Here is a 72,089-nt window from a genome sequence, read left to right as displayed (position 1 = left end):
TTATCTCTATCTATCCATCCCTCTACCCATCTATCAATCATCTGTCTATTATCAATCTATCTATCTATCTATGTATCTATCTATCTATCTTTCCATCATCTATCATCTATCTATCTAATCTATTATCTACATCTATCTGTCCATCCATCCACCCATCTATCAATTATCTATCTATCTATCTATCTATCTATCTATCTATCTATCTATCTATCTTAGAGGCGGGATGTTGCTAGGATGCCCAGGCTGGACTCAAATTCCTGGGCTCAAGCAATCCTCCTGCCTTAGCTTCTCTCTTGGTAGTATCCTGTGGTCAATGACCGAGTTTCCTACATGTGAAAAGGACTTGAGGACCAAATGCTATTAGGGAGCTGGTGAAAGTTATGAAGTACATGCACAGAATCATGACTTTCGATGGAAGGAATGTATTTTTGTTGGCATCTGCATGTCATCCGGTGTTGCTATAGGAAGGAAGAAATGACTTCCTGCTCCAGGTGGCTCTGCTCGCCCCCATCTTTTAGTCTGCCCTAGCTGTTGTGCTTGCCTTCACTGTCTTCAGGAAGGTTGCTTTTCTCTGTAGAGCTTTTGCACTAACGATGTTCCCTAGAAGGTGGTCATTTAGGCATTGCCTGGTTGTGTTACCATAGACATGAGACCAGTTAGGACACATGTACAGAAAAAATATGAATTTTCAACCCCAATATTTTTTTTTTGAGATAGAATCTTACTCTGTCACCCAGGCTGGAGGGCAGTGGTGTGATCTTGGCTCACTGCAACCTCTGCCTCCCAGGTTCAAGCGATTCTTATGCCTCAGCCTCCCAAGTAGCTGGGATTACAGGTGCCCACCATCACGCTTGGCTAAATTTTGTATTTTTAGTAGACACAGGGTTTTATCATGTTGGCCAGGCTGGCCTCAAACTCCTGACCTCAGGTGATTTGCCCACCTTGGTCTCCCAAAGTGCTGGGATTACAGGCACGAGCCACAGCACCAGCCCAACCCAAGTCTTTAAAACAAAGCTGAGAGATAGCTAATGGGTTAGTGAGAAGATACTTAGATGATGGTAGAGCTATGCATTTCCAAAGAAAGTCTTCAGGAACTCCATTTCACTCCTAGGTGCATTCTTACTCTGAAATCCAGATACATAAAAAAGAACTAGCTGGGTGCAGTGGCTCACCTGTAATCTCAGCACTATGGCAGGCTAAGGCAAGAGGATGGCTTGAGCCCAGGAGTTCAAGACCAGCCTGGGCAACAGAGTGATACCCTGTCTCTACAAACAAACACAAAAATTAGGCATGATGGCACTTGCCTGTAGTCCCCGCTACTTGGGAAGCTGAGGTGGAAGGATTTCTTGAACCTGGGAGGTCAAGGCTGTAATGAGGCATGTTCGTGCCACTGCACTATAGCCTGGGCAACAGAACAAGACCTTGTCTCAAAAGAAAAAAAAAAAAAAAAAAAAAGGCACCGGACCACAAGAAATGAACATGAAATCTTGCCCTATTTTTGTTTTTTTTTGTAGGTGCTGCCTGACATACATGAAAATGAATGAAGGGGAGTTTGACTCTGAAGTCAGCCTCAGGCTTTGGGCATTGCATGGCTCCATCTACACCAAACACCACAGTGAATGTGGGAAGTTAATGCAGATGAATTACCGAGAAGTGGCTCTAGTGTGCTCCAGTCAGTGGTCTGAGCTATTTTAGTTGTTTTAGTGATTGAATCAAATGACCCCATTTGCTTGCATTGTTTGATTGCTGGTTAGTCTGGAAATTGTCAATTTTATAGGGAATTAACAAGTCTTAACAGGAACTACGGTAATAGGCAAACCAAATGGATGTAATATTTCAGATAAGGAATTTGAGTATTGCAACATGATTTTTCACAAGATCCATCAAGGAATGTTATATAGGAATTTAAAAAATTTTACTTTAAAATGGACATAGGACAAAACACAAATGTTTATTTGCTTAAAGTGCAAACAACTGTCTTCTATATTAAACAAGAGGGAGGCTAAGAGGTTTTCCAAGGAACCAAAGAAGTCACACATGTAAGAGTTTGTATCATTATATAATTGAAAATAGGAGAGTTTATTCTATTTGAGTTGAGATTTTGGTCTAGCAGTCTTGTTAATACTTATTTTGTTTCTATGCTTTCTCACCATAGGGCTGATACTATGCAAATAAAAAGAAGCAACCCAGGAAATCAAAGAAATCTACTCTATCTCCCAGCATCTAATTTCTAAATGTTTTAATATTTCTGTCAAGACTGTTTGCTTAAGCAAATGAGTGGATGGTGATTTCCTTGAATGAGATGATGACAGGAAGATAGGCTAAGATGGGAAAATCAAAAGTTGTCATTTATTTCTTTTCTTTCCTTTTTTTTTTTTGAGAAGGGATCGCACTCTGTCACCCACACTGGAGTGCAGTGGTGGTGAACCTCTGCCTCTTGGATTCAAGCAATTCTCATGCCTCAGCCTCCTGAGTAGCTGGGACCTTATACCCCCATGCCTGGCTAATTTCTGTTTTATTTTGTAGAGACAGGGTTTTGCCATGTTGGCCAGGCTGGTCTCGAACTCCTGACCTCAGGTGATCCACCTGCCTCAGCCTCCCAAAGTGCTGGGATTACAGGTGTGAGTCACTGTGGTTGGCCTTTTTTTTTTTTTTTTAAGAGACAGGGTCTTGCTACGTTGCCCAACCTAGAGTGCAGTAGCTCTTCATAGGTGTGATCATGGCGCATTGGAACCTTCAATTCCTGGGCCCATGAGATCCTCCCACTGCAGCCACGAGAAGTAATTGGGACTATAAGTGCAAGCCACTGTGAGCAGCTCGTGAGTTGTCATTTGAACACATTAATCTTGAGTGTGTTTAAGACATCCAATTGGAATTGGATAGGAAGCGGGGGCTAGAGATCTGATTTTGGGAGTCATCACCATGTAGGTGATATTGAAAACGAAAACTCTGTCTCAGAACACCCAGGAAGAGATGTGGTAAAGGAAAGAGCACCTAGGACTTGTCTGACTTCAGTCTTCTTCTTCAGATAGCATAACATACCCACTGTGACTGCAAGGATGCAAGATGGAGAAACACAGCTCTAGAGGCCTGGGCTTACCCTGCCTGGTCTTGTTCAGTGTCTTTCGAGGCCATTTGTCAGAGTGAGCTCACGATAGAATCTCCAAGTGTGTCAATAGACAGGGGGCTCTTTTGGACGGCAAAATGCTATGGGAATAAGAGCTGGGGGAGCCCAGGGGAGTGCAAGGAGGCAGAAAAGCAGCAGGTTGTGCTACTCTGTGGACAAGAGGAAGTGAATGAATCTGGAAGACAGACCAAAGTGGAGTTACAGAAACCTTGACCCTGAGTTCTCACGTAGCAACCTGAATCGCAGTCCAGGACCACTCTGAGACTCCTGAATGACAAGTAATCAATCCACAAGATACTGATTTATTTACTGAGCACCTGGTGGATGTTCAGGTATTGAGTCTTTCCTGGTTCCACCAGAAGAGTTTTGAGAACAAAATAGACACCCTCATCTGTACTTTGGCAAAAAAGAGGTTCATTTCTTTTTCTTTCTTTCTTTCTTTCTTTTATTTATTTATTTATTTATTTATTTATTTATTTATTATTTTTTAAATAAGAGATGGGGGTTTCGCTATGTTGACCAGGCTGGTCTCGAACTCCTGACCTCAACTGATCCTCCCATCTCAGCCTCCCAAAGTGCTGGGATTACAGGCATGAACCATCGCATCCCACCTCATTTCTTGAATATGTTGTGGGATTCCAGTTGTCCTAGAGTTGGAGAAGGCCAGAGAAGGACAAACACAAATATAGAAGTGTAATTTTGGTGACATTTGCCCCGCTCATCAAGGGGATATGTTTCTGAAGTTCAGAGCATCAACACTAGAGTATTTGCATTGTGTTTTAGATGGTTCTGATGTTATCATGCAGATATATTGCTGTTTTTTCTTTTAACTGCTAAATTGAGAATATTTTGTTGCTTACAAGGAACATAAAACTCTTAAGATCACTATTAAGATTAAATGCTTAAGCACTTACCTGTTCACCAAACTCATTCTGTTAGCTTCCTTCAGACACATAGTAGGTGCACAATGTATGTAGGGTGAACAAAGTAATGACAAGCTGGGTTGGTCAAAATAATTTTGTTTGGACAGAGTCTTTGCCTGAAAATGTTATAAAACATAACAATATTGGGATGAAGCAATGTAAAAGAAAAAAAAAAACAGAAAATAGCACAGAAACATATTAAATGAAGAAACTAACACTGTAAATCCCAGCATTCTGGGAGGCCAGTTGGGGAGGAGTGCTTCAGGACCAGCCTGGGCAACATAGTGAGACCCCTTCCCTGAAAAAAAAATTAGCCAGGAGTGGTGGCACACACCTGCAGTCCAGCCTACTTGGGAGGCTGAAATGAGGGAATTACTTGAGCCCAGGAGACTGAGGTTGTCATGAGCTATAATCATGCTACTGCACTCTAGCCTGGGTGACAGAGGGAGAACTTGTCTCAAAAAAAAAAAAAAAAAAAAGTTTCTTTTCTTTTTCCATTTTTTTTCCTTCTTCACAAACAGCATTCCCATTAAGCCTAAATGCAGGGAAAACTGCACATTATATCACGGTGAATTCCAGAAGAAGGTTCCCCAGAACAGAAAGGGTAGAATGGGAGAATTGGCTAGCCATGTTTCTGTGAGGCTGGGAAGCCTTTCTAGAGAAGTCCAGATTTTAGGAGCTTCTTGAATAAACATCCAGTGCACTTTATTTTGATTTCTGATCTGGTGACTGGTTTCCAAGAATTGGGTCAGGTTGTCCTGCCACGCGCTTCTCTCCTTGGACATACTCATTTCTGTTTCCTCGCTGAGTTCTTCCGTTGATCAGATGTAAGTCCTCTGTTTTCACTCTAATCACACATCTTGAATTTCTGCTCTCCTTGCACCGTATCCTGTTTTCTGTTTCTACCTTATGATGACCAGTTCTTTATTGCCCAGTGGCCATTCAGGTTTCATGTGTGCCAACGTGTGGCAATAACGCCGGCTGAAATTTACCTAGTATCCTATCTCAGAAGAGATCAAAGTACTTTTACAAACAGTATCTTGCTAATCTTCCATACACCACTGTAGAGTAAATAGGAAACAGCTATTATTATCCTTATTTTACACATGAGGAAATGGGAGCTCAAAGTGGTGACATCGTTGGCTCTGTGGTACAAGTACACAGTGGGCTAGGTGTGGTGCCATGCGTGTTCATTGGTAGGTTCTTGTGACTTTCTAGTCAGATAGTCTTTCTTGATAAAGCTGTATAGAGAGACAAGAACATCAGAGCTTGTTTTCCTTTTTTCCCATTAGATTCGTACTACATTTTTTTGGAGTCTTTGGCCTATTGCCTTAGGTGGTGTTTATTTTTCAGGGGAGCTGTTTATAGTATGAGCTTGGACTCGAATATTGCTGAGATGTGAGCAAGTTGCATGTCAGAATCGAATCCACAGCTACGACTTATTTTTGGTTTGGGAGATCTCTGAGAAAAGCGTGATTCTTCGTCAGAAAGTGATTCTCTTGAGAGGCAGGAATGGGAGAAATTGTCTCTCATAGTTCCCGGTACCTTTATGCTTTTTGGACTCGTAATAGCACTTTGGGGTGAATTTCAGTGGGTGAATACCCTTGTGACAGAGATATTTAATGGGAAATTGTGATCCTGAGCTTTCTGTTGGCAATGGGTTGTAGCTTATCAAATCACTGGCTTGCTTGTTATGGCTGCTTAATTATGTTTCTGGAGAAATTCAGGACCTGCTTTGCCTGAGGACTTTTAAAACAGTGCGAAAAGTCGAAGGAGCTTTATCTTGAAATGTTTTATTGGACGTTCTGAAACACCCTTATGCAAGAATGATGAAGGCCAGGTATGTGTAGGGTAAGGCGTGGTCTTCATACAGTTGCCAAGCGAGACTTGCTTTTTTCTTTTTTTAAGTTTTGTTGAGACTTGGGCAATCATGATCTGGTTTTCTTCCAGGTCAGTCTGCAACGTACTCCCTGAATAATCTTGCAGTCTCTTGGGGCTGTGGCACTTCACTTGGGCTATGTAGATCTGATAACACATTCAGACTGAGCTGTCATTCTCGAGAGGGCACAGTCATGTATCCCCAAGAGGTCTGTGGGGATGGTACTCAACATTGGCTACTCCAAGAATGGGGAATACTGAATTTTCCAACTCTTCCATGAGCCATTGGTAGGCTGCTTTTACAAATCTGGGATCATGTCAGCTGGATTTCAGATAACTGGATTGATTATCCAGTAAAATAGATAAAAAGTGAACTGGGGAGAAAGTGAGTGTGTCAATCGGCTCTGTAGTTGGCTATGAAAGGCTAGTAACAGAATGGAAATATCACAGCGGCTTTACCACTCTCCTGGGCGAGCTGCTTAGGTTCCAAAGCCTCAGTTTCTTCTTTCATAAGTGGAAATTCCTGTCCTCCTTATTGGGCAGGAAATGTGAGGATTAGATGATACTACATGTGAAAGTCCCTCGTACACTGATAAAGCTCTGTGGAGATCACTGATGATATCTGTAAAATAGGATTAAAGATATCCAGTTGGTAGAATTGTTGCAAAGACTAAATGAGGTAACTTATATAATGCTCCTAGCATATTGCTTTACACATGGCAATAAACAACATGTAGCCTCCCCAACAACTTCTTTTTTTTTTCCTTTTCAAAACTCTGATGTTTATTATTTGTACCCTCATTTTGACTGTTCTTTGAACTCTAGGAGAAGCTAGAATTTGTAGTTCAATCCTTGACTTGGGTTTCTCCTTCCGTGGGTTCGTTTCCTTTGGTTTCCTGCATTGGATCAGGCCTCGGTTCTCACATACGGATATTCAGGGCTTCAGTTCCTATGCTGCTGGATCTCCTGGCTCCAGAGTTTCCCTATCAGGTACCAGTGCCTCCTGGCAGAGCCGTCACCGCTGAGATCAATCACTCTTTCTTCTACGATCTCATGATGCATACAGAGACTTTTAGAATGTAGCCCTTATTTTATCTTGTCTAATTTTTTTTTTTTTTTTTTTGGAGACATGGTCTCACCATCACCCAGGCTGGAGTTCAGTGGTACAATCTTGGCTCACTGCAGCCTCGGCCTCCTGAGCTCAAGTGATCCTCCTCCATCAGCCTCCCAAGTAACTGGGATTACAGACGCGCACCACCATGCTCGGCTAATTTTTTTGTATTTTTTGTAGAGACAGAGTTCCACCATGTTGTCCAGGTGAATTCCTGTGCTCCAGCGATCCTCCCACTCCAGCCTCCCAAAGTGCTGGGATTATAGGTGTGAGCCACTGTGCCTGGTCTATCCTATCTAACGTGTATCTAATCTCTAACTTTATATTGTAAACTCCATGATGGCAGGGACTATGTTTATTTTTAAACGACACATGGCATCTAGCTTAGTTTCTGGCACACAACAGGCATGCAATACAAACGAATGGGTAAATGCAGGAGTGAATGAAACTAGCAACTATCAACCCTCTCAATGTGGTTGCTTATAGATATCACTTTCTGGGATATTCTGCTAAAGCCAGTGACAGGCTCTATTTATGTTTTTCAGTCATGCAATCTGTTGGTGGCTAAGGGAGGGTCTCATCACAAAGATCTCTTGAAACGGTAATATTCCGATCACCTGTTATTTTGAATAGTGTCCCATAACTTCTGTTCCGGTGACTCATTATGACTTAGTCTCTATCCCGCCAGAAAAGTTAGTTTCATTCGTTGAAAAAAAAATGAGTCCAATTGGTGACTCAGATCCGTCCGACTAGTTACTTGGTTGCATGTAGGTGAAACGAACTGGTCGACTGGGTTTTCCATTTTTGAACTGGTGGTTTTGATCTTGGCATAGGTAGACTCCATGTGACTCGAAGTGGCATTGGGAGGGATAATTCTGGCTGGTGGTCAGAAGACAGGATTAGAAAGAAGCAGGAGGACACTTGAATTATACATCCAACCCAGCCACCACCTGGCCTTAGGCAGGTTACGCAAATTTCCTTGTCAGATATTTCCTGAAATAGAAAAGGGAAGTAGTGGATGGGATAATAGCAATACTGAGAATCTGTGCCCCGCTGTGGGTATAAGGTGTACGTCTTGCTCAGGGACATGGTAAAATACTCTGAAGTGCTGCAGTGCTGTGAAAGGAATGGGGCTCTGTTTCTCACCTCTTTACTCCTTAACTTGCACTCGCCTACTCCCCCTGCTTGCCACTTTCGCTGGGTTCCAGGACCACTAGGCTACTTAAAGTACTTAGAAAGAATCTTTACCTGAGGCTGGTCTGAGTGCAGGGGTGTTTACAACCAGTTGATCACAACCAGTTGCAGATCTCTTTTCTTTTCTTTTCTCTTTTCTTTTCTTTACTTTTCTTCTTTTCTTTCTTTTTTTTTGATTTCAGACAGGATCTTGCTCTGTTGCCCAGGATGGAGTGCAGTGGCACGATCACAGATCACTGAGGCCTCAACCTCCTGACCTCAAGCTGTCCTCCTGCGTCAGCCTCCCTAGTAGCTGAGACTACAGGCATTCGCCACCATGCTTGGCTAGTTTTTTAATTTTTAGTAGAGATGAAGTCTCACTGTGTAACCCAAGCTGGTCTTGAACTCCTGAGGTTAAGGGATCCTCCCACCTTGGCCTCACCGAGTGCTGGGGTTACAGGCGTGAGCCACCGCGCCCTGCCCATTATAGGTTTCTTTGTTCCTTCTTTATGCCTACTGTATCACTTGACTAGCCAAAAAACAAAACAAAACAAAAACAAACAACAAAGAAATGAACTTTATTTGAAAAATAATGTATGTGACAGAGTAATATTGTGTCCTTATTTAGGAAAAAATATCTTTATTTGAAAGTTTTTCTTTTCTTTTTTTTTTTTTTCCATTTTTTTGAGACAGAATCTCATTCTGTTGCCCAGGCTGGAGTACAGTGGCGCGATCTCGGCTCACTGCAACCTCTGCCTCCCAGGTTCAAGTGATTCTAGTGCCTCAGCTTCCCAAGTGGCTGGGACTATAGGCATGTGCCATCGCACCCAGCTAATTTTTGTGTTTTTTGTAGAGACGAGGTTTCACCATGTTGGCCAGGCTGGTCTCGAACTCCTGACCTCAGATGATTCGCCCCCCTTGGTCTCCCAAAGTGCTGGGATTCTAGGAGTGAGCCACTGTGCCCAGCTGGAAGCTCTTATTGTCTGATATGCCACCATTATGACAAGTATGCCAGGGTGCTGTGCTTACAAAAGCATTATTATACATAATGTATTGCTGAAGACCCTGTTTTGAATGCTCACAGATAACTGTCATTGAAACTGCCGTAGTTAGTAGATAGCTTGAGGAAAAAAGGAAGGAAGAGAAACAAAAGTGAAAACAAAGATTCACCCGTGCTTTGGTTTTTTAGAGACTTAAGCTCTGAGCTTTCATCTCTGAGAATAAGCCCTTCTGGAGGTTCCCTCCAGCCTTCTTCTCTTCCCTTCCCCAATCTTTTTCTTTTTCTTCTACTCTATTTCTTCCCTTCATCTTTTTCTCCTCCTGTTATCTTTCTTTTTCCTTCTCTTGGGGTAATTGGAGAGGGAGGATGTGGTCAGAATTGATGAGGTGAGAACGATTCCAGTTCCCTTTTTCCTCCACCTCAAACCCTTAGCAGATGTGAAGCTTAATCACATCATCTCAGCCCAGACCACGAATGGAAACTCCAGAAACCTCAGTCTAGGGACATTATGGCCACAACCACACTCTCAGTGGCAGAATCATTCTAGAAAGCATTCTGACCATAAATGTCGGTCACATCGGTTAGAAATTCATCTACAGAGCAGCAAAGAAGGCACCACAAGAATTTGCCGGTGTTCGTTGATCACAACGGCATGGGAATAAACCATCCTGATCTGGTAGAGGAGCAGAGTCCTCAAAGCCGAGAGTCTTAGCGTGCTGTTATTCACTACTGTTTCCGTCCACTCCTTGCTTTCTAGTTTGAGTGCCGTTGTTTGTGTGGTGACACCAAAAAGGGAAACTGTGTACTTGGGAAGGGACCGGTCTTAGAAATAATGATATTTCTTAGCTCAGTGTAACTTGCGTGGTGACTTGGATCCTATAATCTTGAAGAAGGTGATCACTGTGTAGTTTTCTAATTGACCAAAAGACAGGAAGATGATGAAGACAGAAGGCCGTGAGATGTGCCCGTGTAATACACCAGCTTATCATTGAGATTTGGGTTCATTTTCATCACTTTTATTCATACTAATTTCCAAGCTCAGGGCAGCTTATGCTCATTTCCAAGAGAGAGCATTGCTTCTGATGTGATCATGTCTAGAACCAAGAAACTGGTCTCATCAACATCCTCACAGGAGATCAGTGATCTGGCAGTGTATTTTGGTTTCGGTTGATCTGGGCATTGAACGTATATTGATTTGGATCAGAGAGCTGTAGTGTAATTCATTCTTGGAGAGACCTCAGGTGACAGATGGAGAAACAGTGTCACCAAAGGATACTCTTTACGACGACTTGCTTTTCATTCCCGAAAGCAAGCTTGAGCTTGATGGTAAGGCTCCTAATTTTATAAAACAAGGAATTTGTAATAGGTTAGGTCATGTCCAACCATGGTTGAGGAATTCAATTTAATGCAACTAACATTAGAATACTGCAATAGGAAAGAATATAAAAATGTCAAATTTCCTCAAATGTAAGAACAGTATATAGGCTCTTTCTTGAGATTTTTCCCTCTGTCACATATATACCCATATGTATGTATTAAATCAATATTGACTTTCTTATGGTGGAAAAACGTTGTGGGTTACCATGACAGGTGATTACTTTATTCTATCTAGATCATTAGAGCCATGATGAAGACAATTTCAGTTAGAGGACCAAGTTTGTCCTTGGTTTATTTAGTACAATATGTTCCTTTCTACAGAAGAAGAGAAACAGCACTTAAAAATAACGTTCTTTTCTTTTACTGAAAGAAACATACGCTTATCTTAGAAACCATAGAGAATATAGATAAGCACAAAGAAAAATAAATAAAAAATTTATCTCACAACCTGGAGATAACTATGTATAAGCAGGTTTTGATGTGCATCCTCTCACTTTTTTAGGATGTGTGTGTGTGTGTGTGTGTTAGATGGGATTATAGTACATATAATTTTGTAAACTGTGCTTTTCAAATAACCATGTATTATGAGCATATTAAGTATATGTTTCTAAAATGCCACTTAAAATGGTGGAATTGGTGAGGCCCTGTGGCTCATGCCTGTAATCTCAGCACTTTGGGAGGCCGAGGCAGGTGGATCACCTGAGGTCAGGAGTTCGAGACCAGCCTGGCCAACATGGTGAAAACCTGTCTCTACCAAAAATACAAAAATTAACCGGGTGTGGTGGCAGGTGCCTGTAATCCCAGCTACTCTGGAGGCTGAGGCAGGAGAATAGCTTGAACTTGGGAGGCGGAGGTTGCAGTGAGCCGAGATTGCGCCATTGCACTCCAGCCTGGGGGACAAGAACGAGACTCCGTCTCAAATAAATAAATAAAATAAAATAAAATAAAAATAAAATGGTGGAATTGCACTCAGTTTAGGTACTTTTTAAAGGCAATTGACACGTGGAGATGTGAAGTGTGGATTAAGAGGACATCGCCAGCCATCGTGGCACCCGGTTCTTGTAAATGGAAAATGTCAAGATGGGTCCAAAGACAGACAGAAGCATCAACACGAGTGCTCTTAGGGAGAGGGACGTGTTTTGGGAAAACCAAAATCTGACATACCATAACAGGAGTAAAAGAGATAATACTTCCTATTCTCTCACACTTTGATGTGGAAGAGCCCGTAGATACCAAGAAGTGCCAAAAAATGTATTTTCTACCTTATTTATCACCCAGGCTGGAATGCGATCACAGCTCACTGCAGCCTCACACTCCTGGGCTCAAGCAATCCTCCCACCTCAGCCTCCTGAGTAGCTGGGACTACAGGCATGCACCACCATGCCTGCCTAATATTTTCTATTAGTTTTTTTTTTTTTTGTAGAGATGGGGTCTCACTATGTTGCCCAGGCTGGTCTCAAACTTCTGGGTTCAAGCAATCTTCCTGCCTTGGCCTCCCGAAATGTTGGGATTACAGGCATAAGCCCCTGTGCCCAGTCAAGAAATTTATTTTTCATTCAGGTGGACACAAAGTGAACTCCAAGGACATGAACAACTTACTTCAAATGGGGTAAAAGTTATACTGGATTTTAGAACTTTCTCAGGCTATTTGTCACAAGCACATGACCCATACGGTTTTATAATTTTTCAAAGCTCTCTCTCTCTCTCTTCTTTTTTTTTGAAACAGAGTCTCACTCTGTTACCCAGGCTGGAGTGCAGTGGTGCGATCTCAGTTCACTGCAACCTCTGTCTCCCGGGTTCAAGCGAGTCTCCTGCCTGAGCCTCCTGAGTAGCTGGGATCACAGGTGTGTATCACCGTGCCCAGCTATTGTTTTTGTATTTTTAGTAGAGACAGGGTTTCATTCACCATGTTGGCCAGTCTGGTCTCGAACTCCCTACCTCAAACGATCCACCCTCTTCGGCCTCCCAAAGTTCTGGGATTACAGGTGTGAGCCACTGTGCCTATCCCAAAGCTCTTCTCAAGAAATGATCTCATTTGGACTTCATGAGAGCCCTGTATGGAGAAGTAGGGTAGTGATTGTTATATGTATTTTACAGACAACTATACTGAGACTGGGGGAGATGAGGTATTGTTCTTCCACCATCATCAAGATGCAGATAAAGTCATTGAATATAGAGTCCATGGCTTCTGGTTCCTGGTGTGGCTTTCACTGTGTGGCACCAGCCATCAAACCCATTTTCACCATCATCTGTGAACGCCATTTGGCTCTGCATTGGGATTTTTGGCTCTTCGAGGAAAACAGTAAGACTTAGTTGAATGAGACCTCGACCTCTTATTTCTAGGAGCTTCTAATCTGAGATAAAGAATTGTTGTGATTATCTAGAGAATGACAATGAAGAATTCTTAGCTTTTGAAATGGAGCTGAGGGAAAATAACACACGAGTGAAATTTCTTTATAAAACTGTGGTGTTTGTCTGCTTTGTGGTTGATGTTTCCTTATAACAACAACGTCGAATGCCTCATGCAATCAATGCTCCCCCGATGGGAGGGATTAAGGCTGGACCTATCTAAAGAGTGCCGCTTTCCAAAGAAGAGAGGACATTTCCACTGGGGTAGTTTCATAGTCCCATGAATAGAATCTTCTTATTTAAGGACCTCCCTAACGCATCTGTAGAAATGGACAGAATATTGAAACCCCACCAGAAGGGTAACCTCTGCTTTTTTCATGCTTTCAGTGTGCTGACTTGCTTTTTTTTGGGGTTCTCAAATGATGCAATCTGATAGTGCAGCAGCTTCCTGTTTGAGGGTTAATTATTTCTTTTTATGTCTATATTTAAGATGCTTAAATTTGTGATTCATTCTTTATAATTAGATCTAATGCTTAGAATACATCCACATACATCACATTAACATTTTTCCTTTAAGGGTGATTATTTTCCCCTCTGAGCCGTTGCCAGTGGATGTAGATCATGAAAACAGGTTGATAAATGTGGCCGTCTCAGCGCAATCTGAAATTTGCAGTTGTTGTGGCCATGAGTCAAGACAGCGCCAGCTCTGTCCACGTGGGAAATCGCCATTCCCCCAAGGTTGCTTCACATCTGTGTCCCTGGACGATGCACACCTTTTGAGTTCAACTAGGGCTCTGTTGTAGTCCAATGGGTCTGTTTTGGGTAATAATCCAGCTCCCAAAAGTTCCACCTTTTTGGCTTCTTTGCCTCAAAAGGGAAACCAAGAAATGACTTACAGGGTGGGAAGGAGAGCAGAAAATACAGTCTCTCCCATGGGAGGGAAGGGCGGGGAAGAGTTGGAAGTTCATTTGAGGTGGCGAAAAACCATCTTCCCCCTTTCTCCTTCCTTGGCTCTGTTCAAATAAGCAGAAGCTTTACCAAGTTCTCAGAACTGAGCCCGTTTCTATTTCATCAGTGCCTGTTGTTCCGGAATCAGCGCATCCTTGCGACGGAGAAAGTGGCACTTTCTATTCCCCAGCAGCGAGACCGTGATGAGGGAAGGAAGAGAGCGAGAAGAAAAGGAGAGAAGCAGGAACCAGGAGGAGAAAAAAAGAGGAAGTGACCAGGAGTGGGAAGGAAGGAGGTGAAGAGGCTGAGAGAGGGACGGAGCCGCGTGCCTCGGAGGGAACACCTTGCCTTCTTGGCCTTGCCAGCAGCTTCATGGCTGTCCCTTTCGTGCCTGGGACTTCCTCTTCTCCAGACACTGAGTTGCTGTCTCACTGGTAACAATAAGTTAATTGAACAGCCTGTGGACAGATGAGCACACAGTGGCTCTCAGCTCTGGACTGTTTGTTCTACTTGTACGTGAGAAAGTCTGAAATAGCTCCTCTCTCTTAAGAGCGCATGTGCTTGCACACAGATGTGCATGGACACACACACGTGCATGCACACACTCATGCATGCGGACACACACATGTGCGTGCACACACTCATGCATGCGGACACACACATGTGCGTGCACACACTCATGCATGCGGACACACACGCACACACTCATGCATGCGGACACACACATGTGCGTGCACACACTCATGCATGCAGACACACATAAGTGCACACACACGTGCACACACGCACCACCACCTTTCTTTCTTTCTTTCCTTTTTTTTTTTTTTTTTTAGATAAAGTCTTGCTCTGTCGCCCAGGCTGGAGTACAGTGGTATGATCTTGGCTCACGTCAACCTCTGCCTCCTGGATTCAAGTGATTCTCCTGCCTCAGCCTCCTCAGTAGTTGGGATTACAGGTGTGCACCACCACACCTGGCTAATATTTTGTGTTTTTAGTAGAGATGGGCTTTTCCCATATTGTCCAGGCTGGTCTCAAACTCCTGACCTCAGGTGATCCATCTGCCTCTGCCTCCTGAAGTGCTCGGATTACAGGCGAGAGCCAGTGTACCCAGCCTTTGCACCACCTTACACCAGGCCCCTTCTCTGTCCTCTGTGTGATCCCAGGCTTTCACAATTCAGCCTTTCCAATGCTTTCAGAAGTCATGGTGTATTTCTAAGTGAGGAGTATTTCCATTTGAGCTGTTAGGAAACTTCATGAGGGATAAAGACTCAGAATTTGTGCCACTGAAGATCTGGTTATAAAGGAGGAATGGATGTACTCTACTGCAATGCTGAAATGAATTAATTACGTCCTGAGGCTCAAATCTCTCTCTTTTCGTCTGTTTTTGTGTGTTTCACCCTCTGTATAGAGCTGAAGTGTAAACCCGTCTCTCCTTGGACACATGTTGCACCCTTACCACTTCTTTTCATTGCATCACATAGTACTTCCCAGGCAAGTTCCACTGTTTTGCAGGTGGACAGAGGATGAGGGCTTTCAGCTATGAGTGGCAGAGACCACTACGTTCGGTCTTCATCTCTTTCTTTGTCCTGATGCCCTGTCACAAAGCAACATATCCCAGGCTGGGCCTGTGTGCATTACCTGTTTGACTGATTTGACTGAATGGACGGGTCAACTGCTCTGTGGTTTAGTAAAGATAAGAGAAAGCAGCTGTCCCAGAGAAAGCATGACCAACCAATAGATTAAAATGGAACAAACTCTTCTGTGTCCTATAGCCTCCTTTTCCCTCCCCTTATCCTAACATAGAAGACCGGGGCTGTATGGCCCAGTATGCCCCACCCTCCACACACCTGTGGAGCTTGTTTCACCTGGGCAAGGGTTGGGGACTCCACCATTGCCTCTCCCAGGCAAACAATGAGTGCAAGATGTGCCAGGAATTGCTGGCCCCCTTGCCCCTGTGTGGTCACCTTAGGAAGGCTGAATTGATGATCAGGGAGGCCCGGAGGTTATGTGCGAAGAGTTCAGGGCAAGGGCATCTCACCTTAGCAGTTAGTAGGAGGCCATTCATGTACACGATGTAGTTGCTAAGGGACTTGTAACCACTTCCATATTCCTCCTTCAGTCAAAGGTCACCTCCCTCTTACCCAGAAAAGTCTCAAGGCAGTGAAAATAGAGTTGAATTAATGCCTCGGTAAACTCTGATGCACAGGAGACTCATCTCAGAAGCTTGTTACAGGGTGCAGGTTGGGTGTGGTGGCTGATGCCTGTAATCTCAGCACTTTGGGAAGCCAAAGCAGGAGGATTGCTTGGGTCCAGGGGTTTGAGACCAGCCTGGGCAACATACGAAGACTCCATCTCTACAAAGGGGAAAAGAAAAGAAAAAAAAAAAAGAAAAATGAACCGGGCATGGTGGGGTGCACCTGTAGTCCCAGCTACTTGGGAGGCTGAAGTGGGAGGATTGCTTGAGCCTAGGAGGTTGAGGCTGCAGTGAGCTATGATTGTACCACTGTACTCCAGCCTGGGTAGCAGAGCAAGACCTCATCTCAAAAAAAAAAAAAAAAAAAAAAAAAAAAAAAAAAAAAGTAGAGTGTTAGGATCTGCCTTACCCTGATGTGTTCTGAGCCAGCAGGTCTTGGGTTTGGCTGAAGAATCTGTATTTTGAGTAAGGGCTTTTGGACATTCTGATGCATGTGGACACAAGACCTCATTCTGGGAACCACTGGAAAGAAGTTTTTTGCTCTTGGAGCCAGCATTTCCCAAATGCTTCCCTCAGACAATCAGCAAACCCCAACACAATGAGCCCCAAGGAAGCACTCACTGTACATCGTATTAGGTCCTGATGAGAGAGACAGAGAAATGTCAACTCTGCTCTTTGCCCCCTGAGAAGTAGCCCCTTTGAAGTGTCTGTGCAGCCCTCACAGGACAGCAGAAGACAATGACTGGGTTGAAGGAAGCTCCTAAATCAAGGAGTAGAATGGTGGGAGGGAAGGAGCATGCTTCATTGATCCCACGCCATTGAGATCTGGAGTCAAATCCAGTGCCGACTAAGCCCTGACTTCTTGACACCACTCACGCAGTGGAATAATGAGATGGTGGTTTGACTCACCAGCTGTCTAGAAAGCCTTATCACATCCTAAAGTAGAGACGCTGCTTAGTAAGGTGGGTTTCAAACAAAGAGGATCTTCTGGCCTCAGGACACTCCTGGGGAAATGTGGGGTGAAGGAGCAGGGCATGGGACCCCATGCCCTCAGCGTCAGTACAGGAATTCAGGGAAGGTGAAAGCCTCGTCCTGTGGGAACTGGTGTGGCCTGGATTTTCTTCCAGTTGCTTTGGAAGGAAATGCTGGAGCCTCGGGGGAAAGGTCACCCAGGCAGTACGTCAGTGCTCCCACCTGAGGGAAGACAGGAGCTGGGGTGGGGACAGGGAAAGATTTGTCAGTGGCATTGGAATCTTTGCTTCTTGAGGCCAAGTTCTCCCTTAGGAACCAGGGATGGGTGGAAAAGCAGTCACTGTTGGCAAGGAGGTGTGGGAGGCCTGCATGTGTCCCAGGAGGACAAGACACTGGGAAAGCTTGTCCTTGGAGGGGCGAGACTGAGGCCACTGCTGCTCTTCAGGCTGACGCATGGTGGAGGAAAGCCCCTGGAGGAGAAGAAACAAGGCCAAGGCCAGTGAAAGGCAGGCAAGAGCCAAGACCTGTTCTACCTACTTCAGGAAGCTTCCTGGGGAGGAGACTGGGTGCAAGAAGGGGAGACTGGGTGCAAAAGCTTGAGCTCATTTCTGTTTCTTGCAACTTAAAAACAAGCTGTGTTTCTACCTACAGTGGAGTCTGGTGTTGCCTTCCCAGCTCTGTGCCCATGAGAAGGGACAGAGAGACTGAGGGAGAGTGGCCACCACTGGAAGGGTCCCGGGGTGGGGCTGGGCTGAAAGCTGCTTTTGGGGCACAAGTGATCCCAGGCCAGGTGAGAAAGGAATGCAGGTGGCTTTTGGGACTTGTGAGCCAATGTGGCTGGGGAGGTGCCCAGTCTCTCTTTGGGGCTCTGTAAGTCTTTGTAGCGCAGTGACTGGCATTTGCCTCATCTCACCAAAAGCTGCCACCAGAGTGACAGAAAGAGTCCTAGCGAGTGTCCACGCATAGGTTCCCTCTCCTTGTACCTGGACAAAGTGAGGACCATCTTTGGAGCAAGAAGCACATTCTTAAAGAACCAGCCACAAACTAGGTCAGTTTCAGGGGTGGAGTGTCGCAATGCTTCCAGTGAGAGGCACATGGGTGTTGTCACTAGGGAGGGGTGAACAGGTTCCGGAAAAATGCCCCCCACCCCACCCCCATCCCTACCTCCACTCTGCTTAACTTTCTTGTTTCATATTAGAGCTAAGCAGTGGTTCTTTTGTTTTTAAGGATTTTTTTTTTTTTAAATGAGTGAGACTGTTTTTCCCCTTGTACCCCTTTTGATTTGGTTTTCAGGAGTAGTTTGGAGTTTAGCAACCATGGCTTCTAACTCTTTGGACTCTGATGCCTGTGAGGCTTCTCAGATGGTGATTTAGAGTCAAGGAACATGAAGTGCTGGGGCTGGAAAGGGCCTCGCAGATCACCCTTGACTGACGGCAGAGCTGAGACACTGAGGTTTGCCCACCGTCCGGGAGCGAAGTCGCTGCCTCTATATTAAGCCGCTTCAGAGAAATGACTATAGACATCTTTCTGAAAACCCTTCAGAGAAGCAGCTCCATCATTTTCTGTGACAGGGCGCTTCAGGGTTAACCATTTCTGAAGCTCAGGAAGTGGTTTTTATTTTATTTTATTTTTCAAAGAGTGTAGGGGCCTGGGGAAGAGGGTTGTTCCAACTTGTTCCAATATCATTGTAGGAAGATTTGACATTGCCATCTTTTTGGCCAAGGAGCTGGGACCAGAGAAGTGTGGCAAGGCTATGTTTTTCCAGAACTTTCCTGTTCCTTTTGGATTTGAGTCTGGTGAGTTTCAGAGCTGGTTATAAATCAAACCTATAAATCAAACTTATAAACAAAATGTATAATCATCTCTAGCTTGTAGACATGTGTACCAGGCAAACCATCATCTCTTCCTGCTTTGAATGCCCATTACATTTTCCGTGTATCACTTTTGTAGTATACATATATATACACACACACACACACACACACACACACACATATATATATATATATATATTTTTTTTTTTTTTTTTTTGAGATGGGGTCTCACTCTATCACCCCACCTGGAGTACAGTGGTATGATCACAGCTCACTGCAGTCTTGACCTGCTGGGCTCAAGCCATCCTCTTCCCTCAGCCTCCTGAGTATCTGGGATTGCAGGCTCATGCCACCATGCTGGGCTAGTTTTTGTAGAGGGGGGATTTTGCCATGCTTCCCAGGCTGGTATTGAACTCCTGGGCTCAAGCGATCCTCCCACCTCAGCCTCCCAAATTGTGAGGATTAGAGGCATGAGCCACTGAGCCTCGGTTTTGTGATATTTCTAATACTTGTTACTGTGCTACAGTCATTCATTTAATACATCATCGCTTCTGTACTGAATGTGAAGAGCTCTGAAGGCCTGAACTGTGTCCGGTCAATGCCTTGCACTTGGTAGGTCTTTGAAACATGATGTTGGGTCAATGATGCTCCCCACCATGGCAGAGGCCATCGTTTGTAACCTGGCACCCACCAGTGATAGATGAACCTCATTTTGGAGGTCACAATTCTCTATCATTGTTGTTTAGTTTCTTTTATATCTCTTTGCACAGAAAATGCAATTTAAAATACAAATGAATGGGTCACATTTTTAAAAGATTTTTTAATGGAGGGAATATTGCAAAAAACATGTTAATAGGCTATCAGTGTTGAGGTATCAAGATTCCAGCCTAAGAGGACACAGGGGTTGACTTACAGAACACTTACCCTTACTCCATGCCCCCCGAAGGGGTTCTGAATGTGTGGGGCTGGGGGATGTGGGGACAGGAAGCCTGTCTCAGGTTCAGAGGGTTAATGATGTCATCCTCTTGGAGGCAAATTTCTGTGGGAGGTACTGCCCTGCATCCAAAGAACCTAGCCATGATAGGTTTGAAATCTATTTGGGCTCGGAGGGAAGATCTCCTTTCTATCATCGTTCATCTGATTTCTTTTTTTATTGTAAGCCATGAAAAAAGGATGCTTCAGTGTTTCCTTTCAGGAAGAAGAATCGGAATTTCATGGTAGGAAGTGAGCAGTCCTTTGAGCTTGCTGGCAGCCTCTGACCATGAGCTGCATTCAAAAATGCTTCCCAGGTCTAGGTCTGCATTTTTTAATGACGAAGTGACCTCCGTCTATTTCCTTCCAAGATGGTGCCCAAAGGCCTGGGGGCTTTGAGTCAGGGAGTCAGCATTCTGACAGACAGGTCCTAGCTGAGCTGAGCTGAGCGTGTACACTGTACTGGCCACCTGGAAGGGACTCGAAGAGGACACAACGTTCAGATCAGTTTCCAAAGCTGTGGGTGCTTTTGGCTCCTGGGATCTGGGTTGGTGCTTAAGTCCTCGGAAATGACTGTCACAGGCCACACCTGGCCTTACTGAGCCCATGGCTGGCCCCTCAGTGACATGGACCCCAACAGCGTATCTGTTTGCTCATTTGTTTGGGGAGAGGAGGTTTGGTATGAGGGGCAGTTGGCGGAAAACAAAGAGCAAGAAGACAATTTCCATTCAATTCCTAGTGGAACAATGAATTACTTGGGAGTGAATTGATATGGGGGAAATACCAAATATTTTAAAGCAAAAGGAGTCACCGAAAGATCATTAAATCTACCTTTATTCTGCTACACAGAAAGATTATGAAGAAATGCCTCTTTGTGGCCGTTCGCGTTTAGAAATTCCTTGAAGTTGCCTGGAGGTTATCACTGCAGCAAGTCACAGCTGCTACGAGTTATTTCCGGGAGGTGTGCCTTTCTGCTGAGGCCCCAGCTCTGTAGTTTTGAAAGTTTTCCATTTGTAGACAGATGCTCCATTAGTTCTCTATGCTTCTGTTAAAACTCAGGAAAAACAAAGGGACCTCATTCTTTTTGTAACAAAACACAAGTCGTTCTGATTATGATTGCTTCTATTCCTGCAAAATCACGCTGATTCTTGATAAAATGCGGCAATCACACGGTATGGTTCATTCTGCTTCACGAAGGGCTTGCAAACCTTTACGCATGAAAGCCCACCATGCTCTAGCAGGCTGGGTAGATGGGGAAAAGATCAGAAGCAGAAGTTGTTCTGGTTTGTTGGCTGAAATGGAAAGGTCTGTGTAGTTGGATTCTCATACGCAAGATTGTAGAGTCACTTTTCCTTCTCATCAGGCGCCCTCATGATGCAAGAGAGCATTTTCTGTAGCAGTGTCAACAAAGGGAACATCAGCAGATAGTGCTGTTCTGAGATGTTTTCTCAATGCCTGAGCTGGATTTGCTCTTAAGCACCTCCAGTTCTCTCTCCTGCCACAAGAACTAGTAAATCCAATAAACGTTTGTCCGGTTCCAGACTGTACACAGCCAGCGCTGTATAAAGGCACGGAGAGAGACAAAGTGGGTTACATCTAGTCCAAGCTCCCTGGGTGCCTGTTGGGAAGTAAGATTCTCATACAAGAAGACTAACATGGTCACAGAAAGGACAGAGTCACTATATATACTGAGGACCCAGTGGATGACACAGACAGACTGCTGTCAGAGTTCAGAGAAAACCAAACTGCAACACGGTAGGACTTGATGGTCCAGAAGCCTTGGTTCCGGAGGAAAGAAGCCCACCCTTTAGCTAGAGGTGTGATCTTCTCTTTCACTTCTTTCTCTTCTCTGGGTTCATAAACATATATGAGGATCTGGATTGTAACTTGCCTTTAACTTGCAGTGCATGCTAGAAAATGGAAGTGCTTACCTTGACCACTCTTGAGTAAATGCTGCCTTAGTTAGAAAACGGACGTTTTCTTAGGGATTGCTAGGAATAGGTCCAAAATCACACATGGAAAATCAGTGTTCTCTAGCAGCAAAGTCAGTCAGGAGGGTTGTAAAGAAAAAGTATGGGGTCTGCAGGCCTCTACTTCCGTCTCTGTCCCAGACTGGAAGTTTCATTTTAAGCAAATGGTCATCTTTGAACAACAATGACAATGATGACAATAATGACAAAAGTCTAAATAAAAGAATATCTTGTTGTAACGATTGTTGTACGATGGGAAATACTATGATCCCATTATCCTCAAAGAACTTCTCGGTTCTTTCCTGTTGGATTCTCCAACTTTATCCGTCGGTTTTTTTTTTTTTTTTTTTTCTATCAATCATTTGTGCTTGTAAAAGGCAGAGGGCTTTGGAATGAGACAGTTTGGGTTTGTAATTTGGCTCTGCCACTTAGTAACTGTGGACTTGGGTGAGTCACTTGCCATCTGGGACCCTCAGTTTCCCCATCCAGACATGATGGTAATATGCCTACTTCTTAGGATTGCTGGAAGATTCACTGAGATTGATCCTTGTGAAATGCATAGCAGAGAACTGGCATGTGCTGAGGACTCAATAATAGCATCTCTTGTGCTTTAAGGATCTGTTTCATGGCTGTGACCAGCTTTAGGGGATCCATGCTGGTGGTCTGCTGTCCTGAAGAGAAATGGGAATGTACTTCCCCACCTCTGCAAGGCTGGGGCAACCCTGGCCTGCAAGAGTGGCTCGAGGGGTGTCAGTCCCGTTTGCTTTAGATGCCCTCGTTTTTGGTGATTGGATATTGGTCACACTGATTTCATGCTGCACCTGGGGTGCTTGGTTTATCCCATCTACCAACTGATGTTTGGTAGCAGAAAGGACACAGCCAAAGCCAGGCACAGCAAAGAATCAGGGGTGATAAATCTGTACTATTGAAGGTGCTGGAATTGGGCAGTTGGGCCTCATCCTATGACGTCCTACCTCCCTCTTCTTTGAGAGGTCTGGCTTAGTACTCCCAAGGGAGAAATGGGGAGTGAAGCCTTGCAACTAGGGGTGGAGGTGAAATGCCTAAGTGTATACAGGCAATGTGGCTGGAACCTCTGCGCCCCTCCTGGCTCTATCACTTCCCAGTTAGGCCATCCTGAGCCCGTTATCTCACCTCTTGGTGCCCTGGTTTGCTCATGTCTAAAATGAGAAGAATCATACCTACTTCATGAGGTTGCTATTGGATTAAAGGACTTAATAGACACAAAGCAATAAACAGTTTCCAGCACATGATAAATAAATGTTAACGCACCGATGCTCAATAAATGTTAACTATTTTAATTCATTATCCAACTCACTGACATTCGAGTGGAATTACAGTCAGTTCCCCGAGGAAGGCAGCTGGTTTTCTGTCCCTGTGGCCATTGGCTATTACAAATTTTAATAAAGATACCATTCCCTCCCCTTGTGCTAGATTTTCCTCCGTCATTACAGCTTCCCGCCACTGACACATCATTGCTGTGATTAGTAGGTGTAGGAAAAACGTGGTCTGGTCTATGTCGTGAAAATATTTGCGGGAGGCCCCTTTGATTAGCTTTGTTATTGCTTTTAATGCACTACACATGGGCAGTAACACGTGTTTGGAAAGAGGCCATATTGCTTTTCAAGACAGATGATCAAAAACTAGCTTTCATTCATTTGTGGAGTCAAGGAATTCCAGCAAACGTTCCTAAGAACGGCCACCAGACATTCGCTGGTGTTCTCCCTGTGACCGCCAACGTTCCTTATAATCTTTCCCCGCTCTATACATTCTGCCCTGGGTCTCTCAATGATGCAGATATAAAATAACATCTGAATTTTAATAGTTTTGATTTTATTTTTATCAAAGTTGCACATGTACATAGTTTAGAGAGTCAGATTACGAAGCTTATTATGAAAAATGGTGATCCCTTGCCCAAAACCCTCCTACACTTTCCTAATCTCCAGAAAATATCACCTTTTTTTTTTTTTTTTTTCTGATGAAGTCTCACTATGTTGTCCAGGCTGGTCTTGAACTCCAGGGCTCAAGGGACGCTCCTGCCTCAACCTCCTGAGTAGCTGGGACTGCAGGCATGCTATTCAACAATTTTAATTGTTCCTTTGGTATTAACCTCAGTTATCTCTAAGTAACATGTTTTGAGTGCTATATCTTGAATTTCACCATTAGGCATTTTCTATTTTCTTTCCACTGCTGGAGATGAAACTTACTTTCTCTTTCACCAAATCTGCGCCTCCGCTACCTCTGATTACTTCTCAACATTCACTCCCTGCTCCCCATTCTCCCACTACAGTTATGTAGTAAATGTGGTCATGCTATTTCATGTTAGTGTTAATCACAACCAAGACTTTAAAAATACTATGATTACCCTGTTTTCTTACAAAGTTTTCACATTCTTGGAGCTAATAATTGTCTTATATTTATTTAGTTTTTAAAAATAATGATCAGGGCCAGGCGCGGTGGCTCAAGCTTGTAATCCCAGCACTTTGGGAGGCTGAGGTGGGTGGATCACCTGAGGTCAGGAGTTTGAGACCAGCCTGGCCAACATGGTGAAACCCTATCTCTACTAAAAATACAAAAATTAGCCAGGTGTGGTGGCACACACCTGTAATCCCAGCTACTCAGGAGGCTGAGGCAAGACAATAGCTTGAACCCGGGAGACGGAGGTTGAAGTGAGCTGAGCTAGCACCATTGCCCTCCAGCCTGGGTGACAGAGGGAAACTCTGTCTCAAATATAAATAAAATAAAATCAAGATAAATAAGCCCTAAACGTCTGCTTGTTTTAGTCTCTGCTCCATGTGTTCAGATTCATCTGGTGTGCAATACATTTATGTTTTGGAAAGTTCCTTGCGTGTGATTGATAACCTGGTGATTGCTCTCTGGCCTTGAAATCTCCCTTCCCCTCATCCTAAAGATACTCCTTGGCCCTTTAAGGGGTTGGAGCCCTGTTTCCTGGTTCCTGTGTCTTCATGTCTTCCCCCTCCTTTCCTCACTTCACTTGCTGGAGAACCTCCCCTGGTTTTCTGTTTTCTCCCCTCAATATTTTGGTATCTTGTCTTTGTCTCCAGTGATTAAAGCGTCACAAAGCTCTATCTTGGTGTATGTCTCTTTTCATTCATTCTCTGGGGCCACTCAAGCTTTTACAATCTGGAAACCCACGTGCTTAAATTCTGAGAAAATTTCTTGAATAATGTATTTGATAATCTCCCTCTACCTTTCTTTTTTTCTTTGTTTTGGAATTCTAAAACAGATCTCTAATTTTTTTTTTTTCCCTCTGCCCAGGCTGGAGTACGGTGGTGCAATCATAGCTTACTGCAGCCTCGACCTCCTGGACTCAAGGGATACTTGCATGACCCTTGAGTGCTAAGTGTAGTTACTATCTAAGCAATCTCTGCAAGTTGACTGGTCTTCACGAGATGAACGTTCCATGCAGTAGAAGGATGGAAATGGACCCTCTTTTCTTAACCTTTTCACCTAATCTGTCAATTCAAGCTTCTGCTAATACAACAAGCAGTTGGAGATGGCGGGAGACCCTAGACAGTGTTTCTCTTTATAATACCCATACTGCTTAAGTCTCTTAAACTTTCCAAAGATAGTACTTACTCAAAGCCAGTTTTCACCTTAGATCTGGAAGTGTTTATAAAAATGGTTTCCTTCACATTTATAGATGAATATACAAAGGCCAAAATTGTGAACTGGCTTGCCCAAGGTCACACAGGCAATATGAGGAACAAGACCTTAATTCCAGCCACAAATGGAAAAGAAGCAGTTTTATTTATTTTTAAGAACAGTTTGGCCAATTATAGACTGTTTGGAATCTTTATAAGTGCATAGGTCCTTCTGTTTCTGTCTATGGCTAGGGAAACGGAGAGCTGTTTATTTTTAGTTTGGAAAAGTGACGATGTAGGCTGGGCACAGTGTCTCATGCCTGTAATTCCAGCACTTTGGGAGGCCAAGGTGCCAAGGTGGGAGGATTACTGGAGCCCAGGAGTTGGAGACCAGCCTGGGCAACATAGCGAGACTCTGTCTCTACTAAAAATAATAAAAAAAAAATGAGCGTGATGTGGTGACACATGCCTGTGGTCCCAGCTACTTGGGAGGTTGAAGCAAGAAGATCACTTGAGCCCAGGAGTTCGAGGTTGCAGTGAGCTATGATCTTGCCTCTGCACTTCAACCTGGGTGACAGAGCAAGACCTTGTCTCAAAAAAGTAAAAATAAAAATAAGAAAAGTGAAGATGTGAATAGGATATAAAATCATACATAAAAGGCCAGGTGCAGTGGCTCACGCCTGTAATCTCAGCACTTGGGAGGCTGAGATGGGATGATTGCGTGAGCCTGGGAGTTTGAGACCAGCCTCGGCAACAGAGCAAGGCCTCATTTCAATTTTTTTTTTAAAATGAAAAAATAAAAAAAATTGAAATTAGGTAACAAAGAAAAAATATATAGAAAATAATTAGAAGTAAATGAGAGAGAGAGGGAGAGAGAGAGAGAGAGAGAAAGGATTTTCTAGCTCACTTTCAGCTTACATCCTTATAAGCAAGGCATATTTCCCTGGGAGCCAGGTTCAGAGGACAGCAGTTGTACTTAGTATCACGAGTAGCGGTTGCTGAAATGTGGAAACCATAAAGAAGATCCTTAGTTGGAAAACTCTGATTTTCAGATGAAAACCATCGCTGCCTTCCTCCTGTTTCAGCTAGGTGCCTTAGCGTGCCCGCTGATGTTGAGGAGGGGACAAAAGCCCTCCCTGGTCACCTTCTTAGGCAGCAGATGCACCTGCAAGATGGTAGCATTCCTCTTAGGGTTTATGGTCCTCCTTCCTCCTACTTGGGGGCCAGTGAGCAGGCTAAAGAACGAAAATGAGCAGAACAGTCAGACCCACGTTGATCTGGGGTCTGAAGCAATCTGCAGCCTCAGAGCTATGGCAAAATGCACAAGGTCTGACTGAAGTACTTAGTGCAGTTAGTTGACCAAACCACCAATGTGGTTGGGAAAAGAAGCTGAGTTGGATGGACTTGCTCGATTCATAAAACTGGTTCGAGTCTGTGGGGGCGCAGCCCTCACCTCGCTGTTTCTGGCATCTCTAACTGCACTTATCAGCAGGAATGACTTTGATTTGTATAATATAAGAAAAAATCAGCTCAATAAAAACACACTTGGTTCTGTGTCTTTACATGAGCAGCTAACAAATTAGCACAAGGGAAGCTTTCGCAAATGAGAGATTAAATTTCCTTGTTTATGTTGGAAATCTCCCCTCCGTCTCTGTCAGCAAATGTGCTATAACATTCTTTCCGTGCTGGGCAGCTTTCAGTTCGTTTGTTATTTTTACTTCTTTTGTTCTTGCTATTAGGCTTCAGAGTGACCATCTCTGTGGGGTAGATAGAAACTCTTGTCTGGGCTTAGGGAAGGCTTCCTGGGAGGTGGGGGGTGGGAGTGGAATGGTGAGAGGATTGGCAGACAACCGACAGGATGCTCAGTGCCAGGAGTGGCGTTGGAGTGGAGTTTATTTTTTCTAAGCATAAGTATGCCCCAAACATTGCATGGGATGTACTTATACTAAAAAAAAGTACCCTTGTTTATCATTCAAATGGGACTGAGGGCCTGTGTTTTTATTTGTGAAATTCAGGGAGCCACAGAGCCCCTTTGGTGAGGGGAGGAAGGGCCTGTGGGGCTGAGACATTCCCAGGGCTGTAAGGAGGGAGCTGCTCTTCCCATTGTCCTTTTCTTTCCCTAGACAGAAAGAAGACTAGGTTTTTTTTTTTTTTAATTTAAATTATTTTATATATATATATTTTTTTTGTGGGGACAGGGTCTTGCTGTTGCTCAGGCTGCTCCCAAACTCTTAGCTTCAAGAAATCCTCTCACCTTGGCCTCCCAAAGTTTTAGGATGACAGGCATGAACCACTGCACCTGGCCTTAGACTAGGTTTTAACTTAAAGCCTGCCACTTACTTGTTTTAGGGACCAGGTGAGGACAGTGGGTCATTGCCTTGGGCACAAACTCAGTAACAAAGATAAATAATATTTGAATGCAACATAAGACAAATTGGAAAATGAACACTTCTGTCTTTATTTAAAAATGTCATAATTTGTTCATCATTAATCTTTGGTGTGGTGGCATGCACCTGTAATCCTAGTTATTTGTAAGTCTGAGGCAGGAAGAGTGCTTGAGCCCAAGAGTGCAAGGTTGTAGTGAGCTATGATTGTGCCACTGCACTCCAGACTGGGTGACAGAGTAAGACCCCAACTAAAAAAAAAAATGCTCCAATGTTTTATTAGTCGATTGTTGTATGTGGACGAGGTAAACATTTTTTAGCAATACAAATACTTGGAATCTTTAGTGTGATAGTTTTGTTTGTATTTGTGTTCTGTGATATTTAGAAATCCTGGATAGCTATGGTTTATGCATTCAACTCATGGTTGGTACATGTAAACCCAGTGTTTTAGACTTGCCACATGGAATAAATGGAGCCAAATGTCAGTCAGTTATATCACCCATTTGGCTGAGAAAGACATGCGCTGTTCATATAATAATCAGTGTACACAACACACATGCATGTGCATGCGTGCGCGTGCACACACACACACACACATACATACTCTCTCTCTCTCTGCCTCCAATACATAAAGATTTCAAAGCAGAGATTAGGCTACTCTGGGCACTTATCCTAAAAAGTATAACCACCCTATGGGGTAGTCCTGCTCTGTGAGGACTAAAAATAACTTTATTTTTATAAAAATAAAAAAGCAACCAATACACATAAATACAAAATAAAAGTAGAGATTAGAAGAATAAAAATACGGGAGGGGAGCTTAAGAAAGTGGGTGAGGGATGCTTAAAAAATACAGAAGAAAGAAAACTTGGGACAGCACTGGCATTAGTTGAATGAATGAACGCAATGAATGAATGCAATGAATGAATGAGGGAGGGAGGGAGGAAACAAAGACAGCCCTGGGCTCCATGAAGCACACAGCAAGGAATAAGATGTGGGGGTAGATCCCAGTGGAGCCAGGCAGTGATCACTCAATAGCCTCTCCTCTGTTGGGTGGTGGCTGAAGCGCTCCCAACCCCTAGCCCAGTGCTCCGGTAGTGATGAAAAACTCGCATTCTAGTTACTGCCTTTATTTTTGCATCATTTAATACCTCATGGTATTCTGAAGAAAAGTGACCAACCGCCCCATTTAGAAATTAGAGCTATCTCAAAAATAAATCCGATGTACAGTATTTTAGCAGATGATGTGTGTTGAATTTAGAAGTTTGTAAATGAACAAGAGTAGGAGTCTCTTAATGAACAATTTCACCTACATGAGTTTATCCTGAGAAAATCTTGAATTTGAGCAAAGAGTAACTGACGTTGATGTTTTCTGTAGAGCTGTTTCCAGCCTCAAAGACTGCAACTACCTAAACACAATAATTGAATTGTTAACTAAATTATGAAACAATTATACAATGAAATTGTGTATAGTCATTAAACAGTCACATTGTAAAACAATATTTAACAATGTGGGGAAATGTCCATTTCATAGATTGTTAGATGAAGATATTACATAAGAATGAATGAAGTATGATCATTAAAAAACATGATCATGTATCTATGCATATCATCTATCTAATTGTATATAATCTTTATATACATCTAGTCTATATAGAATTGTGTGAAAATCGATATAAAGGAAAGAAAAACCTAGGTTCTACGAAAAAATGTTGAGAGCAGCAGCTTCATTGGATGGTGGGATTTTAGATGATTTCATTTTCCTTCTTCACAGTTTTCACTGTTTTTGTTTTTTGTAATGAACTTGTTACTTTCACAGTTATAGATAAATTAAAAGCATTCACTTTTAAAGGAAAAAATCCAGATTATAAAATAATTATGTAGAAAATGGTCTTACCACATGTGTAGCTATGTGTGTCTGTCATGCCTAAAAAAATGGATCATAAATAAATGTAACAAAATGTATACAGTTTCCACAGGTGATAAAAGTGCAGGTGATAAATACTTTTTTTTGTATTTTACAATTGTTTTGGCCAAAAACATATAATACTTTGGAAAGCAGGAAGAAAATGCAATAAAAAGAATTGGCCAGGTGCAGTGACTCATGCTATAATCCCAGTACTTTGGGAGACCAAAGTGGGCAGATCACCTGAGGTCAGGAGTTCGAGACCAGCCTGGCCAACACGGTGAAACTCCGTCTCTACTAAAAATACAAAAATTAACCAGGTATGGTAGTGGGCACCTATAATCCCAGCTACTCAGGAAGTTGAGGCAGGACAATCGCTTGAACCTGGGAGGCAGAGGTTGCAGTGAGCCGAGATTGCGCCATTGCACTCTAGCCTAGGTGACAGGAGTGAAACTCTGTCTCAAAAAAAAAAAAAAAAAAAAAAAAAAAAAAGAAAGTACAATAAAAGGAATCTATGAATAACCTCTGGATAAAGGAAGGTATTTAAATTACATGTAATAATATTCTTTCTCTCAGTGTCTTTTTGTGAAAGACGCTTAAGATGCATTTTCTTTCTTTTTTGAATAGGGTCTCACTCTGTCGCCCAAGCTGGAGTGCAGCGGTGTGATCACAACTCCCAACAGTCTCAACCTCCTGGGCTCAAATGACGTTCCCGCCTCAGTCTCTCAAGTATCTGGGACTACAGTTGTATGCCACTACGCTCAGTTATTTTTTTTGCATTTTTTGTAGAGAAGGAATTTCTGCATGTTGCCCAGGCTGGTCTTGAGCTCTTGGGCTCAAGTGATCCACCCACCTGGGCCTCCCAAAGTGCTAGGATTACAGGCATGAGCCACTGTTCCCTGCCTCAAGATGCAATTTCAAATGAAAGTTACTTATAAGAGATAATGCAAACTCTTGGAGTTATTGTTACGCATGGATCCCTGCAGACACTTCTGCTTACTGCCTTTCTGCCAGATGTTTCTCCATCTCATAGATAGTGGCGAGATAAATTTTCTGAAGTACACAGATACAATCATGCCACATCCCTGTTCAAAAACCTATCAATTCCTGTTACAATCAGAATAAACTCCAGCCTTTTTTTCCCATCGTGAAGTTCCTTCACTGTCTCGTGGCAATCTGTTTTCCTGTCTATCCTTCCAGACTCCACAATATGCATGGATTCATCAACCCATATTTAATGAATTCTTATTACGTGTGGGACACCATGCGAGGTGCTGACATACATAGTTTGTTCTCGTCCAACTAGACAACTCAGCTTTCTCATCTGTGATTTGTGGTTAGTCATCTCTGTGTTTTCTCTTAGGCTGTTTTCTTTTTACGAATGTTCTTTCTTCCACTTCTGCTTTTCAAATTCCACCCTTTCTGTAAGTCCCAGCCCAGGTGCCACCTACTAGTTCCAGGTGGTGATGGCTATATTTTTCTGAAGAATTCCTTCTTTGTACATTTCTTACAGCTCTCCTCCACACACTGTATTTTACTCCAGCAGGCAGAGATTTTGAGTCACACAGGGACTAACCGGCTTGGGCCAGGGCAGGGCTGGGGGATGGCTGGGTGGAGATAAGGAGCTCCCCAGAGAGGAGCGAATATCAGAATCGTGGTGGGCAGGACTTATGGTGGTTTAAAACAGACTATTAAAAATAACCATTACCAGGCTGGGCATGAAGGCTCAGGCCTGTAATCCCAGCACTTTAGGAGGCCAAGGTGGGCAGATTGCCTGAGGTCAGGAGTTCAAGACCAGCCTGGCCAACATGGTGAAACCCCGTCTCTACTAAAAATACAAAAATTAGCCGGTCTTGGTGGCGGGTGCCTATAATCCCAGCTACTCGGGAGGCTGAGGCAGGAGAATTGCTTGAACCCTGGAGTGGAGGTTGCAGTGAGCTGAGATTATGCCACTGCACTCCAGCCTGGGCGACAGAGCAAGACTCTGTCTCAGAAAAAAAAAAAAAAAAGAAAAGAAATAACAATAAAAGAGAAAAATTACCTCCTGCTTATTTTTTAGGTTAGTATGACATTTATTTGGACCTTTTAAGTGACAGTATCAAAAGGGGCATGGATTAAAAATGGTGAGCCACACTGCTTGATGGGATTGTGTGAGAGTCTCTATAGCTGCTGATTGAATGAATGAATTAAAAAAGAATACCTGAAAATTACTTTCTCCACCAGTTGCAGTGGCTCACGCCTGTAATCCCACCACTTTGGGAAGCTGAGGCCAGCAGATAACAAGGTCAAGAGTTCGAGGCCAGCCTGGCCAACATGGTGAAACCCTGTCTCTACTAAAAATACAAAAACTAGCTGGGCATTGTGGCTCACGCCTGTAATCCCAGCTACTTGGAAGACTGAGGTGGAGAATTGCTTGAACCGGGAGGCAGAGGTTGCAGTGAGCCAAGATCACACCACTGCATTCCAGCCTGGGTGACAGAGTGAGACTCTGTCTCAAACACAAACAACAATAACAACAACAAATCCCCCCCCCCCCCCCCCGTTTTCCAGAGTTAACAGGAGGCCTCCCTCTTGCTGTTGGACATTCTATGGGTTTTCACAAATGCATAATGACATGCATGCATCCACCATTGTAGCTTCATACAGAATGGTTTCATTGGTCTAAAAATCCTTTGTGCGTAGACTATTCATCCCTCCCTCTCCCCAAACCCCTGGCAACCACTGATTTTTTTTTTTTTTTTTTTTTCCGAGACAGGGTCTCACTCTGTCGCCCAGGCTGGAATGCAATGGTGTGACCATAGCTCACTGTAGTCTTGAACTCCTGGGCTCAAGCAATCCTCCTGCCTCCTCCTGTACCTCTTTTGATTTTCAGTAGAGACGGGGTCTTGCTATGTTGTGCAGGCTGTTCTCAAACTTCTGCACTCTAGCGGTCCTCCTGCCTCGGCCTCCCAAAGTGCTGGGATTACAGGCGTGAGCCACTGTGCCTGACCTACCACTAATCTTTTCACTATCTCTATAGCTTTGGTTTTTCCAGAATATCATATAATTGGAATCATATAATATGCAGCCTTTTAAAGACTGGCGTCCTTCACTAAGTAATATGTATTTAAGTTTCCTCCACAACTTTTGGGGTTTGATAGCTCGTTTCTTTTTCAAGCTGAATAACATTCCTTTGTTTGGATGTACTAGAGTATATTTATCCACTCACCTACTGGAGGACATCTTGGCTGCTTACAGATTTTGTCAATCATGAATAAACCTGCTGTAAACATCCATCTGCAGGTCTCTGGGTAGACGCCCGTCTTCAACTCCTTTGGACAATTACCGAGGAGCACAATTGCTGGGTCATACGGGAAGAGTAGGTTTAGCTTTGTAAGAGATCGCCAAACTGTCTCCCAAAGGGGCTGCACCATGTTGCATTCCCACAAGCCATGGATGGAGAGATCCTGTTGCTTCACATCTCCTCCTGCATTTCGAGTTTTCAGTGTTCTGGATTTTGGCCATTCTTGTAGGTATAATAGGTATGGAGTGGGAACTCACTGTTGTTTAATTTATGTATGCCTGATGTCGTATGATGAGAAATATCTTTTCATACGCTTATTTGACATCTGTAGCTCTTCTTCAGTGACATGTCTATGCAGATTTTTTGCCCATTGAAAAATTGGACTTTTTGTTTTCTTATTAAAAAAGTATTTTTGACCACAGTTTGCCCGTGTGTAACGGGAAGTGAGTTCCAACCAATGCTCCAGCGATCTAAGGATGACACTGTCCGACACCAGCTCAGGTAGAGGTGACACTATCCAACGCCAGCTCAGCAATCTAAAAGTGACACTGTCCAACACCAACTCAGGGTAGAGGTAACATTGTCCAACAGCGACCCAGGTAGAAGTGACACTGTCCAACACCAACTCAGGCAGAGGTGACACTGTCCAACACTGACCCAAGTACAGGTGATACTGTCCAACACCAATGCAGAGAGAGGTGATACTGTCCAGTGCTGAACCAGTAGAGGTGACACTGTCCATCGCATTACTGAGCCAGGTAGAAGTGACACTGACACTGACCCTGTAGAGGTGATACTGTCTGTGACTGATTTGCTGAAAATGACAACTTCCAAAGCAGCATTTTGAGAAGTTAATAATAATGATAATTTTTGATTTCCACCACAACTTAGCTCTTTTTCACTCCCTGTCCTTGGTGAGACCGTGTAGCTGGGTGGAAACCCAAAGGCTGAATGCACCTTCCTCAGAGGTGGGCGTTGAGTGATGTCCACATTGAATGACTGTGGTCCTAGACTCTCTCTCTCACTGCTCCATTTGCCAGGGCTCCCCTCTACCCTTCTGTCTACCTCACTGGGAAGTCCTTGTAGACACTCTCTTCCCAATACCAAAATAGGGACCTTCTTCTGAACTTTCCATCCTGTCCTTCTGCTGTCAAAGTGCCTCTCACAGGGTCTTCATGACTGTTATCCTTCCTGTGAGACCCAGGTTCAGTAGCCACCAAAGGCAGGTTAGATTCTGGGACTCTGTCTTGTTTACTTTTGTATCCTCAATGTCTAGTAGACATGAAATCAATCTAAATTAAATCTAAATTAAAAGAATATCTGCAACAGATATTTATGGCACATCTGTGTGCTTGGAATTGTGCTATTGGCTTTGCTTCACAAAAAGACTCTGAAGATTCCTACCCACTAGGATTTTACATTCTTACAGGAAGTAATGACTATTTGAACAGATGAGTGTGAATTAAAATTGCAGAGGGAGAAGATGGATCCTTATGTTAATTTATTCACAATATTACCATGAATTTGCAAGATTGAAATGTACCCACATCTCTATATCTTTTTGTGGCTTGAGAGCTCATTTCCTTGTAGCACAGATATATGTTATATATCTGTCTAATATCTATGTCTATCTGTTTATCATATCTATCTATCATCTATCTGTCTATCTAGCTATCTATCCATCTATCTTCTATAACTGTCTGTCTATCATGTCTGTCTGTTTAATGTTTTGAACTTTCCCACACCATGATCTCTGCCTCGAGGTGGACAGGTAGAAAGAAGTCAGAAGGTGCCCTCTCAGCTCCCTTTCCAGCTAGGATTTTAGCAGCTGGATATGGCCACGTGTAAGGGATTTAGATGTGAGTCTCAGAGGCTGGAGATGGGCACAGATTCTGTTTTGCTGGGGAGGGTGGTGGAGGCACTGAGCCTCTCTGGAAAGTGCTGTGGCAGACCCAGTGTTCTGGGACTGTACCTGCAAGCAGTTTGCAGAGGGAGGGCAATTTGCAGACTGCTCTTGGCTGGATAGTTTTCAAGCCTAATTCTTTGGCTCTCTAGGACCTTCTGTGAGTTTCCTAATAGTCTTTAATAAATTTTCTGCTTAGGCTAGTTAGAGTGTGTGCAACACAGAGCCCTGGTGAATGCAGACCTCTCTCCTGCGTGTACCCTCAGCCCTGTTCTTTCCCCCAATTCCATGCTGTATTTAGTCAGGAATGACCGGGCAGAGATGACCTCAGCCAGCTGTGAATACTGCCAGGGCTGTCTCTCTAGTGGGAATTAGAGGTCTCCCAGCCTTGGAAGGCAGCAACTCCCATCAGAAGGGCAACTTATTGAGTTTGGGATGAAATCCAACTTTTCATTTAGGTAATTATGCCAGAATTCAGATCAACCTCTAGGCTGGGTTGACTCATATTCCGTGATATATAGGAAGTAAAACACTGTTTGAGCTGCCACTGTAGCATTTCCCGTGGAGCTTTCAAATGTCTTTTAATTATTTGTACATTTCTATTGAACTGCGAATGATTCTGCTCTTCTGAGTACCACGCTTTGCCTGCTTGAAAAATAAATACACCAAACAACTACAGATGAAGGACTGTAGTTAAAGGATGGAATGTTGTCATGAACACTTTGAGAATGGTGACAGTTGGTATTTTCCCAAAGTAAACTCAAAGGTTCAAACTATTAAAAAGGCTGAGGTGGCCAAACTTGTCTACTGTACTCCAAGATCATCTAACAAGATCATGACTAAATCCTGGCCAGGAAAACATTGACTTTAGTAATTTTGTTGGTTCTGGGTTTTCAGTGTTGAAATCTTCCTTGCCCTGTTCATTCTCTTTTCCCAGTGCCTCTAGAACTATCTGAGATATGGGTCGGGTGTGGTGAACACAATTCTTTTGTCAGAAGCATGAGGGGAAGAAAATGTACATACAATCAACATAAAGTCAGGCAGTGGCACCTGGGAGCCAAAATCCCCTCTATCATCAAATTCTCCCTTTTTGTTGGTGACCTTGCTCATGGGGAACGAAGCTGCGGGAAACTTCTTGGTTTAGCTCTTCTACTTTGGTTTCTTTCGCAGGCAATTTAACTTCCGGGTCTCAGTTTCCTGAGAGTTAACCTCTGCTGTTCTTACTTTCATTATTTCCAAATCTGAAAGTCAGTCATCCTATCTCTGGTAAACCCTCAGTTACATCTAGGAATCCCTAGGTTGTTTTGAAAGCTCGAACACACACTTTATAACTTAATAGCCGGGAGAAAGGGGAAACATCACAGTCAATATTTTACCTTTTCCATGACACCATCTTGTACTCCCTTGTCTTCTTTCCACCAATCCTTCTGCCCCCATCAATCAAGGGTACTTCCTGTGTCATCCAGATGGCACTTCCTGTGCCATACATAAGCTCTTGCCAGGCATAAGTTTTGGCTGAATTGTCAGCTTGTTGATGATAGCACAGTTAAATTGTAGCTGTATGACATTAGTCATAAATGGCTCCAGGGCCAGACAGTGGGCTTGTGTAACCTTTGAGGGTGCACTTTACAAGTAGGTTTTGAGGAATAAATACAAAGTAGAGTAGGTTTTGAAGAGTAAATATCGGATACCTCAGCTTTAAGAAGTACCCTAGACATGCTTCTGGCCCATGGTGAGGGCAGCTCTCTGGATGACTCAGAAACCTTTACCTTGTAAAGGGCCACGGTGAGGCATAGATGTTTGATATAAAATATAAAACTTTGGTGTATTAGTCCATTCTCACATTGCTATAAAGAAATACCTGAGACTACGTAATTTATAAAGAAGAAGGTTTTATTAGCTCCTGGCTCCACGGGCTGTACAGGAAGCATGATGGCTTCTGCCTCAGGAAAATTCCAATCATGGTGGAAGGTGAAGGGAGAGCAGGCACTTCCCATGGCCAGAACAGCAAGAGAGAGAGGGATGAGGTGCCACACACTTCTAAACAACCAGATCCCATGAGAATTCACTATCACGAGAACAGCACAAGTGAGATGGGGCTAAACCATTCCTGACAAATCCTACCCCATGATCCAATTACCTCCCACCAGGCTCCATCTCCAACACCTCCAACACTGGGGATCACAATTTGAGATGAAATTTGGGTGGGGACACAGATTCAAACCATTGGATTTGGTAACTTCTTCTGTGAGAACAGCCACTCTATACTCTTATCACTGGACATCTGTGACTTCAGACCAATCAAACCATAAGCACATCCAACCAATCAGAACCCAGGAGATCCCTGATGCCCACCACGGGGTCACTCAGAAGGTTGTTTATGCAACCATCAGAGTACAGTAAGCAGATTGTAGAGCACTGATGTGGCCCTGTGTCAACAACGCATCTTAGTGCTTATCAGCACTTTCAAGCACCTCCGGCTTTCTTCTGCTGTGTTATTAGTAGTCCATCTTGTCCCCACCTTGTTAGTGTTCCATTGCCTTGATTTTTTCCTACCATGTAAACTTCAAGACAATGTGTCTAAGCCAAAGGGGCTATCCACATGGTAAAAGCGATTGATCACTAATTAATCGTAATAAAAATATTGTGCCTATTTAAAAAAATGTAAGTGGAATTTATTTAAGAATTTGAGTGCTGCAGTGTTTCCAGTTTCAAGATGGCCGCCTGAACTGTTTAGTGAAACTTCTTCCACCTTTCTCCATCCCTCTAGGTGTTTTTTTTTTTTTTTTTTTTTTTTTTTTTTTTCTGAACCTGGATGTGACGTATTAAAGGACCCGACGGAAATAGAATCGAAGGCATTCTAAAATGGCTGACCTTACACTGAAGGATGCGCACAGCGTCGGCTGCACCAGGCCTCAATATCTGGTGGAGAAGATCATTCGAATGTGAATCTATGAGTTCAAGTACTGGACAGAGGAGTGCTTTGGACTTATGGCTGAACTTGTAGTCAATAAAGTCATGGAGTTAATGTGTGTGGGTGGCGTCTATAGTGGCAACATAAAACCAACACCTTTCTGTGTTTAATCTTGAAGATGCTTCAAGTTCAATCCGAGAAAGGTATCATTGTAGAGTTTATCAAAAATGAAGATTTCAAGTATGTTCGCGTGTTGGGGGCACTTTACATGAGGCTGACGGGCACTGCAATTGATTGCTACAAGTACTTGGAGCCTTTGTACAATGACTATCGAAAAGTCAAGAGCCAGAACCAAAATGGGGGTTTGAAATGATGCATGTAGGTGAGTTTATGGATGAACTAGTGCTCAGTGAGAGAGTCCGTGGTATCATTCTGCCCTGGCTACAGAAACGCTAAGTATTAGAGGAAGCTGAGCAACTGGAGCCTCGAGTTAGTGCTCTGGAAGAGGACATGGACAGCGTGGAGTCCAGTGAAGAGGAAGAAGAGGAGGATGAGAAGTCGGAAAGAGTGCCATCACCTGATCACCGCCGGAGAAGCTACGGAGACTTGGACAGCCCCGTCACTCTCCCACACTGTGCTACAGAAGGAGCAGAAGTCTGTCTCCCAGAAGGCGGAATCGATCTCCCAAAAGGAGAAGCCTCTTCCCCCGCCAAGAAAGGCATCGGAGCAAGAGTCCCAGACGTCACCACAGCAGATTCTGAGATAGGCGGCACAGATCCCGTTCCAAGTCCCCAGGTTCTCACCACAGTCACAGATACAGGAGCCACTCAAAGTCTCCCGAAAAGTCTAAGAAGAGTCACAAGAAGAGCTGGAGAGGGAATGAGTAATGGACTCAGTTTGGTTTTAGTCCACATAGGCTCCTGTGGGTATGAGGATGTCTATGTGGAAGGATTAAGATCTCCCCAGGCAGCTATATTTTAGTTTTTTCTTATCACGTTTCTCAACCTTTATTTTCAATGAAGGAGGTGCTGAGTTTTGTATCTCTTTTTAATCATAATCAACAACAGTTTCTGACCCAACTAATTTTGACCGTATTCAAACTTATGAGGGTAGAAAGGATCTGAAGGTTGGGGATATGAATGACAAGGATAGGATGTGGCCACCTGATGACCCTTTCCCTTTTTATTAAACCAGACACACCTGTAAAAGAAAAAAAAAGAATTTGAAAAGGGCAAAAACCTAATTAGGTTATGCACAAAGGGTAAAGACAGGCGTCTTGAAGAATGCAGTTTCTCTCCTGTAGGCTTTTGCCTGGGGCCTTGCCACCTCTTGATCTGCTTGTGTGGTGTTTTCTTTTCTCCTTAATCTCCAAAGGATGCATCTTCATGCTCTGGACAGGACAGGAAAGGGGCCAGCAGTAGGGTGAATGTTGGAGAAAGCCAGAAAGGGGAAGGGGAGTTCTTTCAAGTCAACACAGGATGGGCTTACACACAATGGAAATGAAGCTCCCCACTGCCACTAACAAGATTATTTCTCACCGTGTTTAACCACCAAAGGGGTCTGTGCAAAAGCTGGTATTGATGCAGTTCTGAGTGGGTTCTGCTTTCATTGACATGACTTCCATGCTTTTCCAAATACTACATCTTTCTTTTTCTTCCTGGATCCAGGGTTAGCCATCAGGATGCGAGTGTGTGGGAAACCTTAATATTTCTCAAAGTGACAAGTCTTTCTTTTCCTTCCTTCCTTCCTTCCTTCCTTCCTTCCTTCCTTCCTTCCTTCCTTCCTTCCTTCCTTCCTTCCTTTCTTTTCTTTTCTTTTCTTTTCTTTTCTTTTCTTTTCTTTCTTTCTTTCTTTCTTTCTTTCTTTCTTTCTTTCTTTCTTTCTTTCTTTCTTTCTTTCTTTCTTTCTTTCCTCTCTCTCTTCTTCTTCTCTTATCTTTCTCTCTTTTTTTTCTCTTTCTCTTTTTTTTGAGAGATGGAGTCTTGCTCTGTTGCTAGGTTAGAGTGCAGTGGCGCAATGTCAGTTCACTGCAATCTCTGCCTCCCAGGTTCTGCCTCAGTTTCCCAAGTAGCTGGGACTACAGGTGGATGCCACCATGCCCAGTTAATTTTTGTATTTTTAGTAGAGACGGGGTTTCACCATTTTGACCAGATGGTCTCGATCTCTTGACCTCGTGATCTGCCTGCCACGGCCTCCCAAAGAGCTGGGATTACAAGCATAAACCACCATGCCCGGTCTCTGTTTCTGACGTAGAAGCAGTGGAGTTGCTGGTGAGGAGAACACAAAGGTAGATCAAAAACATTGACACTTGCCTATTGGTTTTTCAATATTACCCACCTTTTCTTTTTTGAAAAATAATGGACTTAGATGTTTTCTTGGGGGTCTCTATATGAGTTTTTCTCTTTACAGATTCACCAATGAGAGCTTATGAACACACTCAAGTGTGTCCAGTTTTCTCCTACCATGTTATTAACAGTCCATCTCTTCCTCACCTCTGTTACTGTTTCATTGCCTTGATTTTTTTGGTCCAACTTAAACTCCAGGACAAGCCAAAGGGGTTATCCAAAGGTCTCTGTTTTACTACCTTTTTTGTTTCTTTGTTTTTTAAAGGATTATCCTCGCAATCAACCAACAAACCAATTGCCTGAACCAATGGGAGGTAAGTGCCAAGTGGCACAAAGAGAGCAGAATATTCCAAAGGCTCCCGTGTACCTGCAAATCTGGTGGCCGGATATGATAAGTAAGTGCTTCTTTGTTTGTTAGCCTTCCAGAGAGAGCTGTCCCCACAGCAGTCATTGGGAGTGTACTTGAGAGGATTTTAAGTAAATACCACCATGAGGCCAATGTGTGCGAACTGTCAATTTGTATTTCTATGATGTGTGATTGTGCTGAAGCAGGCATCATGAATCATTCAGGATTACCCTTATGGAGAGCCTCTAATTCTGCCTGGAGGATTAGGGAAACAGGGTTCAAATGCCATTCATCAGCCCTGTCTTTCAGGGAGCACTAGTAAAGTCATCCTGTGCCTGACCTACAGTTGAAGCACTCAATTTCCAAGTCTCAGAGAAAGGTCACGTAAAGGTAATGGAATATTTTTGTCAAGGTAGTGCAGTCCTGCTCCCTCAGCTGGCTTGAGAAAATACTCTCTGGGACAGAAGATGAGGAGGAGGGGAGACTCTTAGGGAGAAGAGAGACAATGGTTCATTGCTCTGGGCATTTCTGAAAAAGGTCTTCCTGAATCATAGGTATTAATGCTGCTTTTAAGGGTATTCCTACTGAAATGCAATGTTAAAATCTTCTCAAAGGAGAGTACATTCACCATCAAGTGGATGCTAAACAGACGAATAGGAGACGTTTTTTCAACAAGTAGTTTGCAATTCCCTTCCTTTTGTGTCTTCTCGGCTCAGGCCTTTGGACAGTATCTGTATCTTTTTGGTGCTTGGCAACCTTAATTATTCTGTTAATCACTCTGGGTGTTTGTTTGATTTGATTTATATTTAAATACTGAAGCAACTTTTACAGAACAGTGGACATTATGGAATCATTAAGAATGAGAATAAGAAGTTCAATGTGAAGAATGTATATACCCAAAGGAATATAAATCATTCTATTATAAAGACACATGCACAGATGTGTTCATTGCAGCATGATTCACAATAGCAAACTAAATGCCAATCAGTGATAGACTGGATAAAAAAATGTGGTACATATATACCATGGAATACTATGCAGCCATAAAAAAGAATGAGATTACGTCCCCTGCAGAAACATGGATGAAACTGGTGGCCATTATTCTTAGCAAACTAATGCAGAAACAGAAAACCCAATATTGCATGTTTTCCCTTATAAGTGGGAGCTAAATGGTGAGAACACACGGACACATAGAGGGGCCTAAATGATGAGAGGAGCTAAATGATGAGAACACATGGACACACACTAAGGCCTGTTGGAGAGTAGAAGGTGGGAGGAAGGAGAGGATCAGGAAAAATAACTAATGGGTACTAGGCTTAATACCTGTGTGATGAAATACTCTGTACAACAAACCTCCATGACAAAAGTTTACCTAACAAACCTGTACTTGTACCCCTGAACTTAAACTAAAACTTAAAAAAATGAATGAAATAAGGTCAGGAGATCAAGACCATCCTGGCTAACACGGTGAAACTCCGTCTCTACTAAAAAATACAAAAAACTAGCCAGGCAAGGTGGTGAGCGCCTGTAGTCCCAGCTACTGGGGAGGCTGAGGCAGGAGAATGGCGTGAACCTGGGAGGCGGAGCTTGCAGTGAGCTGAGATTCAGCCACTGCACTCCAGCCTGGGCGACAGAGCGAGACTCCGTCTCAAAAAAAAAAAAAAAAAGAAAAAAAAAAAAAAAGAAATAGCGTAGGTTTGGGATTTTAATATTTGCTGTTGGTTTCAGTGACTTGCACCAACTATTTTGTAATTGTTGTGAAGATATTTTCATCATGGCAGACAGCTTTTGCCACAGTGGATCGCTCCTGGACATGCTTTTACTCTTGGCCTCTGGCATGGCGTCCTGCTCTGGCTCTCCTCCTATCCCATCTCCCTGGCTTCTTCATGTTGGAATGCCCTAAGCCTCTTCTCTTGGGCCCCTTCTGGTCTCTCTCTCTCTGTCTCTTTTTTTTTTTTGAGGTGGAGTCTTGCTTTGTCACCCAGGCTAGGGTGCAACAGTGTGATCTCGGCTCACTGAAACCTCCACTTCCTGAGTTCAAGTGATTCTCATGCCTCAGCCTCCCGAGTAGCTGGGATTACAGGCACCCACCACCATACCTGGCTAATTTTTGTATTTTTAGTAGAGACAGGGTTTCACCATCTTGGCCAGGGTCTCAAACTCCTGACCTCAAGTGATCCGTCCACCTCAGCCTCCCAAAGTGCTGGGATTATAGGTGTGAGCCACTGCACTCAGCCCCTTATGTTCTCTATCCATACTTGTGCATTAGTGATTCATCTTGCCATATGCACTTAAGCATCATCTAGACACTGGTGACTCCAAAATTTACGATTCCAGACTGGACCTTTCTTTTGAACTCTAAACTCATATTTTGACCTGCTTCCTCAATATTCCCACTTGGGTTTTCAAATTTAACCTGTCTAAAACTGACAGCCAAATGATCACCTCTCCAAACCTACTCCCACTACAGCTTTCCCCGTCTCAGCTCATGGAAATGCTGCTATTTTCATTTCCTGACCAAAATTCATTATACCCCTAGCACAGATCTGTCTCACGAACTCCACACTCATACATTCAGTTGCCACCTCGACTTCTCTACCTGAGTGTCTTACAATCATCACAAACTTCTATCCAAGGCTAACTCCTCCAAGCACACCCCAGCTGTGGCCCCCCTCATGGCTCCTTGGTGGATGCTAATTTTACCTTTGTGTAGGTCAAAAATCATGGAGTTATCCTTGACTTTTTTCTTGCTTCCACATCCACATTCAAACTGTCAGCAGATCCTGTTGACTAAGCCTTCAGAGCTTATATACACCTTTATTGCTTCTCACTCCTCCTCCCTGCTTCTCACCATATCACCTTTCTCATGGTAGTGCCTATCGTGTTTTGTTTTGTTTTTTTTTTTGAGAATATTTCAGGACACATGGAAATTATGTAAAATTTATTTTATTTACTAGACAGGGTCTTGCTCTGTTGCCCAGGCTGGAGTGCAGTGGCATGATCTTAGCTCACTGCAACCTCTGCCTCCCAGGCACAAATTATTCTCCTGAGTAGCTAGGACTACAGGTGTGTGCCACCGCGCCTGACTGATTTTTGTATTTTTTGTAGAGATGGGGTTTCGTCATGTTGCCCAGACTGGTCTCAAACTCTTGGGCTCAAGCGATCTGCCAGCCTCAGCCTCCCAAAGTATTGGGATTACAGGCATGCGCCACTGTGCCCAGCTGATATTTCAAAGATCTTTATTTTTAGTCTTTTCACTCTTGATGGTGTCTTCTGAGGAACTGAAGTTCTTCACTGCAGTGTGGTTGAATTTAACAACTGTATTTTTTATGGTTTGTTTTTATATGTCGTGTTTTAAAAAGTATTGTTTATCTTGAGGTCATTAAGATATTTGCCTATTTTTCCTTTTATGAGTTGTATTGTTTTGCCTTATAAATTTAGATATTTTTATCAACCTGGAATTGGCATTTGTGTATAGTATATTTCTTAATTTCCCAATACCCAAGAGTTTTCTGGTTAACTTTCCATTTTTGACTTGTAGCTTAATTACATTGTGGTGAGATAATGCAAATCTCTATGATAATCTTTGAAACTTGTTGAAACTTGTTTTATAGTTCAGCATATGGTCAATCTGTGCACAAGTTTGCAAAGAACATGTATTCCATGGTAACTGGGTGAAGCATCCTACATGTGTCTATTAGGTAAGACTTATTGATTATGTTGTTCAAAACTTTCTTATTCATTCTTATTTTTATGTGCTAGATATGTCAGTTATTGAATGAGTTATTGAATGAGTTGTGTGAAAAATCTTTCACTATGATTCGGGATTGTCTTTTCTTATAATTTTGTCAGTTTTTGCATTATGTATTTTAAGACTGTGCTATGAGGTACAAACAGATATGCAATTGTTATATCTTCTTTGTGACTTTATTTTCTCACATTTATGAAGAGATCTTTTAAAAATTTAATGGTTGAGATTAATATATCTTATACCATATATTTTGCTTTTGGCCAATACTTAAATACATTTTCTTTTCCATCCCTTTATTTTTCACCTCTCTATATCTTGTTTTAGATGTGCTGTTTGCAAACGGCTTATTGTCAAATTTAATTTCATTTTATCTGCTTGTATTAGTCTGTTCTCATGCTGCTAATAAAGACATATCAGAGACAGGGTAATTTATAAAGGAAAGAGGTTTAATTGACTCACAGTTCCACATGGCTGGGAGGCCTCACAATCATGGTGGAAGACAAAGGGGAAGCAAGACATGCCTTACATGGCAGCAGACAAGACAGCTTGTGTAGGTGAACTCCCATTTATAAACCCATCAGATCTCATGAGACTTATTCAGTGCCACGGGAACAGTATGGGGGAAATTGGTGCCATGATTCAATTATCTCCACCTGGCCCTGCCCTTGACACATGGGGGTTATTACAATTCAAGGTGAGATTTGAGTGGGGACACAGAGCCAAATCATATCACTGGTATACCAATCTTTGCCTTTTAATGAGAAGCATTTTGTCTAAGAATTATAAATGTAATTGCCCATGTATATGTATTTAAATCTTTTATAGTATTTTTATTTTCTATTTGTCCCTTCTTTCTCTTATTTCTTGCCTTTTTTCTCATTCTATTTTTTTCCTCCACTTGGAATTTGTGTATGTTATTTCCATTTTGTCACTAGCCTAGAAATTAAGAAGTGCTTATTAGTTTAACAATGCCTAAGTTAAATGATATCTTCATTTTCCTCTCAGAGATACAAGAACCTTAGAATACAGCAACTGCAATTATATTTCTCCAATTTATCTGATATCATTGTCTTGTATTTTAATTCGATTTTTTATACCTCTCAGGACATTTTAAGTGCCTGATGTCGTCTTAGTTTTGATTTCCCACATTATAATATAGTCCATCTTGAAGCTTAGAGATTCTTTCTTGTAGTCTGGAATTACTTTTCTTTTTCCTGAAGTACAATCTTTAGATTTTTTTTTTTTTTTGTGGGGTCTGTTGGTGGCAAACTGTCTGGTTTTGCATGTCTGAAAATGTGCTTGTTTTGTCCTCATTCTTGGATGATATTTTTGCTGGGTATAGAATTCTAATTTGATAGTCTTTTTCTTTTTCCCCAGCACATCAAGGATGTAATTTCAATGTCTTCTCTTGCTGCAGTTGAGAAGCTAGCTGTTGCTTTGTCACTCCCTTGAGGATTATCTATCATTTCTTTTTGGCTACCTTAAAAATCTTTTTTCTTTGATATTTTGCATATTCACTATGATATGTGTAGCTGTGGAATTATTTTTATGTATCTTGCTTTAGATTCACTTGTCTTCTTAAATTGGAGTGATGTCTTTTATCAGTTCTGCAAAGTTCTTCTCAATTATCTCTTTTAAATATTGTGTCTTCAACATTACTTTTCTTTCTTCCTCTAGAACTCTGATTAGACCCTAAAAATTGGGAACATTATTAGTCCTCTGTCTTATCTCCATCTTTCTTATTCTCTCTTGTCTCTGTAACTTTATCTGTCTTGTTTCAGTCTGAATAATTTCTTCAGAATTATCTTTCAGTTCATTAATTCTTTCTTCACCTGTGTCTACTCTGTTCTTATACCTGTCTTTTGATTTAATCTTAACTATTCTTATTTTTATTTCTAACAGGTTTATTTAATTATTCAAATCTGTGTAATAATTCTTTATACATTTTTAGGCCCTCCAAATATTTTCAATTTTGTCCTTTCTTAATTAGACATAGTAAACTTAATTATTTAATATTCTGCTTCTGATAATTGCAATATCTGAAAACTTCCATGATCTTTGTCTTCTGACTGCTGTGCCTTCTGTTTCTCCACCAAGTGTTTAGTGACTGTTTCCCTCTGAGCTGCTCATGATCCGTGGAATCTTATTTTTGGTAATTCTTTGATGTGGAGGGTGAAGGAGAGTCTCTTCAGAGAGTATTTATATATGCTTACTGTACTTTATTGATCTTGGGATTACTTTAAATACATTCTCAATATGAGATATTTAAAAAAATTTATTCCTCTCTCTCTATCTCAATATTTAGATACAATAAATTCAAACTACAAATCCACATTGGGGCTAGCCTGTCACAAGAACTCAGGGTCTGGTGTTCCCATTCTTCCTAGCCTCTGCTCTGGAGGAAAGGTTGTTATCCCCCCTTGTAGACCTTTAGGGGGAATTTATTTCCAGCTCATTGTTACAATGAGAGTATAACCCTCTGAGTTTTAATCTGTAGATAAGAAAGTGTCCACCTTGGGCAGGTCCTGGCCTTCATCTCCCATATCTTTTACCCCACACAGATTTGCCGCTCATTGATTCTTTTAAGGAGATGACATTTCTTTTCATGCAGAATTTTAGTTGTTTTCAGCAAGGGGGTCATTTGAGGAGACCAGTACATCATGTTTCCAGTGTGTACGCATTTCATTTTTAAATAGTGGCAATTATAGGACATAATACCTCTCCCAGAGCTTTTACTCTCTTATTTCAAAAATACTTATTAGCATATCTGTCCCACTCTATACATATATATATATATATATAAAACTTTATATATGTGTGTGTATATATATATGGAGGTAACTTTATATATGTATGTACTATGTGTGTGTGTGTGTGTAATTTTTGCCCTGGATACAATGAGATGTGATTCTATAGATTTCAACACCTAGTAAGTACCTTTGAAGAGTTCAGTTCTGAAAATAATTTATTGATACTTAGTCCTTGCAAGTAACGTGCTGTACTTGTGACTGGGGTGTGCTGAAGAGAGATGAATGGCATCATTCCTGCCCTCTGGAAGCTCCAAATCTAGTATTGGAGATAGGCATTACAACTTTTTAAAAAGTTTTATTTTTACAGACAGGGTCTTACTCGATTGCCCAGGCTGGGGTGCAGTGGTGTGACCACAGCTCATTGCAGCCTTGAACTCTAAGGCTCAAGTAATCCTCCTGCCTCAGCCTCCCAAGTAGCTGGGACTACACTCATGGGCCACCACACCCAGGTAATTAAGAATTTTTTTTTAGAGATTGGATCTTGCTATGTTGCCCAGATTGGTCTCAAACTCCTGGGCTCAAGCAATCCTCCTGTCCCAGCCTCCCAAAGTGCCGAGATTACAGGCACAAGCCACTGTGCCCAGCCAACATTAACTTTTATACTGAAGAACCCAGTGATAAATGCTGTAGAGGAGGATGTACGACAAAGAACGGCAAGATTATAGGTGTGGAACAGACTGGGTGGGGGCAGGAGTGAGGGCATTTATGAGAGAGGTCGTAGCTGTTTGAGCAAAGACATGGAAATGGGAAGATGCAGGACATGCTGGGAAAATGCTGAGTGTCCTGAGTGGGTGAACCAGAGTATAGGTGTGTATGCTCGTGGCCATGTGTGTGAGCATGTGGGCAGCAACTGTGATGCTGAGGGGATGGTGATGGGCATCACAGTAAAAAGAAAGGCTAGAAAGGAGTGTATTAGCCACAGTTCTCGGGAAGCAGAACTTGGAGAATGTGTGTGTGAGTGTGAGTGTGTGTGTGAGTGTGTGTGTGAGTGTGTGTGTTGGTTCAAGTGATTGTGGATGTCTTGTGAGTCCAAAATCTGATGAGGGAGGTCTGCAAACTGGAGACTGAGGGAAGAGCTGTCATTTGAGCATGAAGGCTGTCTGCTAGAAAACCAGGGAGAGCTCCTGCTGCAGATGCAGTCTGAAGGTGTCTGTGGAGAAGCTCCTCTTGCTTGAGCAAGTTCAGTCTTTTTGTTCTATTCTGGTCTTCAACTGATAAGATGAGGCCCACCCACATTACGGAGGGTGATCTGCTTTAATCAAAGTCCACTGATTAAACTATTTTTAGTTTTAACTATTAATCTCCCTCCAAAACACCCTCCCAGAAACATCCAGAATATTATTTGGCTGAATATCCAGGCACCATGGCCAGGTGAAGTGGACACATAAGATGAATTGTCATAGGTAGGTTGTAGCAAAACTGTAGAAGAGTTTAAATGCCATTATGAAGAGATGGGATCCTCTCCTCTATTCAGTTGAAAGATGGAAGTATTTTGAGTAGGACGATAACCCAGATAAATGTACCAAGGGTGGGCAGGAGGGCAGAGAAAAATACTCCAAAGAGTGAGACATTGTCCTTGGGAAAGGATGGAATGGATTCTGTCTACTATTAGTTTTGGGTCTGTGGATGAATGATTTCATTCCTAGAGTTTGTTTTGTCATTTGAAAAATGAGAACAAAAACAAGCTGAATGTGGTAGTGCACGTCTATAGTCCCAGCTACTTGGGAGCTGAAGCAGGAGTCTGGGAAATCGAGGCTGTAGTCAGCTATGATCATGCTACTATACTCCAGCCTGGGTGACAGAGCGAGACCCCATCTCTAAAACAAGCAACAAACAAACAAAACAAAATGAGAACAAAACCGGGATTTGCTTCACAGCGTTGTGAACACCTTATTGAACAATGTATGCTCACTACCTGCCTGTGCCTTCCCGCTCCGATGAGCTAGCAGATGTGGACTGAGAATGACTCTGTAGTAGACAGCCTTCAAGGTGGCCCCCAGGGGCCCCTGCTGCCCATTGTATCAGGCCTGGTCTGCAAGACCAACAGTGTTTGGCAGAAATAATGTGCCACTTCTGAGGTTAGGTTATAAAAGACTTGGACTTCTACCTTGAGCATTCTCCACTCATTGCCTCTCCATCCCTCTTGGATCCCTGGCTTCTGGGGAAGCAGGCTGCCACTCTAGGGAGAGGCCTTGGTGGGAAGACACTAAGGCCTCAAACCAACAGCCAGAGAGGAACTTAGAGCCAATGCCATGTGGGGGAGCTTGGAAGACACTGTTGAATTGTCACATAACGGTGTCCTGTTTGACTGCTTGATTCCACTTTCATGAGTGACCCAGATTAGCCACTTCTGGATTCTAGACCCACAGAGAAAATGTTCCTTGAGAGAAAAATGTTTGCTGTTTTAAGCTGCTAAGTCTTGGTAATTCATTATGCATCAGTGGATTGCTAGTAGAATGCCAGCCTGCAATTTTGGAATATGCGAGGTGCAAGGAGGGAGCAGGGTCTTAGCACTTTATACTTTTCCAGGTAGAGCTGGTGCATCTCGGGGCACAGGGGAAAAGCGGCTTCAGATGGGGTGGAGCTTATGAGAAGAGAAATCTGGAAAGAAAAAGAGGAGAGTTAGGGCATGAATATTCTCTGATGACCTTGAGAACATGTGTGTGTGATACCCGAGACAAGGCTAAGGAAGTAAGGCTGTGCCCTTGACATAGTGCAAAGGAATTAAGCGGTGGGCTCACGTGCACAGTGACCCTGGGCAGCACCCCCACCATGACATACATGCACACACACACATGCACACACATGCATGCACACGCGCATGCACACACATGCACACACACATGCACACACACACGCATACACTTTTTTTTTTTGATGGAGTCTTGCTCTGTCACCCAGGCTGGAGTGCAGTGCTGTGATCTCCACTCACTGCGACAGCCACCTCCCAGGTTCAAGTGATTCTCCTACCTCAGCCTCCCAAGTAGCTGGGATTACGGGCATCCACCCTCATGCCCGGCTAAGTTTTTTGTAGTTTTATTAGAGACAAGGTTTCTCCTTATTGGCCAGGCTGTTTTTGAACTCTGGAACTTGAGCGATCTGCCCACCTCGGCCTCCCAAAGTGTTAAGATTACAGGCATGAGCCACCGCGCCCGGCCACATGCACACACTCTGAATGATCATCCTAGGCTTCCGCTTGCCTGTACTGAACTTGTGTGTGAACTAGAGCAAGGTTCTCTTCTGGACAATTTAGAACAAGGAGCCACCCCTAGGCATCCTTGTCCCTACAGGCACATGGCTTGGCAAGGAGACTACACCCTTGTGTGGGGAAAAAGCATCCCTTCTTCCACATGGACACATGCCAGTGCCAAGGCTCTGGGCTTGGGAAACAAAACACAGGCTGGATCTCAGACTGCACTTTCCCCTGTGTCAGCTGCCTTGTGCAATGCACACACCAGACAACTGTACTAGAGCTTGCAGCCACCTGAACACTTCTGTAAAAAGCTGCTAGACATTTGTACGATTTTGGTTGAGGGGAGGCAGGAGGGCTAGGGGTTTTTAGCATCAGAATCAGTAACGAGTAATTCTGTTTTGTGGAGTTGTGGCTCGTTATGGACTCCAGACAGTGAGGAGTGTCCATGCCCTGATGATTACCTGTGTGGGACAACAGTGATGATTCTTGTGTTTTCCTGTCCCCTGAGAATGGCATGCAGACACACTGCGGGGCTGCAGGAGGCCAGCCATCCAGGTACGTGTGAATAGCAGCCAAGTGTTCACCCCATGCTGCTCTCTGCCTTGAAGAAATCCAAGGTGCCTTCCAATTTTTAAAATCAAAATGCCAACTTTCTGTTCTTGCCTTTCCTGCAGATTCCTCGGTTAGTATATAAAGCTTAGACAAAGAAGCTCTTAGTGTCTTTACGGTTTTGAACCAAACAAACCAACCCATAAATATAAGGGCCAAAGATCATTGTAGGATGCCACCAACTTGCTTAAAGGTCAGGTATCTGGTTCATGGCTGGTCACATAATATTCAGTGGTGAGAGTGCAGGGAATGTCATTCAAGACTCACATGTTCATTCATCCACCATGGACTAAGGCCAATCACGTGTCATGCCTAGTGGTAGAAATAGGTATCTAAATAGATATTTCTAATACAAAACCCTCTTATTGAGAAGCTTTCTCATGTGTCTTGGCCACTAGAAAAGCATGGTGGGTCTAGAGAAAGAAAAATACTTTTCTTCTTTCAAAGAGAACATGTTAACCTGTTTTATATTTGTAATCATTTGGCAGCTGGTATCTAGGTTGAGGGTAGCTGACTTACGTAAGATGAGCGATAAAGAAAATGCATTAAAAGGAATTTGTGCAGATTTCCACTTTGTAGTGAGTGGCAAGAAACCAAAACAAAACACAACAAAACAAAAACTCCACGAGTATAACTAGCAGCAAAAAGTTTGGGATTCCAGTGGTATTTGTAGTCTTTTGAATTAATCTACAGGTAAAGGACTTGAACCAGTAGGTCAAAAGTGACTGGGCATAGTGGAATACCGAAATGGGCGCCGAGGACAAAGACGGCCCAAGGTCTTACACAGATCAGGAGTGCCAGCAAACTTTGAGTCACTCTGAGAATTTTGAAAGGAAATGTGAAGTAGTGGCCCTGAGGATAGGATTAAATGTAATCATCATATGTTTTATGGAAGGGTAAATGGCAAAAACATAGTGTGGGCAAGAAAGGCTGATTTCATGTACAATGCACATTCTCTGAAGTAATATTTAGAAGCCAGAAAAAATGGATACGTCCGGGAAGGGGAATGTAATAAAACCCCACGTCACCAGCAAATTATTTTGTCACATGGAGTTGATGCACCATGAAAAATGGATGAGAAGTGCGGTACCTCCTGTTGCAATTGTGTAGAACATGTGGGCAGCTACAACGCAGAGCTGTCTCCCAGGAGAATGTGCAGCGTTAGGTTACAGCCATGGCTGGGCCAATGCGGGGACAGCTCCTGCAGGCTCGGTGCAGTGGAAGGTGGGGGGTGGGCCCCGGGTGGGGGAAGTGGGAGTGCATAGGGTGAGGCCTCTGGCAAGGAGCTTTCTGGGACTGCCTGGTGGAGAGTTTATACCTGGTTATACCAGGAAATGCCCTATCTGTCTTCTGCTGATTCACCATTTGAACTTTAAAATTTGATAATTACACGGGCAACAACTTCACATTCATTTTGGTCACTTTTATAAATTTAGGTAAATTCACTCTTTGGGGCCCTATTGCCCAGGACAAAGAAAGTGGATTAACAGAATGTGGGAGATGCTTTTGAGCACATGCTCCTTCCTGCTTTGTACAGATTCTCCTGTTTGGCCAGGCACAGTGGCTCGCACTTGTAATCCCAGCACTTTGGGGGGCTGGAACAGGAGGGTTGCTTACTTCCAGGAGTTTGAGACCATCTTGGGCAACAGAGTGAGACCCCGTCTCTACAAAAAATAAAAAAATTAGCCAGATGTGGTATGCATGCCTGTGGTCCTGGTTACTCAGGAGGCTGAGGTGGGAGGATGACTTGAGCCCAGGAGGTGGAGGCTGCAGTGAGCTGTGATTGTGCCACTGAACTCAGCCTGGGTGACAGGGAGATCGTGTCTTGAAAAATCAAAAAGAAGATTCTCCTGGTAGATCTGGGTCTGGGATAGTCTACATTTATTGCCACAATTTCTGTTCCTTCTTTTTCTTTTTATTTGTTTTTTGAGTCGGAGTCTCACTTTATCACCCAGGCTGGAGCGCAGGGGCACGATCTCAGTTCACTGCAACCTCGGCCTCCCAGGTTCAAGCAATTCTCCTGCCTCAGCCTCCCAAGTAGCTGGGACTACAGGCATGCACTGCCATACCCAGCTAATTTTTTTTGTACTTTTTAGTAGAGATGGGGTTTTACCAGGTTGCCCAGGCTGGTCTCAAACTCCTGACCTCAAGTGATCTGCCCACCTCAGCCTCCCAAAATGCTGAGATTACAGGCGTGAGCCACCACATCCAGCCTGTTCCTTTTTTTTTTTTAAAGCACACATGCACACACACACACACACACACACACAATGCATAATAATTATGCAAAATAAACTTAAACAAACTCAAAATGTCTAATTTTGTCATCAACTATTAAGTGCTGTTAGTCATGATTTAATCTAATCTTACGTTCAGACTCGACAAAAGCAACTCTTTCTTTCTCAGCTCTAAATTCCTATTCTGGAAATGGACCCCAAATCTGAGATGGTAGCAAACCTGGTGTCCAAAGCCCCATTGGGATTTGTCTTCTCTTTCTAGTCATTCATCTGTCTTGGTCTCACATAGACTCTCCTTTGCTGTGGCTGTTCTATCTAGTTAAGAGACAAGCTTTAGTCGACTTGACTGTTAAGTGTCTTCACCCAGGATAAAAATCTATCTTCTTTTGATCTTTTAGTATCTTCTCTGAAGATGCATGTCAGGTAACAGGGCTCCTTTATATAGCAAGTGCTATATAAAGCCTATTTTGTACTCCTTCCTTCCTGTAGCATTTTTCTGAATATATATACTTTTTCAATCAGAAAACTTCTAGCCAGATTTATTCTATACCATTTCACTTTTCTTTCCATGATAATCAATGGATTATAGAGAGAAAGATGTTGATTTAAAAATGGTGAAATTGGCCAGACACAGTGGCTCACACTTGTAGTCACAGCATTTTTGGGGGCCAAGGCAGGTGGATCACTTGAGGTCAAGAGTTCAAGACCAGCCTGGCCAACATGACAAAACTCCGTCTCTACTAAAAATACAAAAATTAGCCAGGTGTGGTGGTGCACACCTGTAATTCCAGCTACTGAGGAGGCTGAGATATGAGAATTGCTTGAACCGGGAGGCAGAAGCTGCAGTGAGTTGAGATTGTACCACTGCACTCTAGCCTGGGCAACAGAGAGAGACTCCATCTCAAAAAAAAAAAGTTGTGGAATTGTGGTATGGAGATGATAACTGAGATTTTTAACTTGTTTTCTGACTCCTATTAGGGGGCATTTTAAGAAGAAAGAGGCTATAACTTGCTTCCTTTTATGTTCCCTAGAAAACATAACACATTAAACAAACTGTACATACTTTTAAAACATGGCATTCCCCAGACCAGTGTTTCTCAGCACTGACTATACAGAAGTATTTGTCTAGGAAGCTTTAAAATACATTGATGCTCAAATCTTACCCTATAGCAATTAATTCAGGTGTGGTTTTCTTTGTATTTATCCTGCTTGGAATTTGTTGAGCTGTTTGACTCTATAGATTGACATCTTTCATCAGTTTTATAAAATTTTCAGTTGTGATTCTTTCAAATATTGTTTTTTACCCTTTTTCTTCTGTTTCTGAGGTTGCAATTATACATTTGTTAGATCATTTGACTATATCTCATGTGTCCTTTGTTTTCTGTTATTTTTTTTTTCTCTGCGTACTTATTTAAAAAATATTTTGAAGTTCACCTGTTTTTGAGTTTGCCAATCCTGGGTTCTAACTTGCCAGTCTGATATTAAACCTGACCAATGAATTCTTACTTCCAGATATTTTAATTTTTAATTGTAGAGCATCCTTTGATTCTTTTTTATATAGAATAAATATTTTATTTAACAAATTAACAGCATTTATTTAAAATGCTAGTTCCAACATGTGGATCATCTCTGTTGCTTCAAACGGCTGTTTATTTTCTTCCTCTGATAATTAGCCCTTTTTCTGCTTCTTCTCATGTCATGTAACTTTTTACTTTATGCTGGACACTGTGCGTAAAAGGACAGTAGAGAATAAAGTTTGTATTTCTTTGGCCCAGAAAGAATTTGTTCTTTGAGGATTTAGTCAGGGATAAGGCATTAGCCAAACAGTTTATCTCTGGTTTAAAATGCTTTAGGCCAGGTGCTGTGGCTCACACCTGTCATCCCAGCATTTTGGGATGCTGAGGCAGTAGGATCCCTTGAGTACATGAGTTTGAGACCAGCCTGGGAAACATAATAAAACCCCACCTCTACAAATAATAAAAAAATTAGCTGGGCATGGTGATATGTGCCTGTAGTCTCCATTACTCAGCAGGCTGAAGTGGGAGGATTGCTTGAGCATGGGAGGTTGAGGCTTCAGTGAGCTGTAATCGTGCCATTGTACTCATTCTGGATGACAGAGTGAGACCCTGTCTCAAAATAAATAAATGAATAAAATTAAAAAATATAATTTTAGGGTGGAGAAGACACTGTATAGTTTTGTGTTACTAGCCTGGCAGATCCCTGCCTTCCCCATTTCTGCCTGCCAGGACTACAGGGTAACTTGTCTTCCTTTCAGCAGTTTTGAATTTTGCTGTCTAGTCTGTAGCTCCCTGCTTCTCCCAACTTTGACAAATACCTATGAAAGAGACTGGCTGTGTTTTTGCAGCAGATGCTCTTCCTTGATAGCAACTTTGTGTTTCCATTACTGTGACACTACAGTTTGAAGGGACTTCAAATAGTTGATGGAAAAATTGAATGAAAAGGTAAAAATAAAAGCTGTAAACTTCATTTCTCAACATAAGCTCCATCAAATTCAGACACTTTTCTAAGTAATGATACCAGCCATTAGTCCACCCCTAAAGGACCGAAGGTCCTGGGAATATGACCAAGTCAGTGGACTTTTTTTTTCACCTTATTAGTTGAAGAAAAATGAGTTCCATTTAAAGTTTTTTTTTAAAGACAAACAAACACACACACAAAAGTCACAAGGAGCCAAATCAGGACTGTAAGTTGGATGCCTAATGCTTTTCATTGAAATTCTCACAAAATTCCCCTTGTTTGATGAGATAAATGAGCAAGAGCATTGTTGTGGTGGAGGACTCTCTGGTGGAGTTTTCCTGGGCATTTTTCTGGTTAAGCTTTGGCTAACTTTCTCAAAACACTCTCATAATAAGCAGGTGTTACAACTTTTGGCTTTCCGGAAAGTTAACAAGTGAAATACCTTGAGCATCCCAAAAAACTGTTGCCATGATCTTTGCTCTTGGCTGGGCTGCTTTTGCTTTGACTCGGCCACTTCTACTTCTCAGTAGCAATAGCTTTGGTTGTGCTTTGTCTTCAGGATGGTACTGGGAAAGCCGTGTTTCACCTCTTGTTACAAATCTTCAAAATGCTTTAGGATCTTGATCCCACTTGTTTAAAATTTCCATTGAAAGCTCCTGCTGCTGTAGGCAGGTGAGCTGCATGCAACAATTCTGGCACCCACTAAGTAGAAGTTTGCTCAACTTTAAATTTTCAGTCAGAATTGTGTAAGCAGAACCAGTTAAGATGTCTGTGGTGTTGGCTATTGTTTCTGCTTTTAATTGTCTGTCCTCTTCAATTAGAGCACAAAGAAGATGCATTTTTTTTTTTCCCTTGCAAATTGATGTGGATGATCTGATGCTGCTGGTTTCATCTTCAACATTGCTTCCTCCCTTCTTAAAACAAGTTATCCATTTGTAAACTGAGAATTTATTTGGGACACTGTATTCACAAACTGCTTTTAAAGCCGCAGTGATTTCACCATTCTTTTCCCCAAACTTCGCCATCAGTTTGATGTTTGTTCTTGCTTTAATTTTTGCAGAATTCATTTGATAGGGGGTCTTTTCAAACAGATGTCTCGTCCTTCTTAGGCTCTGAATCTAGATCCTGTTAGATATGGTATAACAAGTTACTATGAGTATATTTTGTTGCAAAATTTTTTTGAAATTCATGCATGGATTTTTCATAATACACAGCTTGCATGAACTTTTTCAGGGCCCCTCATGTATTTCTGTCTCTTATTTCAAGGATTTCAAATATTCCACGTGCCCCTCCACCAGCAAGTGAACCACAGGGGAAAGGAGTATTGTGCACTTAGGACTTGTGAGGTTTCCAAATTGTCATTTCAGCCTCACACAACCTCCAAGAGCTTTCCAGTTTTTCTTTCTCACAGTAATATCCTTGTATTTAGGCCACGTTGAGCCTCATCTTGCCCTCAGAATAGGCAACCATTAACAGGGTAGAAAACAGCCAGTGACTGCCCACTGAACTTGGAAGGGCTCTTCTGTCTTGGGTTGGGTTCATTTAGTCCCCTTTGCTTTCACAGCTTTCTGATGTCTTGGACAATATGGCTTTAGTGATTTATCTGGCTTCTGAAAGTTGTTGCAGCTGGAACAGTGTTCTTTTGTTTCCTACTGCATCTTACCTGGAAGCACAGTCTAATTAAACCAGACTCTCTCATTGCAAACATTAACTTTGTTAGGTAAATCTTATAAAAGTAGGAAGGGATAGCATAGGAAATAAATAAAAGATGTTATGATTTGGGAAATTTGATACTTGAAAGAGTAAGCTCTTTTATTGTACAGCCTTACCCTCTAAAGAAAGGTCTTACTCAGCTATATCCTTACTCTCTGTGGCTATTCATTAGTCCAGTGAAGGTGGTGTCTTCATTGCAAAGTAACTAATTGCGCAGCTTAAAGAACTTAGAACACATAGCTGAGAAGTCATTACTGAAAAGACTACAAGTGAGAACTGTGAAAACATACAACTATTAAATATACAATAAAAAGTTTCCACGGCATGAACACACATCATGAGATCTCTTTTCAGATGCACTTATTCTTTTTCCCTTCTAAACTCTTGCACTGTGTGTCATAGGTGCATATCATTATGAGTAGAATATGTATAATTTAAAAAGTATTTTAGTCCTATGTCTTCAAATATATAATAAACCTGCTTGGATATGGACCAAATATGGTAGTGCCCAGAGCAGCACTGATAAGACACTTTTTTGATTAATTGATTGGTTGATATTTTCCACTGGCATTTGGTTGATGCATTTAGGTAAAGAGAAAATCCATATTTGATATACAGAGCCTAAATACATGTTGTGAATTTAGAGCAATCACATACACAAAAATTACAGCTATCTGCCATTCATGGGCAATAACTGTATAAAAGACTCAAATTTGGCCAGGTGAGGTGGCTCACACTTGTGATCCAAGGACTTTGAGAGGCCAAGTGGGGAGGATTGTTTGAGCCCAGGAGTTTAAGACCAGCCTGGGCAATATATTGAGACCCTGTCTCTATAAAAAGTAAAAATAATTTAGTTAGGTATGGTTGTGTGAGCCTGCAGTCCCAATTACTTTGGAGGCTGAAGTGGGAGGCTCCCTTAAGCCAAAGAATTTGAGGCTGTATGAGCTATGATGGTGCCACTGTACTCCAGCCTGGGCAACAGAGCAAGACCCTATTTCTAATAACAACAGCAAAGACTCAAATTTGCTACTTTGTTTTATATTATCAAAATTGTTTAAAATTAGAGTAGGTAGTAGAATATCTTTTTGAGGAGGTGTTTGGATAGTGTCTTAAATTATTTACTGGTTCTGTTGGAAGGCTGTACTATCGACTGATTTCTTTTTTTTTTCTTTTTGAGATGGAGTCTCGCTCTTGTCATCCAGGCTGGAGTGCAGTGGCGCGATCTCAGCTCACTGCAGCCTCCACCTCCCGGGTTCAAGTGATTTTCCTGCCTCAGCCACCTGAGTAGCTGTGATTACAGGCGCCTGGCACCACACCTGGCTAATTTTTGTACTTTTAGTAGAGATGGGGTTTCGCCATGTTGGCCATGCTAGTCTTGAACTCCTGACCTCTGGTGATCCACCCGCCTTGGCCTCCCAAAGTGCTGGGATTACAGGCATGGGCCACCTCGCCCAGCCCAACTGATTCATTTTACAAAGATTTCTCTCTATCTCATGCCCCTTACTTCATCTTCATTCAATGAGTTAAACCAAGGCTTTTTCCCCCCGCAGTCTGGAGTGCAGTGGTGCAATCATGGCTCACTGCAGCCTCGACTTCCTGGACTCAAGTGATCCTCCCACCTCAGCCTCCTGAGTAGCTAGAACTACAGATGTGCACCATGATGCCTGGCTAGTTTGTCTTCATTTTGTAGAGAGAGAGTCTCATTGTGTTACCCAGGCTGGTCTCGAACTCCTGGGCTCAAGCAATCCACCCACTTTTGTCTCCTGAAGTGCTGGGATTATAGGTGTGAGCCACAGTGCCTGGCCAACAAAGGCTAATGAGAGCTAAGAACAGAGCCACACAGAAAATGGGCATGAGCATGGTTTACCCAGCCTTTGCATCAAATTCATACAATCATATACCAACATGAAGAAAAAATAATGGACAGAACTCCAGATCTGGGAAGACTAATAATCCATAGATTAAGGTCGCCTTGAATCATTTACATTAAATGTGTGTATTATTACACAGAACATGCCTAAGATTTTGATTAATTCAATCCTAATCTAAGCCTAAAGAGCATAATCTCTCTTGGGATTTTACATCTGAGTAGCGGATCACTTTTGTGTTGAACTCGCAAAACACATCATTATCATTTGAATACAAGGATGACATTTTTATTCGGGGTGAATGTATATGAAGATACGAAGATATGGGAAAGACCTACTGAGTCATTTGAGACTATCTAATTAATTTTTGATTTACTGGATAATCCATCATTTTTGGCTGGTATACTGCAAGGGGAATTTTCTACTAAAAACGTGGTACATTTCTTTGATTCTCACTTGCTACCTGTACTCTTAAGTAGCTATCTAATGTAGACAGACCAAAGTGGGGAGTCTACATAAGACTATAGATAACTTGAGTGAAATTATGTACCTTGTTACAAATTATGTAATACAAATTTCGTATTATGTACAGTGTACATAAATGAAAAAATTTACCCAGGGACAGAATATATTGAATCCCAGCATATCCGATTACACCATGTAAATTAACATGTTAAAAGTGCAATTCCTTATGCTTTAACATTCCGTTTCATCTTTTGACCACACTTTTCTGGACCCTATGATGCCATTAATTAAAAAAAGCAACTCCAACCAGGTGCGGTGGTTCATGCCTGTAATCCCAGCCCTTTGGGAGGCTGAGGCAGGTGGATCACGAGGTCAGGAGATTGAGACCATCCTGGCCAACATGGTGAAAACCCGTTTCTACTAAAAATACAAAGATCAGCTGGGCATGGTGGTATGTGCCTGTAATCCCAGCTACTTGGGAGGCTGAGGCGGGAGAATCACTTGAACTGGGGAGTCGGAAGTTGCAGTAAGCTGAGATCATGCCACTACAGCCCAGAGCCTGGCCACAGAGTGAAACTCCGTCAAAAAAAAAAAAAAAAAAAAAAAAGCAACTCCGTCTCAGGTGGCTTCACTCTAAGTTATGTCTTTGTGGATACTCTAGGTTTATGTCATTGCTTGAAGCTGTCCTCATGCTGACTTTTCTGCTGGGGAGAGGGGAGTGCTTCAGTTTGGACTGTAACTGGCAGTTGGTAGGTGCCGTGCTGCCATCCAATAGTCTTAATGAATGTTACAGACACGGTCCTGGTGTTGATTTAATGGAGGTCCCTCTTTTCACAGATGGTAACACAGACACAGAGAAGCAAAGTCGCTTCCTCAGTGTTCCACAGCTCACTGGTGTCCAAGTCAAGCTTAGGATTAGGGTGTTGGTGTTCTGGCCATGCTGTATTTCTGCAATTTTTCCTCTTCACCATCAAAATTTTGGTCTAATCTTGTTTTGTAATGTTGAAGCAATTCTTTTTTAAACCAAAAGATATTCTGTTTATTACTTAAAGTGATATTTGGGTCCCCAGTCTTTTAAACATTTTTTATTTTAAGTTCTAGGGTACATGTGTAGGATGTGCAGGTTTGTTACATGGGTAAACGTGTGCCATGGTGGTTTGCTGTACCTATCAACCCATCACATAGGTATTAAGCCCGGCATGCATTAGTTATTTTTCCTAATGCTCTCCCTTCCCACCCCACCCCCAGATAGGCCCCAATGTGTGTTGTTCCCCTCCCTGTGCCCATGTGTTCTCATTGTTCAGCTCCCACTTATAGGTGAGAACATGCGGTGTTTGGTTTTCTGTTCTTGTGTTAGTTTGCTGAGGATACTGGCTTCCAGCTTTATCTATGTCCCTACAAAGGATATGATCTTATTCCTTTTTATGACCGCATAGTATTCCATGGTGTATATGTGCCCCATTTTCTTTATCCAGTCTGTTGTTGATGGGCATTTGGATTGATTCCATGTCTTTCCTATTGTGAATATCCGCATAAAGATACATATGCATGCATGTGTCTTTGTAATAGAGTGATTTCTATTCCTTTGGGTATATATCCAGTAATGGGATTGCTGGATCAAATGGTATTTCTGGTTCTAGATCTTTGAGGAATCACCACATCGTCTTCCACAATGGTTAAACTAATTTACATTCCCACCAATAGTGTAAAAGTGAAGCAATTATTAATGCCATTACATCTGAAAATTTTGCGCATGTACATAATAAAAATAAGCACCCTCCTTAAATAGAAAGGTCACTTTTTACGCAGAATCAGAACAGTTGGGACAGCAAGGCCTTCAGTGATTCCCTTCTGTAAACCTTCCATAGGTAAATGACACTCTCCTCATTTTACTTGCTTTGAATTGTTCGGCTGAAATCTTGACCTACAAACATATTATATGTCAAGTGGCTAGAAGAACAGCAGGGGGGAATCAGCTTTATTGCATTTTCTGTTAGGAGAATAACCTTAAATTATATCGAATTCTTGCCTTGTAAAGCACCATATGGCTCTTTTGCGTTCATGGTGGCTGCTTTACCATACAGGCTCCTTGGAAAGTAATTAAATTGGACAGACATTGCCCTTGATTTAAAGTCAGAAGGGGAAGCAGTTAATTGAATAGAAACGACAGTTCTTTTTTTTTTTTTTTTTTTTTTCTAAAGGCTAGGCCAAGCTTAGAGAAAACAAAAATATCAAAAGGGAATTGCCCTAAACAGTCAAGATGAATGATTTGCTTGGTGAATACGATTTATTCTCTTTCACTCGAACCCTTTCTCTCCAGGCAGGCAACAGTGGGACTTTGGGGTTCCTCGTCACCTTGGTACAGAGGCTCTCAAACCTTTTCTCACTGGATTTTTCTGGTCCGTTTTCAGGTTAGAGGGTGAGGGTGACAGAAGCTGGGAAATGAAAGATGGGATTGTTTTCTTGTCATCCTGTACCCCTGCCACCTGGCGATGGTGTTTCTGGTGAGTGGAGATACATAATGGCTATCTCAATGCAACATGCTCTTTATTTCCTGGGGGTCAGGCACCAGGAGGACCAGGAGGGTAGAAGATCTGTTGAAATGTGACCCTATGTGGAATAGAGATGAGAGTCCCTGAGCTTGTAGTGGGGTCTGAGGAAATGACTTCAAGGGAAAGTTCACAGAACTCTGAAATCAATAGCTAAAAGTAAAAATGCTCATTTTCAAGAACAAAGTATTATTTAAATGCTCCCGGGGAGGTGAATGAGGAGAAGGAGCTAATCCTTGTCAAGTGATGGCTATAAAATAAAAACCCAAAGTGGAAACAAAATCAAATTTCAATGCTAACATCTACCGCCATGTACAGAGAGAGCTGGAAGCTCCTAGGACATTTGTATTGAATTCTTCATAGCTTGCCCTATTCAATTACCTTTTGCTTTTAAATGACATCCTTTTCATTTCTAGCTAAATCCTTAACCTTATGCACATTGCAGGAGAGTTACCCGGAAGTTGATGGATCCGTACAGAGAAGACTGAGTTGGGGCATCGGTGAAGACAGTGTTTCTCCATGCTCCCATTATTCTTCCAGAACTGTTAGGAGTGGAAATCATTTCACCTTTGCACTTAGAATAAAGCAACTCAGCATTCACAGTAAATTGCGTCCTGCGTACTCTTAGGTTAGCAAGTGCTTCTGCCGCTGAGTCCAGTTTTCTAGTCTGCAGGTCAGGGAGCAGGTCTGCGTAACCCTGGGGAAGGTGAATGCGGAGGATGGGGGAGAGGCAGTCAGGAAAGATTCAGGTAAGTCTTGGCTTGGCTTTGAATGAACTGTCTTTTAGGGGATGCCACTTCCCTCTTGAGGCCACAGTTCCCTTATTGCTGCAAAGTGAAGGCATCAGGGCTGATGATCTCTCAGCTCCTTTTAGCCTTGACATGGCTGTGTGCCAGGCCTCTTCACACCTACCCAGCGTATGTAAATGGTGGAATCCCACACCAGCTTACACAATCAGGCGCTGGCTGATTGAAGGGGGTGACCTGAGATGGGCCTAGGTTTAAGCTGGGATCACAGGCTTCCAGTGTAGGCGAATTATTTTTAAGCAGCTCCTGTGTTTTAGGGACAAGTGCACAAAATGGGAGACTTCTTCCCTGCAAAAGGGAATTGACCTGCGATTTCAAAGCACAAAAAAGTTGACATTTTTGTTCAGGAGGGGTTGATAACTTTTCCATACAAAACATTTGCAAGTTACAGTCTTTCTAAGTTCCTTAATCATAAAATAAAGATATTGGCTTGGGGATTTAAGCAACATCTCCCAATGTGCATTTTGCGGTGAAAGTCCAAGAACTAACAACAAATGTCTGGGGATGGGGGTGGGGGAAGGACCCTGCTTATAAACGAGGCCATGTGGATATCATTACTACTGGACTTCTGAAAAATTTTAGTATGCTAATAGTACATTTCAAACTTTTAAGGTGGGAATATAGTATTTACTTAGCTCTTTTAATTATAATTCATTTAATTATAGTTAATCCTTCCCCCACAAACTCATTACGATTATTGTTTTTTGAGGGGGGGTTAAAGGCAAAGGTTTATTAAATAGAATGCAAAGACCTCAACCATAAAAGAAAATAACATTTTACTAAAATAAAAAATTTTTCCCCAAAAGACATCTGAGAAAATGAAAAGATAAGCTACTGACTGGGAAAAAATATTTTATATAAATAGCATATTTTACTCTGTTCCTATCTTCATCTATCCCTCTGCTTTCTTTTTTTTTCTTTCCAAGTTTTATTTTGGGTTCAAGGGAATTCATTGTTATTATTATTATCTGAAGTCACCAGTGTTCTGAGGAGGGGAGTTAGGGGAACATTGCTTCAGGGAGTCCATGCTTTCAATCTTCACTTACTCTCCTGAAGAGCTGTCCCCGTCATGTCTCAGCAAGGGAGTTTCAACTTAGACATATTGAAGAACTTTCCATTGTGAAATGTGTCACAGTTGAATGAGGAGGACTGTAGGATTTTTCCTTTCCCAGAATTTTTGTTCCATCATCCACGAACCGTGGTTTCCGTTCTCATTCAATCAACTTTCCTAAGGTTCTTGTTAAACACTCTGATTTGTGAATGAAAAAAGAAGTACTCTTTCAAACAAAGAGCAATTAGAAAAAGTGTCATCAACACTCACGTCAAACCAAGCATGGTTTTCTGCAACAATTGGGAGTAATATTTGGAGGTTGTGTTCTTTCTTTTTATTTCACATTGTGGCCAAGAAGTCAGTATTAGCATTTTCACGCAATCTGCGGGTGGTGTTGCTTATCTCTGCTGTTACCTAACCCTCATTACTCATTAGGATGTGGTGTTCTTATTGTGTGGCCTCAAACATTTCTCAGACAACAGAATTGGATGTCATATTTGGTAGTAGAGTATTCAAGCTTACCAAAAACTTTTTGCATTTGTGGATTTTTTAAAAAAAGGTGTATGCTGCTTTCACTGGGTTTTGTTAAAATGTTTCTTCTGTTTTGGCAGGTTTCGGTTTGAAGACAATCTAATTGTTTGAAAAATATAGGTTAGCATACCACCTAGGAAAGTCCCTCCCCAAAGCACAGTAGACAGAACAGGAAGTCACAAGTGGCTGGCAGAGATTGCTGCTCCTAGCTTCTCAGTGTTTTCCCAGCATCCGCGTCTTTTCTGATTGGTGTGAAATCCACAGTGGATAATGAGTAGGGAGAGGCAGCACTGATTTGTTCTCCTTGGGTTTCTAGATTAGGGTAATTTTCATTGAGGTCATTGCTTGCTATTGTACATTTCTGGTAAGCAGAGTTTTGTATATTACCCCATGATTATGACTCTCGCACTGGGGTGGTGGCTGTTATTTATTTTTGAATGAATGAATAAATGGATTGTACAAAGCTTGGTATCCTGAAAAGATGTGCACGTGAACTCCAGCTCCATCAATAACCAGCTCCTTGTCTCTGGAGAGCACAGCTTTTCTTGGCTGTAGTTTCTCCACTAGCTTAGATTACGGATACTCTCCTGGTAAAGTTGACTCTATTTCTCATAGAATATAGCAGAATCTTATAGCAGAGTTATGACTCAGTTTCTATACCATTCTTATCCCTGGATTTGTCAGAATTCCCCGCAGAAAAAGGAACAGAACTCGATCTGGCACCTTCTTTCTGTACCAGTCTTTACTCCGGACTCCAATCTTTCTCTCTTCGGCTACCACGTAACTCACCCCACCCTCTCCCGGCCATAAAAATATCCCAGAAAATAAAAATATTTCAAAAACATCTAAATACTAAAAAGAATATGTCATTTACTATTAGCTTACTACATTCCAAATTTTCATGCTCTGTTTTACTGAATCCACACAACAATTGTGTTGTAGTCGTGATTATTCCCATTAAATGACATAATGAGGCTAAAGGGGTTGTCCTGGACACAAAGCCACACAACTAGAAAGTGTGGGAGCTAGGATTAGAACCCAAGGCTCTACTTTGGGAGGCTGAGGTGGGCGGATCACCTGAGTTCAGGAGTTCAAGACCAGCCTGGCCAACATGGTGAAACCTTGTCTTTACTAAAAACACAAAAACGAGCTAGACGTGGTGGCACATGCTTGTAATCTCAGCTACTCGGGAGGCTGAGGCAGGAGAATCACTTGAACCCGGGAGGCGGAGGCTGCAGTGAGCCGAAACTGCCATTGCACTCCAGCCTGAGCAACAGAGCTACACTCTGTCTCCAAAATAAATAAATAAATAAATAAATAAATAAATAAATAAATAAGAAAACCCAAAGCTTTTTGTCTTCAAAGCCTGTACTGTCTCCTTACAAGAAAAGTGAGAGCCTTGGACCAGCCCTGAGGTTCCTTTTGGCTCTCTAATTCTCTGTGCCTAAACATGGTGCCATTGTCTTCCCTACTTTGTATCTTACTTTGTATTTCACCACCTCTGATTTTTTTTAGCACCCCTAATTTTATAGCCCCGAAGCAATAGCAATCACGTGTTCTGATGTGGCAAATATTGAGAAGTTTATTTGTTGAGTCTGGGTTTGAGCCAGATGTCACCATGGTGTTTCTGCAGCCTCCTGCAAGCTGGGGGCTGTGTTTTATCTTTTCATATCTAGACTAACCTGTGAGGTCAGTTTTATCATTATTGCTACTGTGCAGGCAAAGAAAATGAGGCAAAGAGAGGCCGCACAGCTACTAAATAACAAAGCCAGTCTTAAATCTAGGTCTTTTGTCTGGAAGTCAAGTGTTATTTGCATTCAGTGCTGGCACAGAGTAGGCATTTAACAAATATCCATTGAATGAATGAATGAATGACAGGATCATGTCTTAATTTTTATTTATTTGTTTATTTATTTTTTCTGAGATTGAGTCTCTCTCTGTTGCCCAGGCTCAGTGCACTGAGATGCAGTGCAGTGGTGCCATCTCAGCTCACTGCAACTTCTGTCTCGGCTTCAAGCAATTCTCCTGCCTCAGCCTTCTGAGTAAGTGGGACTACAAATGTGCACAACCATGCCCTGCTAATTTTTGTATTTTTGGTGGAGATGGGATTTCACCATGTTCGCCAGGCTGATCTTGAACTCCTGACCTTAAGGTGATCTGCCCGCCTTAGCCTCCCAAAGTGCTGAGATTACAGGCATGAAACACTGTGTTTGGCATGATGTCTTAATTTGTTTTCTGTGCCCTTAAAACACAAAATGTAATTCCTACACAAGGTGTAATCTCTTCATCCCTGTAATTTCAGTACTGTGGGAGGCCAAGATGGGAGAATTGCTTGAGGTCAGGAGTTCAAGACCAGCCTGGATAACATAGAGAGACCCCCATCTCTACTAAAATTAAAAAACATTAGCTAGGCATGGTGGTGTGTGCCTGTAATCTCAGCTACTCGGGACGCTGAGGTGGGAGAATCGCTCCAACCCAGGAGGTCAAGGCTCCAGTGAGCTGTGATTGTGCCACTGCACTCCAGCCTAGGTGACAGAGCGAGACCCTGTCTCACAAACAAACAAACAAAAAATAAAGAAAGAAAGATTTGTTGAATCACAATAATGATACACCTCCTTTTATATGCTTCTCCTAGTGTGGAACTTATTTCCCCATGATTATTTATTTGCTGATTTTTAAATAAGACGTCTACTAATGATGGTTTTTCTTTTCCTACTGATCTATACCAATATGAAAACATTGCTTTCTCTTCCTTCTTCAGGGCCTCTATGGAATGATGAGAAAGCTGCCTAATTCTTCTTTGCCTCAATATTCTTCCCCAGAAAACAGAGAAAATCAGAGTGGCTTTCATGTGAGATAATGTGTATAAACTGTAAAGCAAGCACAAATGTTTGTTATTATTTTTTATCCATTGTGCTTTCATAAGAAATGCCTTGAGCAACAGGATATGCATTTGGAGCAGTTTTTTTTTTTTTTTCCAGCGAGGATGAAGGGGAAATTTCCTTGGTTCATCTCTTGTTGTTGTCAGCATTATCATAACTATTATCAACGAACATTTATTGAGTACTTATCATCAGTAGGGCAGGGTATAAGATCTGCTGAGAAGCATAAGATGTCATCTCTGTAGCAGAGAGATTTATAATTTAATTAGGAAGACCACATATGCTAATGGATTAAATAACAACGCAGAGTATCCTAAGATAAATGCCCAGTGAATACTTTGTTTTATTTTGTTTTGTCTTCTGAGACAGGGTCTGTTGCCCAGACTAGAGTGCAGTGGTGCAATCATGACTCACTATAGCCTCGACCTCTCGGGCTCAAGTGATCCTCCCATTTCAGCCTTTCAAGTAGCTGGGACTACACGTATGCACCACCATGCTTGGCTAATTGATTTTATTGTGTTTTGCAGAGACACAGTCTCGCTTTGTGGGCCCCATCTGTTGTCAGATTCCTGGCTTCAAGTGATCCTTCCTCCTCGGCCTCTCAAATTGCTGGGATTACAGGCATGAGCCCCTGTGCCCGGACACCAAGTGAATACTATGGCTACTAAAACCTACAAGAAGTCAGAGGGGAGACCACAGTGAAGACAGTATAATGAGATGCTGACCTTGAAGGATGATCGAGTAGCATTTGGTAGTCAGTGACCCAGTGGTGCGTCTGTTGGCCAATGATTAGGGAGCAGTTAGCTATGGAAAAGAGACGCATTGCAAGGCCCAGGTACTCTAGCCATCTGAACTAGCCAGTGATAGCACCTTATCATGATGGGTTTTCAATCCACCTGCTTTTTTTTTTTTTTTTTGGATCCAGGAGACATTGATAGTATAAGGCCTAAGGAAAATTTGTTAAGTTGTTGTTTGTCATAATATTTATTGTAGTTACTGAGATAAGGCTAGATACTTGAGATACGTACATCTTTGTATCAACAAAGGCTGAAGGAGAAAATTAGTTTGGGGTTTTGTAATCTTGAAAATGACAGCCAGTAAAATAAGATTCACATATCATCTCCAGAATTGTTTATATCTGACTTTTATTTCACAACGTGTTCCACGCCCTGCATCTCAACCTACTGGCTCATCTTCGCAATGAACAACTCACTCATTTCACACTTCTGGCCAGTAGCCCTGCTGGCAGCTCTTCTCCAGGTTGCCAGCTGACCATTTTGCACAGATTCTCTGGAATGCGACCCTGACCTTGCAATTAATTAGCTTTGGGTCTTGGTGCGAGTCACTTTCTGTTTGCAGGACTCCACCTCCCAGTTTAGACTGTGAAATAGCCGGGTTAGACCGATGTATTTCAAATCCCTTTTAGTAGCTAAACCATTTCCTCCTGCAGAATATTCTATGGAATCACAATTTATAATAGTAGAGTTTTCTTTTTCCTTTTTTTTTTTTTTTCAAATTGGGCAGCTCCTGAGCCAGAATAGGTACAGCGAGGCTCCCTATAACAGTAGTTTTCTGATGAAGACAGAGGTGAAACAGGGGTGAAGGAATGCGAAGTCCTGCCGATGGGCCTTTTCCTTAGTTGCTTTAATCACCAGAGCACTGTGGAAGCCAGGTGGGGTGCAGTTGAATTGAAGGAACTTAAAGTCTGTTTCAGGGATAATATTTGGTTATTGGAACTCTGTTCATAGAAACAACATAATGGAATTACGTTGTTATTCTGGCATGTCATTTCACGGAATCCCATGAAAGTTTCATTTCTTTGGAAAAACTCCATGTCACGGAGACTATGGGACTTGATTTAATCTGGGAGATTACATTGTAAAAGCCTTCCCTGAGGAGATATTTGAGCTGTTTTTTGATCTAATGTATTTTGTTTATTATCTGAAGGTCGCTGGTTGTTAGGAAAGGTCTTTAGGAGGGGGAACAGCATAGGTCAAGTCCTGAGGGGAAGGGTGCACTTCACAATTAAGAACCTGGGGGAAGGTCAGAGCATGGAAGACAAAAGTTCAAGGCGAGAGTGCCAGGGAATGACATTGCAGGTGGATATAGAGGCCGAATCCTGTAAACCTAATGGGCCATGCTGAAGATTTAGGTCTTTATTCTCAAAGCAAGGGGCAGACACTGGAGGGATTTTAAGGGAGGCATATGTGTTACAAGGTCAGGGTAGTGTTTTCTACCTACTCTGTGGAGTGTGGAGAGGGCTGGGCAAGTGTCGAAACCCCATTTCTATGGTGGGCGGATCACCTAAGGTCAGGAGTTCCAGACCAGCCTGGCCAATATGGTGAAACCCCGTCTCTACTAAAAATACAAAAGTTAGCTGGGGCGTGGTGGCAGGTACCTGCAATCCCAGCTACTTGGGAGGCTGAGGCATGAGACCACTTGAACCCAAGAGGCAGAGGTCGTAGTCAGCTGAGATCGTGCCATTGTAATCCAGCCTGGGAGACAGAGCAAGATTCTGTCTCAAAAACAAAACAACAACAACAACAACAAAAAAAAAAACAAAAAAAAAAAAAAAAAGAAAAAGAAAGAGAGAGAGAGAAAGAAAGAAAGAGTGAGTCTGGAGAGAAAGAAGAATTAGGGTCTAAGGGAGGGACGGAAAGGGATGTGGGCACACCGGAAGAGTTTCAGGAAGTGATACTGTTGGGGCTTGGTGAATGACTTGAAATGCGTGGGCGTGGAGAGAGGGAACAAAAGTGATCCCTCGGTTTCTGGCTTCTGCAAATGGACAGATTGTCTTTCTATTTCCTGAAACAGAGGGGAAGACCATGTCCAGAGAGGAGAATCCGGCATTTTGGGGGAGGTCTCAGGAACAGGAAGGTTGAAGGGTACAGTCATTGGATGGGTACTTCAATGGATGGTTCCAGAACGCCGAGAAGAGGTCTGGGCTGGAGATGTCATTTGGGAAGTCGCTGATCTATCGATATTCATCTGGCAAACAGACCACGGGCATGGCTGAGATTGCAGAGGGAAAGAGTATAGGAGGAGAGGAGAAGAGAGTCTTTTCAGAATCTCTACCATTTAATCACCCAGCCAAGCAGAATAATCTGGCAAGGGGGATGGGTCGGGTGGCGGCAGAGAGGAGGATGACTGGAGAGGATGGAGTCACTGTGTGGAAGGTTTGAGCATTAAAGCAACTACCAGGGGATTTTGTAACGTGAGATCCATGTAGCTCTGGTGGCTGTTGAGAACCTCTGCAGTTGGAGGGTGGGAATGGAAGCTGGGCTGGGCTGGAAATGGAGGCAGAAGGTCCGGAAGGGGTAAAGGGAAAAGTGGCAGTCTCTGGAGGATGTGTGTAATTGAAGCTCAGTTTCTTTAAACTCTCCAAATCCATGTGATCCGTAGAGATGATGAAGAGGCTTGAGCATTAATGGTAATGGAAGGATCTGGAAGAAGAGGAACTGTGGACTTGAAAAGAGAGAAATGAACTAATCAAGAATAGGTGCTTCCTAAGAAGGCAGGAGAGAGTGGGATCTAAGCCACAAATGGAGAATGGGCTGATGGGCGTGCCTTTGACTCCCGGAAGGTATTAGCAGAACATCTTGTTGTATACCTCACTGGGGCAGTCAGTTCAGTGGGCACCATATCTCAATTATTCAACCATGGCCGGGTGCAGGGGCCTACGCCTGTAATCACAGCACTTTGGGAGGATTGCCTGAGCCCAGGAGTTCAAGACCAGCCAGGGCAACATGGAGAGATCCCATCTCTACAAAAAAAAATTAAAAAAAAAAATAAAAAAGCCAGGTGTGGTGGTATGTACCTGCAGTTCCAGCTACTCAGAAGGCTGAGGTGGAAGGATTGCTTGAGCCCAGGCGGTCAAGGCTACAATGAACCCATTTCATGCCACTGCACTCCAGCCTGGGTGACAGAGTAAGATTCTGTCTGAAAGAAAGAAAGAAAAGAAGAAAGAAAAAAGGAGAAAAGCAAGGAGCCCAAACAAATCAAAATCTGTGATCTTCCCACAGATACATAACTTTGGGTATGTACATTTTCTGTGTGTGTGTACTGTATAACTCCTGGAATATTCCCCAGAGAACTAGCATTTGGAATACTAGTCAATTTATGTACAGCTCCAGGCACATCACGTAGCACGTGGTAGATTCTCAACAAACGTCTTTCAAGGTAGGGGGATCCCTTGAGCCCAAGAGTTTTAGGTTGCAGTGAGCTATGATTGCACTACTGCACTCCAGCCTGGGTGACAGAGCCAGACACTATTCTAAAACTCATTTAAAATAATCAATTATTCAACCACTGATTAAGCACCTACTGTATGGCCAGTATGTGTTAGCAACGGGGGCTGCAAAAATGAACTACAGTGGAAGTACAACCAAGCTAGTGGGAGAGGTGTGCCCCCAGAGACGACCGTGACACAGGGGTGTCGGAGTACCACTGTGTTTAATGGCCTCGTGTGTTCAGCGCTTAGCTTGGTGAGATCTGCTGAAAAGTTCTATGCAGTGACTCATCTCCTTACCTGACGCAAATTATTTAAATTTTCTGTGCCTAAGTTTCTTTGTTTACCAAGTTAGGATAATAATAGTGGCTTACCTTAGAGGAGTGCACTGAGAAAAGTCTAATTGACA

The 72,089-nt window shown here is 42.6% G+C and overlaps 1 pseudogene; it reads left to right on the top strand.

The window, feature by feature from the left end:
* The first annotated feature begins 37,769 nt into the window (after positions 1-37,769).
* Positions 37,770-62,915, top strand: LOC105494340 (pre-mRNA-splicing factor 38A pseudogene; annotated as a pseudogene).
* The last annotated feature ends 9,174 nt before the right edge of the window (positions 62,916-72,089 follow it).

The sequence above is a fragment of the Macaca nemestrina genome, chromosome 9 (assembly GCF_043159975.1).
Source record: "Macaca nemestrina isolate mMacNem1 chromosome 9, mMacNem.hap1, whole genome shotgun sequence".
NCBI lineage: Eukaryota > Metazoa > Chordata > Mammalia > Primates > Cercopithecidae > Macaca > Macaca nemestrina.
Note: the sequence above shows the minus strand (reverse complement) of the source record. Positions and strands in the feature narration are given on the sequence as shown.